The 72,089-nt window shown below is 36.3% G+C and overlaps 2 protein-coding genes across 10 annotated transcripts; both read left to right on the top strand.

Moving 5' to 3' along the window:
* Positions 1–20,405: 20,405 nt before the first annotated feature.
* PPK1 (putative protein kinase 1) lies at positions 20,406–27,865 on the top strand. Of its 6 annotated transcripts, none has more exons than XM_028207578.2 (6): positions 20,406–20,773; positions 21,646–22,068; positions 22,345–23,324; positions 25,867–26,067; positions 26,622–26,783; positions 27,032–27,865. In XM_028207578.2, the coding sequence occupies exons 1-6, from the start codon at positions 20,572–20,574 to the stop codon at positions 27,596–27,598; spliced, it is 2,535 nt and encodes an 844-aa protein (XP_028063379.2). In that variant the 5' UTR covers positions 20,406–20,571; the 3' UTR covers positions 27,599–27,865. The 6 variants fall into 6 exon arrangements, with proteins under 6 accessions (XP_028063379.2, XP_028063378.2, XP_082777118.1 ...); XM_028207577.2 differs by having other exon boundaries at positions 22,276–23,324; XM_082920992.1 differs by lacking the exon at positions 25,867–26,067.
* Positions 27,866–30,181: 2,316 nt separating this feature from the next.
* Positions 30,182–48,426, top strand: LOC114266663 (biotin--protein ligase 2). 4 transcript variants are annotated; one of them, XM_082920996.1, is made up of 12 exons: positions 30,335–30,676; positions 30,744–31,035; positions 31,110–31,171; positions 31,945–32,093; positions 33,506–33,626; positions 33,865–34,020; positions 35,320–35,365; positions 40,739–40,805; positions 41,404–41,480; positions 43,536–44,376; positions 44,495–44,584; positions 46,150–46,472. In XM_082920996.1, the coding sequence occupies exons 1-10, from the start codon at positions 30,535–30,537 to the stop codon at positions 43,576–43,578; spliced, it is 1,155 nt and encodes a 384-aa protein (XP_082777122.1). In that variant the 5' UTR covers positions 30,335–30,534; the 3' UTR covers positions 43,579–44,376; positions 44,495–44,584; positions 46,150–46,472. The 4 variants fall into 4 exon arrangements, with proteins under 4 accessions (XP_082777121.1, XP_082777122.1, XP_082777123.1 ...); XM_082920995.1 differs by lacking the exon at positions 44,495–44,584 and having other exon boundaries at positions 30,182–30,676; positions 43,536–43,649; XM_082920997.1 differs by lacking the exons at positions 44,495–44,584; positions 46,150–46,472 and adding an exon at positions 47,899–48,426 and having other exon boundaries at positions 43,536–43,649.
* Positions 48,427–72,089: the final 23,663 nt, after the last annotated feature.

Here is a 72,089-nt window from a genome sequence, read left to right as displayed (position 1 = left end):
AAATAGAGATATACATATATATATATGTGATTCGCTCGCGTCCCTTTTTTGTTCGTCGAAAATCGCATCGGACACGCGTCCTCGCTTTTGCGTCAGCTGACCGACAAAAGTGAGACAGGTCAATTAGTCAATCAACTGCCTTGGCTTTCTCTCCCTCTTGTCGTCTTCTCCTTCGTCTTCTTCTTAATCACTCTCTTCGCCTTCTTCTTCCTCATTCGCTTCGTGAGAGAGATAGAACAGAGAGATTGAATAGAGCAGAAAGGTTGCCAAAAACTGCTCTCCTTTCTATTACAATTTATATCTCTCTCTCCTACTACATGGCCTCGTTCCATCCCCTAACTCTGTTTCCAGACCTGAATGATCCCGTAAGCACTACTGGGTCGAGTGCCCCAGCTCCCACTCTTCCCAACCTTCCTATGATGTCGATTGAGCAAATAATTGCAACTCAATCAGACATTGAAGCCAATCATTTCACACTGACGTCCTATATAGAGACGGTGACTGCAGTCACAAAATTTTCTCACCGACTTCAGAACTGGGCGAGTGAGCTCCACCAAGTCAACGCCCAACTTGCTCTACTCCAGCGCATGTACAAGGATGCGCGAGTAGAGATAGGCGCACTAAAGGCTGAAAATAAAGAGCTTAAACGAAAGACTACCTCCATAGCCCGATTTGGAGCAATGTCGTTCTTGGCGTTTGATAGTCGGCAGGGAGTACTCGCTTTCAACGAAAGCACGGGGGCAGCGACGTCAAGCGTCGCCCAAGGTGATAAAAAGAAGAAGAAAGCGATAGAAGAGGCGAGTAAGTAAGATCGGCGTAGAGCCGGAAAAAAATGAAGGGTTTGTTTGTTTGTTTTTTTTTTTTTTTTTTTAATGTGTATTTTGATCAGCGTATGGCTGTAAAAAAAATGAAGGGTTTTTTTTATGTAAATATTTGTATTTTGATTTGTTTTTGTTTTTATGTTTAAGTACTGAAAAATGAAATTAAAAACCAAAAAAAAAATAAAAAAATAAAGCACAAACAAAAACTAATAATGAGAAAAAAAATAAAAATAAAAGAAATTAAGCCTAATAGCAAAATAAATAAAATAATACCAGCAGAAATTAAACTTAAGCCAAGTTTGGCAACCCAAAAATAATCCATCTTTTTATTTTTTTTATCACGTCATCTCTCTATTTTTCTGCACATCTTTTCGTAAAAAGACAAAAAGTGCACTTATTTAGGTCATACCAAACAACCCCTTAATGGGACGTTGGTGTTGCTGGAATGGTAATGTAAAAAAAATACTATGAGGGTTTAAAAAAAATCAATGTATGCAAAGTTAATTTTACCTCAAGATGCAGAACCCAAAAAAAAGTTTACACAGTTGAAAATAGCAATACACATATAACTGATATAACTGTTTCCATATCAATGTAGCAATACACATATATCATTTTAACAAAATTCAAGTTTCACAGTCATAACAAAACTTTTAAAGTAGAAATCGACATTCCAAACTCGCTACGAATAAAATTGAAGCGATTCTCGCTTAGGGGTTTTGTGAAAATATCCGTCAATTGCTTGTCGGTGTTTACAAATTCAAGTACAATATCCCATTTTTGAACATGATCTCTTAAAAAATGATGTTAAATTTCAATATGTTTTGTTCGTAAGTGTTGAACCGGATTTTTGCTTAAATTGATGGCACTGGTATTATCACATTTAATAGGGATATGATCATAATGCAAATCAAAGTCCTCCAATTGTTGTTTCATCCAAAGTATTTGAGCACAACAACTTCCAGAAACTATATATTCAGCTTTGACCGTTGATAAAGCAACAAAATTTTACTTTTTACTAAACCAAGATACTAATGAGTTACCAAGAAAGTGACAAGTGTCACTGGTGCTTTTTCTATCAAGTTTACAACCGGCAAAGTCGGCATTCGAGTAACTAATTAAATCAAATGCAACACCTCTAGGATAAAACAGTCCCAAATTTTGAGTGCCAACAAGATATCTAAAAATTCTTTTAACAACATTGAGATGTGATTCCTTAGGATTTGATTGATATCTAGCACACATACAAACACTAAACATGATATCGGGTCTACTTGCAGTTAAATAAAGAAGTGAGCCGATCATACCTCGACATTTTGTTTGATCAATGTACTTACCTTTTTCATCTTTGTCTAGCTTAATGGATGTGCTCATAGGTGTTCCAGCTATTTTTGAGTCATACATATCAAACTTTTTGAGTAGTTCTTTTGTGTACTTAGCTTGATTGATAAAAATTCCTTCCTTACATTGTTTGATTTAAAGCCCAAAGAAATAATTTAGCTCTCCCATCATGCTCATCTCAAACTCACCTTGCATACATATAGCAAATTCCTTACACAAGGTTTCATTAGTAGTACCAAATATAATGACATCCACATATATTTGCACAATAAGTAAATCATCGTTTTTAGTTTTAACAAAAAGTGTTGCGTTAATCGTTCATCTAGAGAAATTATTTTCAATCAAAAATTTACTTAATCGTTCATACCATGCACGAGGTGCTTGTTTCAAACCATATAAAGCTTTTGATAGTTTAAAAACATGATTTGGAAAAGTATGATCTTCAAAACCTGGGGGTTGTTTAACATAAACTTCATTATTCATAAAACCATTAAGAAATGCACTTTTTACATACATTTGATAAAGTTTGAAATCTTTAAGCCATGAAAATGCAAGTAGCATGCGAATAACTTCTAATCTAGCAACCGGAGCAAAGGTTTTATCGAAATCGATACCTTCTTCTTGATTGTATCCTTGTGCAACAAGTCTAGCCTTATTTCTTATAATTGTGCCAGATTCATCAAACTTGTTTCGAAAGATCCATTTGGTACCGATAATGGTATGATCTTTTGGTTTTGGCACAAGTTCCCACACTTTGTTTCTCTCAAATTGGTTAAGCTCTTCATGCATAGCTATCATCCAATGTTCGTCGAATTTGGCTTCTTGAAAGTTTTTAGGCTCAATCTGTGAGAGAAAACCCAAGTTACTACAAATATTTTTAAGTGAAGAGCAAGTTTTAATACCTTTTGTAGTGTCACCTAGGATTAAATCCTTAGGGTGATTATGAACAAACTTTCATTCTCTTGGCAAATCATCATTGTTTCCTTATTCTTCTTGAGGTGGGAGAATAGGTTGTTCAATCTCTTTGTTCAACTTACATGGTTGGTTTTCTTCTTTGTAGATACTTGAATCTTCCACATTTGGTACCAAATCTATATTATCACTAACAATTTGCTTTTGAGCAGATATGTTCGTTTCATCAAATGTCACATGTATAGATTCTTCCACAACAGGAGTTCTTTTATTAAAAACACGATAAGCTTTGCTAGTTAACGAATAGCCAAGAAAAATTATTTCATCAGATTTTGAATCAGATTTACCTAAATTATCGTTACCATTATTATGACAAAACATTTACAATAAAAAACATGCAAGTGACTAATGTTGGGCTTTCTATCATGCCAAAGTTCATAAGGAGTCTTTTTGAGAATAGGTCTAATTAATGCACGATTTAAAATATAGCATGCGGTGTGAACAGCTTCGGCCCAAAAATATTTAGGAAGATTATTTTCGCAAAGTATTGTTCTACTCATCTCTTCTAAAGTTCTATTCTTCCTTTCTACTACACCATTTTGTCGAGAGGTTCTAAGTGCTAAAAAATTATGTCCAATACCATGCTCATCACAAAACAATTCAAATTTCTCATTTTCAGGTTCTCTACCATGGTTGGTTTGAATATTAGTAATAAGAAAGCCTTTTTCATTTTGAATTCTACGATAGAGTTTTGTGAAAGAAGAAAATGTTTCATCTTTGTGTGCTAAAAACATAACCCATGTAAGTCTTGAATAATCATCAATAATAATAAGACAATAACGTTTACCACCTAGACTAGATGTCCTTGAGGGACCAAATAAATCCATATGCAATAGTTGTAAAGGTCTAATTGTGGAAATATGAGATTTTGATTTAAATGGTGTTTTGGTTTGTTTTCCTTGTTGACAAGCACTACAAAGATAACCTTTTTCAAATTTAATTTTTGAAAGTCCAATGACCAAATCCTTTCTCAAAAGTTTAGCAATTAAATTCATATGAGCATGACCAAGTCTTCTATGCCATAACCAACTATTTTCATTATTAACATATAAACATTTAACATCACTAGCATATAGATCATTAAGATGAAAAAATAAACATTATCATGGCGATTACCAACGAATAAAGCTTTATGATCATTTGTGCTTTCAATTGTGCAATGTGATTTTTCAAAAATAACTCGATTACCTTTATCACATAATTGACTAATACTAAGGGTTGTTTTGGGAAGTTGGTAAAAAGCTGACTTTTGACTTTTTACCAAGCTTTTTTGCTTCTTCGGATGTGATTTGGGAAGTTGGTAAAAAGCTCACTTTTTGGATTTTTGGTTTAATATTTATTAAAACTGCCAAATCAATGCAAAATGACGAAAATACCCTTACCTTTTACTGGAAATTACGATTCTGCCCTTTAGTACGTGAACAGTGAAAGGAACGTTTCTAGGGCCACACGTTTGCAACAAAGTTTTCTCCTTTTTGATATATTTCTACCATTTCCAAAATTTTACCTAATACTTTTAATTATAACAAATGTATTATTCTCTTTTTTATGATTTTTTTTTTTTATTATTACAAGTTTACTACTAAATGTATTATTTGTTATATATTCTATAATTTGCAAATTTTACCAAATACTTTTAATTATTACAAATTTATTATTCTCTTTTTTCAGAATTTTTTTTTATTATTTTTACAAGTTTATTACTAAATGTATTACTTTTTTATGTATTCTACAATTCCCAAATTTTACCAAATACTTTTACTTATCACAATTTTATTATTCTCTATTTTTCGAATTTTTTTATTATTATTATTACAAGTTTATTAATAAATGTAATTTTTTTTTATAACTTAATCTACAATTTCCAAATTTTACCAAATAATTTTAATTATTACAAATTTATTATTCTCTATTTTTCGAATTCTTTTTTATTATTATCACAAGTTTATTACTAATAAATGTATTATTTTTTATATATTCTACAATTTCCAAAATTGACCAAATACTTTTAATTATTACAAATTTATTATTCTTTGTTTTTTGATTTTTTTTAATTATTATTACAAGTTTATTACTAAATGTATTATTTTTTAAATACAAACAATTACCGAGTTATCTAAACAAATATTGCAAAAGACAAAGATACCAGTAGCAACTTTTTTAAAATTATTATGACAGTTTTGTTAATTATTTTTATTATTATTATTGCATGGCATATTTATTTTCTTAATTTTTCCCAACGAATTACGCTCTTACATTAATTAATTTTCACATTACAATTTGGTAAATGCCCTTCAAAACCTGCAACTTACCAACAGAATCGTACATTTTTCTTGACACTTTCAATAGTTTTACACATTCATTTCGTTTGCCATCACCTCGTAATGTGGGAACGGGATTTACAACCCAAGTTCACGCCGATGTCGCACTAATTCATTCCGTATTGATTTCCGCACTTCGTTCATATGTACGTCATCGTCGCCCTCTGGTTCACCATCATCATCGTCACCAAGACCGTCAACATTTGGCATGTCGTTGAACGTAAAAGTCTCTGCATTCGCAACCTTGGTGAATGCTTCATCGTCGCTCGAGTTACGGCGTATAAAACTATGTATCGCCATTGAAGCCCCAACCAATGGCACCTGCACTTTCCCGAAATCATATCGCGGCATGTTATGTATGAATCCCCATCGCACTTTCCATACGCCGAACGTACGTTCAATTGCACTCCGTAAGGAGGAGTGCACCGTGTTGAAAATTTCGTTTGCATTTTTTGGCCGTCCGGTTGCGCGAAACACTTCCTGGTGGTACCGGCATCCCTTATACGGCGCTAAAAATCCTTTTTGGTTCTTGTATCCCGCGTCAACAAGGTAATATTTCCCTGGTTGCATGTCAATAATTTTACATTAGTACGGTGGTCAATTAGAAATATCAAATGCACACAACTAATACAAACAAACAAAAAATGTGTCGTTCATCCTACCTTCCTCTGGCATGGGGAATTGTTTGGCTGGGTCATATGTTACTTCGTTAAAAACTCTACTGTCATGCATACTTCCCTCCCATCTGCAAGATATAAAAATAAAACACAAATCGAAATCACACGCTGCGATTATGTTTTGCGTGTGCCGTCCTTCATGGCCAAAATATAACGGTGCCTCCTGAGGAGGGAGATGTGCCTCCACATGTGTGCCGTCAAGCGCGCCAATACAGTCCTGAAATTTCACACATCATCATAAATATGGAAAAATGCTACTACCCAAAATAAGTTTGCCTTACTTCCCGAAAGCGGGTACTACTCATAATTAAATGTGTCAAAAATAAATACTCTCACTTTGAATGGGAAATATTTTCGTCAGGACTCCAAGTACGGATGTCTACTGTGTTGTGACCTTGTCAGTCGGCAGTGTACTCTCGTGAACAACTTCATCGCTTTAAGAACTCGCATTACATGACGCCAAACTGTTTTCCCTGAGTGTTGAAAACGGTCTTCTATGTCCCAACTCATGAAACCTCATAACACAAATATGAACATGCCGACACTCTCAACTACGTTTATACCATGAGGACGCTGTGGTACTGGAAGGCTGAAATCTTCAACTAATGTCTTGCACAACATCAAGAACACCTCTTGTGACATTCGAAAATCTCGCTGAAATGCTTCATTCTTTCCTCCAAGCATCTCCTGCATCCACATGCTACTAGTCAATGCGGATGTGTGAAACGGAGTCCTGTCAACATACGCGTACTCGTTGGCAACGCGAGCAATTTCCATCAAAATCATTGATGTCGTCGACTCCATTTCTCCAATCGTCTCTCATATCCAAGCATTTATTTGGCCATTGCGTACGACTCCCGAGCTAGTACCCTCTTGTGCATCCATAGACGTTGCAAATTATATGAAATAAGAACTACTAGTTGTAACTTTTAATTGGTGAAATGAGTTGCACAACTCCATGATATATAACACTCCTGCAGAAGCCACTTCAATGACCAAATCAACGTAGGCTACTGTGGGCATGTGAAATGTAAGGAAGCCTAGTGCACCAAACAAAACCATGTGAATGCTTTGCAGGTTTGTACAATTTGTATTTGCATGCTTGCATATAAGCATGACACTTTCATGTGCTTTTCAGAGACGTATGGCACATCCACTTTTTTCAATATGTGATGTGAAGTGTTTTGGACAAAAACTATGTACATAAAGAGAACTATAAATGAATAAGATAATGAAACTAGTTAAATGTTTTTGCATTAAATAAATAAATAGCACCAAATAAATAAATAATTTTTTTAATTAGTGAAATGTAAGTACTTTTCTGCCTATATTAAATAATTTGAATACATAAGTTTACACAACAAATAAAATTAATAAATACGTAATACGTTATGGAACTACTTTTCATCCTTTTTTTTTTTGCATTAATAGCCTGCAAAGAGTTACATGTACATTCCCTGGACACAAGTTGTGCATAACATAACAAGCATGTAACACCAAAATAATGCCACCTTGCGGCGTGTATACTCGCATATCGGTGGCAAAGTCCTGCAGAATCATACATACACGTCCACACCAAAATAAAAGCACAACAAACCAACATAACCCTGCAAAGTCCTGCAGAAGCATACATACACGTCTACACAAAAATAAAAGAAATGCAAACTGTCTCCAGTCTTCACCATCCAAAAGAAAAAAAAAAAAAAAAAGAGCACAATACAAACACACATAATATACTACAGTCTCATGATAATCAAATAGTAACATGACAATCCAACCACAACGGCCTAGTCCAAGTCAACAGCACCACCACTACCGAACAGCCGTGTCCCCCCGTCATGATCCTTGCCAACATTGGTCGGCGTGCAGGCATGCTTCTCTGTCAACCAGTTGACAATGTAATTCTGGGGGAGGGCCATGATGATGTCTCGATTATCGGGTGAATCCATTATGCCGCATGCGAATAAGAACAACTTACCGCCTGGCTCTAATCCAGGCGTGCTCATAAGCCGTGCAAGACAGTCTCCCACTGTGTTTTCACATTTACCCGTTACAACGTATTGCGTGATTTTCAGCTCCCTGCTTTGTTTGCTCACAACTTCCACCAGATTGTCTATGCTGCTAGCAACAGTACCAGGCGTTGCCCACTTGCGCCATTTTGGATTTGATGATCCGTCCACGGCTGACTGGGGAGGAGCATCCTCAAATAGGCTACTATCAACCACATTCTCCCAGACAGTGTCATGGCCCAGCTGTGGTGGTGTGTCTGCACTGAGAGGTCCCATCCCACTATCCACGTCCATGGCATTGGTCGCAGCAGCAGCATCATCTTGCACTTCTGTTGGAGTCCATGCATGTTTCCCAATCGCTGCTGCGCCAGAGTACACCCGCTCCATGAGATCCACGTGCTCTAGCGGCTTAGTCCTAAATTTAGCACATCGGTTGTTCATTTGTGAAGGAGAAAACACATATTTTTGCTACAGCTTGAAATGTAATTACAAAACAATAAATGTAACTCAACAAAATAAAAGTTTTGTGAAAACATACCGCTTGCATTTTCGCCCACCAATGGTTAGGTGCAGTGATCAAGCCTGTCTCATGGTCGTACCCAAACCCTATCAAGCCGTGGCTGGCATTCTCCAACTTCTTCCAGGCGACCCAATCTTTCTTCAAGTTATCAAACTTGTTTTTCATTTGTTTGGCTGAATGTAGTAGGCCGGTTTTCTCTAGACATTTGTTTGCTACGTTCTTATACCCTGCCATGAACAATCCGCACGGTTGTCGATTACCACATTCCATTTCCGCAATGATGAGTTGAAGAAATAGCTTCGTATTGTCGTTGTCGAATTGACATTTGTGGACTGGCTGGGGTTGGGTTGCTTTTGCAGCGTTACCTCGATACTTTGAAGGCGTACGGGGTGATGTTCGGTTTGTTACCATGAGTAGTCCTGTCCTGCTTGTAACATTTATAATTTAATTATCTGAAAGAAATAAAGTACAGTACATATAGTTTGCATGGCCAAAAGTGAAATAAAAGTGTAAACACGATTAAAACACATAAGTACAAAACAGTACAACACTTTTCAAAAGACAAAGTTCATTTATACTACACGTTGGGGAAATCTTATGTAACAGGACCAAAACATCTAACTGACAGCAACGTACATATGTGATACAGAAAGTAACTACGCAGTTCATATCCATGTCAATACATCACATGCGAAACAACAACACCAAAACAACGGCACACAAAAAATCGACGACAGTCCTAAGCATACGTAGGCTCTGATCTATGCGCGCAACGTCTACTCGTAACCTCTGATCGACATCATTATGTGGCTGGTCAGCACGCAAAACCGTGCTGGGAAACTCGTCACACCAACCAACCCACGACGCGCATCTCTGCTGGACAAAATTGCAGTAGATAATTAGCATGCATACTATACGACACAACCACAAATGAACGACGAGTTCTGTGACTAAATGCATAAGAGAGTGGCAACACAAACGCACCGTAGTTCTAGGGCAAACGTAGAATGCACGACCAGGGTTTTTGGCGGATCTTGATATCTTTACAGCGCAGTGTCCAAACCCACAATCACACATCCTTAGTGGCCAAGATGAAGTGGCACTTGATGTGGAGGACGCCATCTGTATACTCATTTGTTTTTTTTTGTTCATGTTATAAATTGAACTAATACAATCTACTGTGCGGAATGAAAGACAGTAACTGACACGAGTTCATTTTGAAACTTAAGGCATAAATACTTGAACATGAATGCACTTTGAATTTAGGTTAATACTTGAACATGAATCCATTGTGATAGATCATGGAATTGCTAATGGAACTTCAGGAGAAGAATAAAAGAACCTTTTCAGAGTTATTGAAGGAAAGTGAAAGGAACAGGAAGAAAAAGAATTACTATTTGAAACATTGTCCACAGTAATTTTAATAAAAGAACTTTGGAGTTGTTAAAGGAAAAAAATTGGGAGTGTTTCCTATCCACTTGCTAATGCTTCCCAAAAAAATTCAGCACCACGCTGTTTAGACTTGTTCTTGGGTTTGACAAATGTAACAGTCATTACATATTTTGCATTAATCTGTAGGTGTATAGAATTATTACAATTTGAAACCAAATTTTAAATTTTAAATATGTAATTGCCCAAACAGACTGAATAACTTTAATTTAAAATTTTGTTGGGACATTAGTTGATTTCAAGATTGGAATCATTATTTGATTACTACTTTATATTATTTTACACCATTGATTATTTAACAATTGTTACACAATGTAAATTGACAGTATGAAGCAACAGCAGTGGTGTCCAACATCATGAAAGAGTGCAACTGTCATATACCTAAGAACTTCAATATATGTCTGATGGCATTTATTGGGAAGGGAATTATGTAGGACTCTTAAAATCATATATGTATGCTTAGCTAGGCTTGGGGACTTTTTGTTTATTGTATTTTTTTTATTTTAAAAAGTTGGAAATGAGGCTCCAAAATGCATTGGATTTGGACCAAGTCACATGTTGTTGTGTCCAAATGTTTGATATTATTTTAACCATATCTTTGATTTGGGTTAAGCTGAAATATGAGAGGATTGTGTGTGCAAATGGATTCTTAAGGTTTGCTTTAACCTAAATAGGTTTCGTCCCACTGAAGTGCACATGTTTATGTACTTACATGTTGCTAAGTTTTACAATATTCTGGAAATTTTGAATTAAAAAGGAAAAAAACATAAAAAAATAAAAAAAGAATTAACAGAGTTAGCATGAAATTTTAGTACCTCAGTCGGAGATAGGATTTCAAATTTCTCCACTTCTCTGTATATTTATTTGTTAGTTCCTCAGTCAAATGGCCAACATAAATTTTCATTAAAGTACGATTTCAAAATTTGTCAAGTTTCTGTGATCAATTTGGCCAATTTTCCAGAAACAGATATCAGACTTCTAAGTAACACCAGTGGAGAAACCACAGAGCTTATATACAATACACAAAAAATGAGAGCCTATTCTTACATTTTCATTTTGTTCTTAATGTTAAAAAAGCATAAACTTCTAATAATGTATTATAATTTGCTGAGTACTTCATTGCCTAAACTTACCACCGAAATGAATCCATAATGTAATCCTTGCCAACAGAACCAATTAAAGAGGCTGATTGGAAACATAAAACAGTGATCGATTCTGAACCTAAACAACAAGAAATTGGGCCAAAATAGGCTTATTGAAATCATAACATGTGTATCTTTCCACTTGCATATCAAGTGTTTGATACAACGTCTGTAAAAGAACAACAACAACAACAGATTTTTCTATACACATGAGTCATAAACCACAGGAAAAAATTCACCGAGGAGTCACAAATCACAGAACGATGTGCTGAAAGAGTTATATATGAATTTCTGTAGATGATATCTGTCACTATATTACATATATATATATATATATGTATATACTACACTTCAGTTAATGGGAATTTTTTTTGTTAATTCTTAGTTTTTTTTTTTGTCAATGATCTAATCTACAGGTGTTCTAAGTCCAGAAGACCTTGGTGTTTCAGATCTAATCTGCAGGTCCTCGAGAAGATGCAGATGTCGTTCAGCCATGGTTTTGGGTCCGTCACAACTTGCGGGAAGATAGTAAATGGAAGATAGTTTTCGGCGTACCTGATGGTGCAGATCCGGCGAAGGCGAGGACGTGGACGACGAATCTGGCGGTAGCTTCGGCGGGGGATGGCGAGGTCGTCGGTTGTTCGACGAACTTACACAACGCCGCTTGAATGAGGAGTATGCAGAATCAAGCAACTGAATGAGGCAAATATGAATACGTTTTGCCCTAGCTACCAATTTATGAGATGAGGGTAGTTTCGTAAATGGAAGAGTTGCGTTTCCAGCTCTTCCCAAATGGTGGTTCAGCGTTTTTCAACACTCGGGCGTTTTTTTTTTGACCAAGAACGCAGCGTTTTCCCAATGTTCCCAAAACAGCACTAAGTAGGTTATTATTAGTCCATCAACAAGTAAAACATTTTTAATAGAAGGGTTAGGAGAAATAACAATGCTACCAATACCGATGATTTTTCCTTTCTTGTTGTCTCCAAAAGTAATAAATCCTCAATCTTTCGATGATAGTTTAGTAAAGAATGATTTATCTCCGGTCATGTGTTTGAACATCCACTATCAAGGTACTACTTCCCTTCTTTAGCTTTGGACTTAAAACAAACTTACAAGATGACAATCAAGTGTTGGTTTTGGTACCCATAGTTTCTTGGGTCCTTCTTGGTTAGTTTTGTTAGATTCCTTAACAATCCAAATCTTTTTAATTTCCATGTTTATATTATTTTTGAATAGACAAGAAGATATATAATGGTCTTTCTTTCTATAATAATGACAAGTAATATGAGGGTGAGTCATGAGAGGTGCCTTTTCAAAAATTGTATTGAGATTCTTTTATTTTTTAATAGGGTCATATCCAATGCCCGCCTTATCGAAAACACATCTTTGATTTCAAAGAAGCATGTTAAGATTATCTCTACCTTTTACAAAATTTTCAAGTGTTTTTGTTAAATCATCAGTATTGTTTTGTAAAGCAATTTTCTCATTAGAGATAGTGCCAAAATCATTTTTCAAAACAATTTTTTATTTCTTTAATTCTTCTACATTAATAGATAAAGATGCAACAGATTTCTTCAACACATTATTTTTGGTACAGACTTTTCTAAATTCATTTGATAGTTCATGGAATGCACTTTTAAGTTCTTCACAAAGAGTAGTTACCTCATCTTGAGTAGAGTCTTCATCTTCAATAGCCATGAGACGTAAGTTGGCTACTTCATTTTCAATTCCATCACTTCAGCTTTCATCTTCACTTTCTCTCCAAGCTGCTACCATGGCCTTTTTGTTTCTTTTGTAGTATTTTCCATGATTCTTCAATTTTGGGCAATCCATCTTCATATGTCCAGGATTTTTGCACTTGTAGCAAATAATAGACTCTTTCTTGTTATCTTTGTTGTACTTTTTCTTGAAAGATCTTCTTCCTCCATAATTGTTTTTCTTGAAGTATTTTTTGAGATTTCTACTAAACATGGCATAGCTTTCATCCTCACTGGAGTTTTCATGTTCTTCTTTATTTGATGAGACTTTGAATGCAATTTCACTTTTCTTTTTGTTTTTAACATCCTCATGTCCTTTCATGGTGAACTCATGAGTCATAAGGGAACCTATAAGCTCATCCAATCCAAGTGTGAAGAGATCTTTGGCTTCTATAATAGCGGTGACCTTTGATTCCTAATTTTTGGTAAACACCTAAGAATTTTTCTTACCAACTCACTATTAGTATAAGTTTTGCCAAGAGATTTCAAAAAGTTTATAATTTCAGTAAATCTAGTAAACATATTTGAAATAGATTTATCAGAGTTCATTTTAAACAATTCATAACTATGAACAAGCATATCAATACGAGATTTCTTTACTTGGTTTGTACTTTCATAAGTTACTTCAAGTTTGTCCTAAATTTCTTTTGCTGAAGCACAACTTGAAATTCTATTATACTCCTTAGAGTCTAATCCACAAGCAATGGTGAGTTTGGCTTTAGCATTGGCTTGTAATAATTTGTGATCCCTCTCATCACATTCATCTTCAGTTTTAGGTACACTAATATTGTCTACTAATTTGGTAGGAATTTTTGGACATTTGGTGACAATAATCCACATAGCATAATCAGTGGCTTGTAGGTATAAGATTATCTTATCTTTTCAATGACTATAGTTGTTTCCGTCAAATAATGGTAGTCTATTGGTGGCTTGTCCTTCAGCTAAGGTTGCCATGAATCGAAACTCCTAGATGGTTACATCTAAAACAAGAGTCTAGGCTCTGATTTAATTGTTATCCAAAAGACAATCTAAGAAGGGGATGAATTAGGTTTTTACAATTAAAATTAATAATACCCTAATAAAAATTATGACTAGCACAATAGATAAATATAATTAATGAAATAAAAATAATTAAAACAGGTGTCTTAACAACTATGTCAGTTAATGATTTTAGCACAGTAAAAATGTGAAATATAGCTATGACAATTTAAAATAAAATAAAGAGATAAGAGAGAGAGAGAGGCAAACAAATTTATAGGTACCGTTTGGTAACTTTTTAGTTTTCAGTTTATATTTGTAAAAATTAAAAAAACTCAAATAAAAACTTGTTTGGTAAATTTTTGATTTATAAATCAGTGGTCTCAGTTTATAAATTTGGCAAAAAAATGTAAACTCAAAAAATGTGTGTCCGTTTTGAGTTTTTTTTTTTTATCACCCAACACTAGCCACCACCCGCCACCATTTTCCACCACCGTCTTCCGCCACCACCACCACCCACCCCCCACCACCACCTGCCACCACCACTCACCACCCACCTATCACCACCACCCGCCACCCACCTGCCATCCATTCGCTACCACCGTCCACCCCCCGCCGCCACCACCACCACCACCACCACTACCACCCATCATCCACTCATCCACCTGCAACCCACCCACCCGCCGCCACCACCCACTACCACCACCACACCACCACCCACCCGCCACTACCGCCACCGCCCACTTGCCACCCGTCACTTGCCACTACCATCCATCCGCCCGCTACCACCCACCACTACCACCACCCACCACCTACACGCCACCACCCACCCGTCACCACCATCCACCACCAGCAGCCACTAGCCATCACCACCCACCACCCACCTGCCATCCACCCGCCACCACTACCACCATCATCCACTACCCACTCGCCACCACCACCCACCACCCACCTGTCACCACCACCTACCACCTGCCACCACCACCACCACCACCCGCCACCGTCACCTACCCACTCACCACCCACCTGTCACCACCACCCACCACCCGCCGCCACCACCACCACCACCCGCCACCGTCACCCACCCACTCACCACCACCACCACCATCACCACCCACCCACCATCCACCACCCACCTACCACCACCATCTACCCACCCGTCACCACTTTCCACCACCGTCTTCCGCCGCCACCACCTGCTACTTGCCACCACTTTCTCACTATTTTTTATATTTTTAAATTTTTTTAAACATTTTGTCTAAACCAAACGCGTTTGTAGTTTATGTTTTTCTAAAAATAAATAAAAACCAGTTTATAAAATTTTTGTAAATATAAACTGAAAACGTAAACGTTACCAAACAGGCCCATAGTGGTTCGGCTTCAACTCGGCCTATGTTTACTCCTCAAGCTTCATTTGAGATTTTTCACTATCTTTTAGCTTTACAGGGGTGCTAGCAACCTCTTTACAAATGGAGCAATTCTCCACGGATTTTACACAGACTTCACAAGCCCAAACCCTTGCAAATCTTAGGTGATTCACAATCATTCTCAAGATTTCAAGAACACAGCGTTTGCAATACTTTTACAAGATGAAATGGTATTTTTGCTTTCAAAGAAAGCTTACAATAAATATCTTTCAAAGATAGATATATAAAATGAAGTTATGATTTTTCTGTAAATCTCACACAGGAAAGATGGACTTAAAGCTATAAGGCTCGGTGTATAATTTCTGAGAATAGATGTGAGTGATTATAGATCAAAGAATATTTTCAGATTTTTTTTTGTAACTTGTTTACATTAGAGGCTTTGGTATGTATAATGAAAATTATAGTTGTTTATAGCCGTTGTAGTCATTTGAATTTATATCCGTTTATAGCCGTTGTACTTCTATCATTACCAATTTGAATATCTTCCACTCCATCATTACAAATTTGAATATCTTCCACTTGAACCTTTTGGCCTTTTGAACCTTTATAGCCGTTATACTTCCATCATTATTAATTTGAATATCTCCCACTTGAACCTTTTGGCCTGCTGTTTTGCTAGGCTGTTTGAACCTTTGTTTTGGGCTGTTTGAACTCCTGATTTAATCAAATATTAAATACATTCTAACAACATTTAGGATAAAGGTTTATGTGAGAAATAATGGGACAAAATAAATTTTGATTTTATTTTTCTTTTTCAAATAAATAATCAAAATAAATTTTGATTAAAATATAATTAAATAAATCATCAAAATAAATTTTGGATTCTATTTTTCTCTTTCAAATAAATTAAAACATAATTAAATAAATCATCAAAATAAATAAGTCTAACACGAGCTAGAGCTCGAATATTAGGCTCGTTTAGTAAATGAGTCGAGTTTGAGCTCGTATAAGCTCAACTCAGCTCAGCTTAAGGGTGGGCGCGGGTCGGTTGCGGCCACGAAACCTCCAATCTGCCATCCGTCCGCCAGATTGGCGGATTGAAGAAAATCAATCCGCATCCGTCCGCCAATCCGGCGGATGTGGATTTAGCGGATTGGCGGTTTGGCGGATGGATGCGAATCGGTTTGGCGGTTTAAAATTTTATAAATTTTCAACATAATTCAACTTGTGCACTTCCTTAAAAAAAAAAAGAAAAAAAAAGAATTACAGTCAATGACTTAAAAAAGTATTACAATCACTGTATGCCTTATCCAAAGAAAGAAAGTTTGAAACTTTAGAATATCACGATCACTGTATGCTTCTTCCACATATTACAATTACAGCATGATTCATCCCTATAAAGTATTACAATCTGTGATTCTTAAAATATAATAACAATTCAAACCACCAAAATCATAAACAGAGCAGTAGTAGAGATTGGATGTCTCTATATTGTTACATTTACATATGTTTTTGAAAACAAAAACCAACCAACATATATCATATATCATATTTTTTATTTATTATTTTTAGAGTTAGATTTAAAAACTAAAAAATATAGATGAATAATATGTTTATTTTTTTCAATTCAAAAATATATTCAAGTTGAAAACTTTTTTTCAACAGAATATTTAAACTCTTTTTCAATTGAAAACACAAACATAATATTTAAACAAATTGAAAATACAAAGTCTTATAAATTACTACAGGTGCTCGCGATTTGGCGGTTTGGCGGTTTGGTTGCGGCCAAAAAATCTCAAATCCGCCATCCGTCCGCCAAATTGGCGGATTGGAGAAAATCAATCCGCAACCATCCGCTCATCATCACGCATCCGTCCAAAATGCGGCGGATCAGTTCGGTTCGGTCGGTTTTGGCGGATCGGTATATCCGCTGCTTACCCCTAGCTCAGCTCATTTATCTTTATTAATATATAAATAATATTTAAAAAAAAATTATCGAACTGAGCCGAGTCAAGCTGAAGTTTCATTAATATTAACAAACTAAGCCGGACTCGAACCTAGTTCTTTATTGAGCCGAGCTTGAGTTTAGCAAAACTCCGCTCAACTTAGTTCGTTTGTAGCCCTAGTTGGTGTACTTGTTATTTTATTTTATATACATTTTTATTAGAGTTGGAAATTCTAATATACACTTTTTTTTTATTATAAATAAAAAGAGTATATAATATGCATTCTTAATTATGTTATTTTCTTATTTAATTATGACTAATTTTCTTCTTTAATTATAATAATATTTTAATTATAACTCATTAATTTTTTAATTATGTCACATATTATATTCAGTATTTAAAAAAAAAGGGTAAATTACACTAACACCCCCTGAGGTTTAGGTTTATTACAGTTCTCCCCTCACTTTTTGAAAATTACATCTCCCCCTAAGGTTTAAAGTTTCATTATAGATTCCCCCTCAACAATTTAATTTTTTTAAATACCAATTTTGCCCTCATTGGGTAAATTACATTGACACCCCTCACATTTTAGAAATTACAATCCCCTCCCTAAGATTTAAAGTAACATTACCAATTGCCCCATCGATTAGTATTAGTTGGAAAAAAATTTCATTGAAAAAAAAATTGATTGGAAAAAAAATTAATTGAAAAAAAAATTTATTAGTAAATTTTTTAAATTTCTGTTTAAAAACCAACGTAAACTCATTTTTTGAATTTACGTTTTTTTCCTCAAATTTACAAACTGAGACAACCATTTATAAACTAAAAAAAATTATCAAACAAGTTTTTATGATACTTTTTAAAATTTTTGTAAATATAAATTGAAAACTGAAAACAAAATGGTTACCAAACAAGTTTTAGATGGTAAAAATATCATAAAATTAACAGATAATTAAATAAGTTACCAACGTAAGAAATGACTTATCAAAAGATTTTTAGGTTATGTATGGTTTGATTTTTAGAATTTTTTTTAAAAAATTAAAAATTAATTTGGTTAAGAAATAAAAAATAAAAAATAATTATCATTTTTATATAATTTTTATCTTTCAAGTGGTTAGAAATAATTTTTTACAAATTAAATTGAAACAACCATATGTATGTATATAACTTGCCCAAAAGTTAAAATGATAATTATTTTTTACCCTTAAATGATAATTATTTTTTATTTTTTATTTCTTAACCAAATTAATTTTTAATTTTTTTAAAAAATTTATAAAAATCAAACTATACATAGCCTAAGAATCTTTTGATAATTCATTTCTTACGTTGGTAACTTATTTAATTATTTGATAATTTTACGATATTTTTACCATTTGAGACATGTTTGGTAACCATTTCGTTTTCAGTATTCAATTTATATTCACAAAAATTTTAAAAACTGTTATAAAAACTTGTTTGATAATTTTTTTAGTTTATAAATAGTTGTCTTAGTTTGTAAATTTGAAAAAAAAAGTAAATTCAAAAAATGAGTTTACGTTGGTTTTTAAACAAAAAATTTAAAAATTTGACTAACAAATTTTTTTTTCAAATAATTTTTTTTCCAATTAATTTTTTTTTTCAATGAATATTTTTTTCAACTAATATTAACCGAGGGGGCAATTTGTAATGTTATTTTAAACCTTAGGGAGGGAATTGCAATTTCTAAAATGTGAGGGGTGTCAATGTAATTTACCCAATGAGGGCAAAATTGGTATTTAAAAAAATTAAATTGCTAAGGGAGAATCTGTAATGAAATTTTAAACTTCAGGAAAAGATGTAATTTTTAAAAAGTGAGGGAAAAACTGTAATAAATATAAACCTCAGGAGGTGTCAATATAATTTACCCTAAAAAAAAATTATGATTCCAAAAAATTAAAATTATGCATTTTTTTTTTTAATTTTTTAATTTTTTAATTTTAAGTTTTGAAGTAGGAATGGCAACGGGCCGGGCCGGGGCCGGGGATCGCACTCCCCGTCCCCGATCCCCGAAGGTGAAAAACTCCCCGTCCCCGCCCCCGATCCCCGACGGGGAACCCATCATTCCCCCCGCTCCCGCCCCCTAACGGGGATCGGGTTTCCCCGACCCCGAAATATCCCCGGCCAATTTTTTTTTTTTTTTTTGTTCAACACACAACACAAGAACAAGAAAAATAAAAAATAATCTGTTTTCAACAACAATCATCATATGTAAAAAAAATCAGAAATTGAAGAGGAGAGGGCTGAAACGCAGATCTGAAGAAAAAAAAAAAAAAAAAAGTCGAAACACAAGAACAGAAAAATAAAATTACTATGTGGCAATCCGTTTCATCATCAACAACAACAACAACAATAACAGATCTAAATTTACATAATAAAAAAATTAAAAAAATACGATTCGAGAGAGAAAGTGATAGGATTTGCACCAACAATAACAGATCTGTTCAATGGTGGATGTAAATCTAGAGAACAAAGAGTCAAATCTGAATATGATAGGATCTGAATAGAGAGAGAGAGGTCTTCACGATCTTTCCATTGATCAAGACATCGATCGAACGGACCACGAATGGCTTCACGGACGGACCACGGTTCACGATCTGTTTAGATCAGTGGTGGTGGTCGATGTGGATAATATTGCTGATGATGATAAGAAGTGAGAAAAATCTGAGTGAGATCTCAATGAGGGATACAGAGATGAGAAACGCAGTGAGAAGAGAGAGATGAGTCAGTGAGTGAGAGACGAGAGAGAGACTGTGATGAGTTAGTGAGAATAAGAGAGAGAGAGAGAAAAGTAAAGTTATATTATATTATATTATATAAAGCATACTATATTATATATATATATAGCACGTCGGGGACAGCCGAGTCGGGGCCGGGCCGGGGTCGGGGATTTGGCACTTATCACCGTCCCCGGCCCGAAATTAATCGGGGAATAATTTTTGAACACCGTCCCCGTCCCGTCGAGGGAATTTTTCAAGAAAAAATCGTATAAATCGGGGTCGGAGAATCGAGTCTCCGTCGGGCCGGTTTCAAATTGCCATCCCTATTTTGAAGTACATGTGATGCATAATATTTCTCCCATAGAAGTTCGAGCGCCAAAAGGAATCGTTCAAACAAAGTCACTCACTCTCTCTCTTCAGTTTCTCAAGGCCATGGAACATCATGAAGGTCTAACCTTACAAGTGTGAAGGTGTTTTTTTTCCACTCTCTCTCTCTACAATTCTTTCTGAATCAGAGATGCCTCTGAGATCTGTCGATGGACAGGGAGGCTAACCTGCCCGGCTCGCTATCTCCATCACCATCCACGAAGAGCAATCTCGTCCGTCCGGTCAACCCCGACTCCAATCTCTCCCGTTCCTTCACCTCAACATCGTCGTCTTCTTCGTCCCTTTCTTCATCTTCTACCTCAGGCTTCGTCCGGAATGTTCAAGCTGCCTTCAAGCGCCACCGTCCTCTCTGTAAAACTCTCTCTCTCTCTCTCTAGATTTGATTGTTCATTGCTGAATTGAGAAATGAATGACTTGTTTGGTGTGGATTTTAATTGAATTAATGTATCATATACATGGTTTTGCTTAAAATTTATACTTCCTATTAAGATTTCACTGTGGAAATAGAATTACCCTGTGTGTGGTTGAGGAATTTTAGTAGAGATTTGGCGTGTGAAATTATTTGAAATGTAATATAGATATATTTAAATTACTTTTTTCTTTTCATTTTTTAAATTCCTTCTCAAATCTCTAAACCAAATCATGGATTTTTTTATGGTTCTTTGTTGCACAAAGAATTTGAATGGGTTTGTTTTAAATTTGGCATTTTTGATTCTACACCTCTTGATGTAGGTTTTAATTTCTTTAATGAAGTAAAACTAGCACTCCGTTTGGATTGAGCAGTTTGGTGAGAGAAGAAAAAAATGGAGAGAATGAAATTCTCATTAACGAGGTGAGTAATGGCGAGAAATGGTGAGAAAGCCAAATCACATCAAACTTAAGTGTCATTCTCACTTGAAGTGGTGAGTGAGAAACCAAAATTACTCTTTTAATCAAAGTCCATCATCCAAACAGGAAGGTGGAAATCATAATTATTTCTTTTCGTTTCTCATCTTTCAATCCAAACGGAGTGTAGGGCTTCTGACACCTGAAATTACTATCAAAATTTGCTACCTTCGCTTCTAGGTCTCTAATTGCTTTTTTTTTTTTTCTTTCAACAACTGGAAAGTAGGTGTTTTGGATCTTGCTATTACTCTCTTCACTGCGGGAGGTTTCTCAAATTGGTTGACTATGTGCTTCTTTATTTATTTATTTATTTTAAATGTTCTATTGGGATTTTGCAGACACGATGCAGTCGAATAACCTTAGGCCAAGGCGTTTATTGGTTCCTCAAAGAGAAACATCAAAAATCACAACATCAAATCCGGGTCCTGCACTTGACCTCATGAAGACCCAAGATGAGCTTTTTGGGAGTCAATGTCTCAGAGATGGGGATTACAATTCACAGGCAGTGAATACAGTTCCTGTTGTAAACGAAAATCAAGTAGACTCGTCAATCACACCACCTTTGATGACTGGCACTGTTACAAATACACATGAAGAAAGTATTAAACCTTTTGATGTTCAGAGAGATCAACCCAGATCATTTGTTGATTACAAAAGCAATGATATAGATGCTTCATCGCTTGTGGAACCTCAACACGTTCCTTTGGTTGATAGTCAGAAGAAGATCCAGTTTTCATTGGGAAATAATGGCAGACCTTGTGGTAATAAATTGCTCACTTCTTGTTGTTAGTATAGGAATTTGGTTGCTAGACTGTATAAATCTTTAAAGGCCTTTAATGTGACCTTATAACAAAAAAATGAAACCTTGAAATTTAATACTTTTGCGCACATCTTTACAATGGGAAAATCAGCACACAAACTGCTCTGCTATGTTTTTGCCTTCTCTTTCGATGGTTTTGTATTTGCAGGGGCTGACGATCAAATGGCCACTGAAACAGACAACTTATTATCTTATATGGGTTCACTTGCATTGACAGAAATGGAATGTAATGTGAGCAATCAACTAGAGGCTGTAACTAATATCAGTAATGGCTTGAAGCATCAGAATTTTCACAACGTAGAAGTGGATAATAGTTTGAGGTCAGGTGGAGCAAATTCTTCTTTGTTTGCGAAGAAAACAATGGAACTTCAGGATCGGTTGCATCAATTCAGAAACTTTTTACATGGTGACTTGTGCCACCACATGACTCAATCTTCAGTTGTTGGGTCATCTTGCGCTACAACAACATTAGTCAATTCAGCTTCTGCTCCCATGCCTAATTCAATGACCCACTGTTCCCATCCTCACCAAAATAGCAGTTCTAATATGGCCGTAGAATCTTTGGGAGAATGCAATGTGAATTTTCAACCCATGACAGGAGGAAATATGGTGCAACCTTCTTGTCCTTCATCTAAGTGCACCAGCAGAATGTCACCTGACCAGACAGCCATTGAAACCCAAGCTCCTTGCTATACTGTTGACACCAGGGTGGGAGTTAAGGATGACTTGGTCAAGGAGCTTCAAGGCAATGGACCGAAGGAAGGTGACTTCAGAAAAGATCCTTCCCCCCTAGATGACAACTTGAACAAAGGGAAAGGACTTGCAAGTGATGTTCCTGTCTTAAAATCTCAGTCTCCCTTGTCCAAAAACCTATCTTCAGAAGTGAAGGTGGAACCTTCTAAATTAGAAAAACAAGAAAAAGCTGCAAGTGGTAAAGCAGCATCTCGTAAAAAAAATTACGATCCTGACTTGTTTTTCAAAGTTAACGGGAAGCTCTATCAAAGGCTTGGGAAGATAGGTAGTGGGGGAAGTAGTGAGGTCCACAAAGTCATTTCATCAGATTGCACTATCTATGCCTTGAAGAAAATCAAGCTTAAAGGCCGCGATTATGCCACTGCATTTGGGTTTTGTCAGGAGATTGAGTACCTAAACAAGTTGAAGGGAAAGAACAACATTATACAACTTATTGACTATGAGGTACACTTACACACTTTCGACCTCTAATTGAATAATGTAGTAAATTTATGGATTTATCCATGAGTTGTAGTTATGTTATTGGAAAGCTATCACCGTTTTCCATCGCACTTTTGAAGTTACTTTGAGAAGAATGATTTTTTATAAATGAGAGAATAAAAATAAATAAATATGTTTACAATATGAAGTTCTTCAATTCTGATTCTCTTGTTAATATGTTTCCTACCCTTGTTATGCCAAACAGGCCTTATATGTTGGTCTTTAGCAAATTTTTGAAGCATAAATACGAGAGGTGCAAATGGAATTGCCATGCCAGCATATGGTGTGGTTTTACCGGCTTTATTGGGGTAGAAAACAACTAACTCAGATATTCATGCCCAAGATAAATCAAACCTAGCTTGATTTGTTAGGTCCGCATCTAATGTAGATTGAAAGCCATAAAATGAACATGGAACCATGATTCATGAATTTGTTGGTAATGTATTATATGGAAACTGTTATTTCATTTTTATATTTTCAATATTTTTTTACAGTGATGGTTTACTTAAGAATGTCGAACTCTACTTTTTTTTAACCGTCCACACATTAACTTTTTGTCAATTCAAACTATTTGTCAGAATAACTCCTAAAAACATTCAAACCAACTTATTGACCAAGGACAATGGAAATAAATGCAAACAAACACCTAAACTAGTAAAACTACTTATTTCCCGTTATCCCCTCTTACTAATTTTGTTGACCCCTGTTGATGCTAGGGATGGGGTAAATCAAGGAGGTGGTGGGGGTGGGGATGGATTAGTTTCACAACTTTAGAAATGACAGTACCGGTGTTTTAAAAAGCTCTAGGTGCATTGAGGCGCTAAGGTCTCTTGCAACTCAAGCGTGAGGCGCAAGTTGTTGATGATAACCAAAATGTTAATATAGGCAAAGTTGTTAACATAAAACAAATATTCTTAGAATTTCAAAAAAATTAAAATAAATAGAACATTCATTATTCCAAAAATCATGAAAAATAACATTCAACGTTTCAAAAATTTCTCAAAAATAACATTCAATCTTACATTGCCCTATACTATTTATCTTTCTTTATCAATTTATTAACGTCATTCATTTCTTTTTTTAGATAAGGAACTCACACCATATAATACCTCAGTGGTTTCAATTTTAAATCGGGACCAAATTGCCTAATAGTTTCAATCATTGGCTCGAAATTGTTGTAATTTACTACATTGAAAGGAATCTCAAAGCCATATATCCATCTTGCAATTCCAAAGCTTTTGCTTAATGCCTAGAGCTTTTTTTGATATGAAAATTGGGGCTCAAAGCATGTGTTTACATTTTATAGTAAAGGGATTGTAATTTCATATGGTTACACACACAAAGAATAAGGATGGAGCAAAAATTTAAATGAAGCTCATGAGGCGTGCGCCTCGTGCCTAAACCTATGGCGCACACCTCAAATGCTCCTTTCCTATTGTGCCTCACCTCGCCTCAAGCTGTCTGAGGCGCCTCAGGTGCACTTCACGCCTAAGTGCGCGCCTTTTAAAACATTGGACAGTACTAATAAAAGTGAGAGATTATATGATATATTAAGGATTATGATTGATAAGTGACCTGAGTTAAAAAATATAAGATAAAAGATAAAAAAGTTTATGGGTTTAAAAGAGAGAAGTTAAAAGATTTGTATTGACAGTTGCATAAGGGTAATATAGGGATGAAAAAAGTTGTGACAAAAAACGTTAATACCAAACAACTTGTGCACTTTATATAATAGTAAGTATGGATAGGACATATATTATACATACAAAAAAATTTAGTAAATTTAATTGAAACGGGACGGGGCTAGATAGAATGAGTTATGAGATGGGGGAAGGAAAACATGTCCTCATCCCGCTCTTTATTGGGTTGGGGCGGGAGACGCAGGGGCGGGGAGAAATTGCCATCCCTACTTGATGCCTAATTTTGGTCATGGATCTAGCCCATCCATAAATGCCCAATATCAACACAAATTGAAGTGAAGCTTAAGAAGCCCAAGTCGTAGGTGTTTTGGCATGTCAGCAAACATGACCAAAAGTGGCCCATTTCAACATTTTGATCCTGTTTGAGTTTCAATAACAGCAACTCAAGGCCTAAGGAAGCCCAGCCAGCAACCCAAACTTCCACCGAAGTGAAGAAAAGGCCAATTTGGCCCAAAAACAAGGGTGCACAAGAGACCCAAGAAACTGAAGAACCACCGGTTTGGTTTGTTTTGTTAATACATTGGTCTGATTCTAAGTCTAAAGATAACAAACCTGATCAAATCAGTTCAGTCCAAACCTACCCAAATTGATCCGTTTGATCAAATCGGTTTGGTTTGGTTGTAGTGGAGGATTGGTTTAGTCCTGGGTCCAAAAACCTGAAACTGATCATGATCCGTTTTGTTATGAGATTAGTGCTAACCTAAACCAAACCGATTCATGCACACCCTCATCAGGGATAATATTTTGGTTTCATCTTTATTTAAATTAATATTTTACAAACACCCTTACATTCATTTCCCTCTTAGGTGACAGATAAGGCTTTGCTCCAAGAGGTGATGAATGGTTCTATAATTAACAAAGATGCCAAAGTCAAGGAAGATGGATATATATACATGGTGCTTGAATATGGAGAAATTGATTTGGCTCACATGTTGTCCCAGAAATGGAAGGAAATGGATAGCACTAATTTGACTATAGATGAGAATTGGCTTCGGTTTTACTGGCAGGTATTCTAGAAAATCCTTATTTTATAATTGTCTAAGTAAATCCGATCAACAGTAACTTCATGATAATGATGGCATATTATTGTTGCCATGAACATTTCAGTTGTTGATTGGCATTGGTCTCATCCTTGTTTTTTTGTTTGGTCTTGTCTAATTGCCTTAAACCTTTGTGTCTACAACATGAAGAGTGGCAAGAATCAAACTTCTTTTTTAAATCAGCAAGAATCAAACTGTTTTGACAGCATAGATAATTAGGGATCAGTCAACCAGCTACTGTCTAAATGCCCTTTTCGTTTTGCTTTTCCCTTCTCTGTGTTTTTTGATGTCATTTTGTGAAATTTTTATGGTAAGCTTTTGTATTGATTTGCCCAATCTAGAAATTTGTATCATGCCTTCTCTGGATCTACTCGGTTTCTTTGTGTTTGTATTGATTGAGGTTTGGCAAGATGAAGAAAGATGCAGATACGGGAACTTGTTAGTGTGGTCAAAATAGGTTAATCCTGTTGATTATTCTGTAGAAGAGAATCTAATGTTTACCTCGCTTAAACACTTGGCAGCAAATACTTCTTGCTGTCAAAATCATACATGAGGAACGTATTGTGCACTCAGACTTAAAGCCGGCTAATTTTCTTCTTGTCAGAGGCTCACTGAAGCTAATAGATTTTGGTATTGCCAAAGCTATATTGAATGACACAACTAACATTCAAAGAGATTCACAGGTTACTCCATGTCCATTATTCCTTTCTTTTTTCAGGCAACCAATCACATGGTGCTACATCAAGATGCTGGGGGTGTTTCTGGTCATTACATTAAAATGAACAGAAATTCTAGTTGAGAGAAAGCAAACCATCTCTTGGGAAAGTTAATGTGGCATGTAGTGATTGGTCAACTGATAAAGGGGCTTAGTTTATTACATGAATTTTTCGGTATAGCTTTGTGCTTATTTATTGAAAATGAATTAGTGCAGGTGGGTACATTGAGCTACATGTCTCCTGAAGCATTCATGTGCAATGAAACAGATGCAGATGGAAACACCATAAAATGTGGTCGTCCATCAGATATCTGGTCACTTGGTTGCATCCTTTACCAAATGGTATATGGAAGAACGCCCTTTTCAGAATTCAAGACTTTCTGGGCCAAGTTCAAAGTCATCACCGACCCAAACCGCAAAATTACATACGAACCAGTTTCAAATCCATGGCTTCTTGATCTTATGAGGAAGTGTCTTGCGTGGGAACGGAATGAACGGTGGAGGATTCCTCAGTTACTTCAACACCCTTTTCTGGTTCCCCCGATCCCATCCCAATTATCTTCTTCCCATCAAGACCAAAGCTGTAAATTGCTTCAGTTGATTGCTGAATCTTGTGAGAACAACCAGAAAGGTTTGATGCTATGTAGTGAGCTCCAGGAGTTATTGAGGGATCCCAGACCAGCAATGGTATCTCAGGTATCAATATCACGAGAAGAACAACGTAACTTGCTCAGTAAAATGTCAAATATTTGCTTTCAACTCCAAGAACAGTTAGCAGGCTAAGCAACAGATTTGATCAAAATAAGATAGATCAGTTAATCAGTTTCTTCCATGCCATTTGTAGTGTTTCCTGTAATTTCTTGGATTAACATTCATTGTGTGTAAGTTTTATTTGAAAGGAATTTTCTTTTATTTAGTGAGACTGTAAACTGACAGTTTTTAATCTTTTTACAGCTTAACCATGTAAAATAAGGAACAAATGTAAGTAGTTATGAACAAATGTGATTTCGGGAAAAATAAGTTCATTGTGTGCATTTGGTTTTGCCAAAACCATATGGAGCTAATGTGGATCAGTTTTGCATTGCAAATTCAGTTTGAAATATGTGTAATTTTTAGAGTTTCCAAGAAAGTAATTATGTTTGTGCATTTCTGTTAATCACTACATGTGTTCTGCTTAGCATTTCAAACGAGTTTGTTTTGGTGATTATGGGATTTCAGGAAGTTAATGTGCTTCTTGATCCATTTGTGACGACTTGATAAGCTGGGGATCCTCTTGTCTCATTATCTGTTGTCCTACCACGTTAGAGTTTGTCACAATTTAAATTCAATATTAATCATATTATTATTAAAACTTAAAATTATCTTAAATTGTGTTTGATTTATAGATTTGAGCAAGAATTCAAAAAGAAAAATGAAAAAAAGTACGTAAAATGTAGTTTTACTTATCTTTTCATTTTCTCTTTTCAATTATCTATCTAAATTTATGAACTAAATACAACATTAATGATTTAGAAAATAAAGAGTATTGAATTTAAATTGTAATAATGTCACGAAACTAGAATGGTGGGGCATAAAATTGGAATAGAGGATAAGATAAGAAGCTAACTGTGATGACAATAGAAGTGGAGCATGATACGATATTTATGCAAAAAAGTGCACCCAAAAAAAAAAAGAGTAGCTCTTCGCTGTTGTTTTTTTGTTTTTTGTTTTTGAACAAAAGCATGTAAAAAAGTAAAAAGAAATAATTTAATTTGTAATAACTTTTTGACTTAAAAATTGAAGTTCTTAAATGTAACCTAAGTGTATTTAAAAAGCTCCAACACCTAAAGTGTATACACATAATAATTGAAGCGCGAATTACACTTACAATTCCTATAGTCCTTATAGTTTGAGATTCGTGTCACTTTGGTGATCGACTTTTTAATTGTGACACATTTGATCATGAATTTTGAATCTTGTTCCAAATAAGGATAATTGGAGATACCATTACTTAATTACAAGGGAAAAATTGTCAATTTGATAAAATATACACTAACTTGACAAAATAAATGTTAAAAAAATATTTTAAAATTTTTAAAAATTATTTCTACCCACCAAAGATAAAAATTATGTAAAATTAATAAATATTTTAGACATTTATTTATTTATTTTTTACCAAATTAATTTTTATTATGTGTTTGGATGATAATCATATAATGAGTGGTTGTTAGGATTTTAATGTGTAATTGATATATTTAATATATGAAATATTTTTAGTTTTTGATTTTTTGACTTAATGGATTGGTTTAATAATGATATCAAAGTTGTCGCTATATTTGATTTTTGAAAAAATAGAAACTAATTTAATAAAAATAAAAACAACCACCTATTACATGATCATCATCCAAAAATATAATAAAAATTAATTTGGTAAATAAAAAAATCTCTAAAAGATTTATCAATTATACAAAATTTTACATTTAATGGGTAGAAATAATTTTTTAAAATTCAAAAAAAAAAAAATTGACATTTATTTTTTGTCAAATTAGTTTATATTTTATCAAATTGACAATTTTACCCTTAAAATTAAGATCTTCAAATGTCCTTATTTGGAACAAGATTCAAAATTTAGCGTCAAATATGTCATAATTAAAAAATTAAGAATTAAAATGACACAAGTCCCAAATTATAAGGACTATTAATATAATCCACTCATAATTAGATGAGAGAAAATTTGTTCATTATAGTACACGCTATCTCGTTGGTTGAGGCAATGAACTAGTGCCACCAAAAATATAAAATGGACCAATAAAGTGGTATATATTGTTCACATATGTATAAACAAATTTAGATTCCAACTAAAGTAGCTTAGTGACAAATTATGAATTGCTATTGTCAGTAAAATGTGCTAGAGGTATATACAAATTGAATTAATTGGGTTTTAGAATGAATCAGAAATCAAACTATTTCTTACTGTCTCAAAAAAATTAGAACCATAACTGAACCGTTAAATCTATGAAATCGGATTAAAATCGAACCATAGAAACCGTGTAGTTCAGTTACGTAAATTTTATATAACGCTAAACATGATATATATTTTATTTTAGTAAATAACTTAACAATAATTAATAATTTGATTAGAATTTATTAATTTTACAATAAAAACTAATGTTCAAAGCTTATAAGAAAGATATGTCAGAATCATAATCAAAATCTTAACTATATTCAAATCTTATAAAAAACTTTTTATATTTTAATGTATGTATATAAAAAACTACTAAACAATTATATCATTATTAAATTTAAAATCATATAAAAAACTACTAAACAATTATATCATTATTCGATTCAAAATCATTACCAAAGCCTTCTGAATTAAATCAATTTATCGGTTCACCGATTTTTTTCAACAACTTAAAATGTGCAACTGTTATGAGAAGAAAAGGGCCACACTTCCTTTGAGAGCAATCGTAATTTCCCAGGGGTAAAGTGTAATTTGCCTTAAATACAAAACATACGCTTGATACATAATTTTTACAGGTAACAGACTCCCTTACCACCGTTAGATTTCAGTATAACAAACATAGTCCTACAAACTGGCGTGTTTTTTTGGCAAAACATGCGGTTCAGATCACGTCTGTGACAAAAAGTAATCATGAAATGCTGTGACAATAAATCGTTCGAATCGTTTTCTCCGTCTCATACCCTCCATTGTCTTCCGAGCTCAAAACGGCAACGGCATGCCCTTGACGAGGAGCTTCCCCCGCTTTCTCTCTCTACAAACTTCGCTCTACTCTCTCTCTGTCAAACGATCTCTTCCCTATCTCTCTCCACTTACCAACGAGAAGCCTCTCACTCTCTCACTATCAGTTGCTGCCTCTGGTATGCTCTCTCTCTCTCTCTCTATATATATATATATGTGGAAACTGATTTATGATGTTCTGTTCAGCTATGGATTCCCAATCGCCTTGTGTTCTGGTGCTATGTGGAAAATCATCTACCGATAATGAATTGGCGAAATCTTTGAAGAACAATAACACTTTGAAACTCCCTGACATTGCCGATGTTTCGATTCTATTGCATTCGGAGAGTGGAATGACTTCCGAAGGAGAAGGAGAAGGAGAAGGAGAAGGAGAGAGTTTTCGGATCAATTTGTTCTTGAATTCTCTTTCAACTACTCGCTTTGGAAGGTTCCTGATTTGGTCCCCTCGGTTGTCATCGACACATGACGTAGTTTCTCAGTGAGTAACACCAATTTTGAATTGTAATTTTTTTGAGATTTAGTTTGATATTGAATTTTTAAGTTTTTGGGCAGCAATTTCTGCGAAATTCCAATTGGCGCTGTTTGTGTTGCTGATGCTCAGTTCAAAGGGCGAGGTTCGGAATGCTATGCAATTGTTGATTTTGATTGTTGTGTTGTTAGAAATTTGGAGTTTAATGTTGTATAATGTCTTATAATATCTGATTGACAAATGCCAGTCAACAAAATTGAAAGAAAGATTTTATAGAACAACTATGAGGCCCACAATGCTTTACGGCCCCGTTTAGGATAAATAGGATTGTTAGTGAGGAGATTAAGTAAAATTGTATTCGTTTTGATGATAGTTGTTAGTACGGGGATTGTTAAATTATTTTATATAAAATAATAGGAACCAATAGAAACTATGGTTTTTACTTATCAAAAGAAAAAATGTTCAAAATGTGTAGCCGTACACACATGTAAAAATAAAAAAAATGCGCTTGGCCAGTCAACCGGTCGGACGTCTGCCCGGACGACCGGTTATACTATAATCCGAATGGACTATTTCTGAATACCATCTCCTCACCTAGACTGCTAATCAGCTCACCCAAGGCCTTTTGTTGGCCAAACGGACTCTGAATTTAGAGCTACCTTTTGCTAACAAACATGATATTCATAAAATAATGAGTATAGCTAAGATAAGAATAATTAGATGGATCTATAGTAAGATTAGGAAAAATAGAATTAGAAATGAATATATTTGTGAAATGGTATTAAAAATAAGTTGAGAGAGAACAGGTTAACAGATGTGAATTTATATAATTTAGCTGAGCATATTACCTGAATGGTGAAAAAAAATTCATGTAGCTGACCTAACTGGATAGTTATTTTTTTTCATTTGATTTTGCAGGTCGGTCAAAGAATGCGTGGGAATCTCCAAAAGGTTGCCTTCTATTTTCATTTACAATACAGATGGAAGATGGGCGAGTGGTGCCTCTTGTGCAGTATGTAGTGTCTCTTGCCATGACAGAGGCAATAAAAGATGTCTGTGTGACAAATGTAAGTGTTTCTCAGTTCACTGCATATATCCAATAATTGAAATTAAATAAGGGCCTCTGCCATTGAGGCTCGACTAAGCCAAGTATCTTAGGTGGAGAACATACAGTTATGTTGATGGCATACTCTGTTTGTAATCATATATTACAAATATGGATGTTAAGTAGCACAAAATTGAATCTTTAAATTGTATGTGAAATATCGTAAAATAGGGGAAGCTGACCAACTAAACAAGAACAAATTGAGCTTGTAATAAAGAAATTTCACAGCTTCTTTGGAGCCATGGAATGAAATGTCCACAACAAAATATATGTTGCTACTACTACAAATATAGGATATATTGCAAGATACCAATATCATTTTGAAAAATTATAGATATTAGCCAAAAGTCAACAAACATTTTTTGTAATATATATAGTTTTATAAGTAAATAATATATAAATATATATATATATATATCAAGGTCTTGATAATACAAATACAGATTGATATATTGCAAATATCATCAATACATTATTTGGTGCTTCTAATGATGGCACTTAGATAAAAAGCTTGTGCATTCTCCAAGTTCGCTGAATATTTGTATCAGTTAAATCTCATCTATGGACAATAATAATCAGAAATGCATCTCATTACAGGCTATTAAGGGTCTGTTTGGTATCATTTTCATTTTCAACGCTTTTGTATTTAGTGTTTTTCATAAATGAAAACATTGAAAAGTTCAAAACAATGATTGTTTTCATATCATTTCATTTTGTATGAAAACAGTTTCCAAAAATTCAGAAAACAACTTAAAAGTATTTCCTAAAAATATGGAGTGTTTTAAAAACAAATTTGGAAAACAATTTTTTGAAATAGTTTGGCAAACAAGTTTTTCGTGTCATTTTTTGTTTATTTTGTTTTTTCCTTTTATTTTCGAGATAGACAGTAGAAAACGAAAATGATATCAAACGCACACAATCATGAAGACAAAGTTATCTTACATTGAAGCCTCGTTTGGAAACAAGTTATTTTAGTAACTTTTTGGCTTTTTATAAAAAGATGTGCAGAAAAGTAGAGAGAGTAATGTAATAACTTATAGTGACTTTTTGGCTTTTTGGCTAAAATACTTAGTTCCCAAATGAGGCCCGAGTAGTAAAGTGAAAGAAGCCCCTGATACCCTCTTGAGTAAAAAAAATGTAATGCGGACAACATAATCTTACAGCTAACCTCTCTAGAAAGTGAAAAGGTTGTTTCAATCATTGATTGTCGGAGAGCATTCAATATTTTGACATTAATCATATACTAGGCCTTTTGTTTCTCATTATTTTAGATGTCAAGAGAACACAATAAAAGGTCTCATCCCTTTGATTGTATTTTTTTGGGTAACAAATTTTGTTGGTGATTTTTTTTTGGGGTAACATAATCTATTTCAGGGTATACCACCTCTTGAAGTTAGAATAAAGTGGCCAAATGACCTGTACTTAAATGGCCTTAAAGTGGGAGGCATTTTGTGCACTTCAGTCTATAAATCAAAGAAGTTTAATGTCAGTGCTGGTAAATGGTCTCTTCCCTTTGAATGTGAATACAAATCTTACACAATGGTGATTCTGCATATTAAGTTGAAAGTGTATTACTAGTGATATTCTTTTCTCTTTCATCATGCAATGTAATTTTTTCTCTTGCTTTCTAATTTCAGTAAATTGGTTTTTAGTTATTCATGTCTTATATCATCATTGAGGGCTGCATGCTCAAATATATCACTAAATGTTTTAGAATTTTCATGTCTTTGCAGGAATAGGCTTGAATATTGATAATGAGAAACCTACAACTTGCTTGAATGCAGTGCTGAAAAAATTGACTTCTGTTGCTTATCAACTACAGAGAGAAGATATTCTTGCAGCCTTTTTTAATAAATTTGAGAATCTTTTTGATATTCTTATTAACAAAGGTGAACCACTGTCCTATAATTATTTCATGATCTTTTCAATCTTCAAATATGCCCAATTCCTGCCAGATTATTTATTTATTTATTTTCCCTCTTTGAATTGTCAATTTAAATAAGCAGTTCAGTGTTTTCTTTATCTTTGACATTCTTCGTAGTTTAATTGATTTTAACATGTATAATTGCTGTAAATTACAGGGAAATCAAATGGATTTGAAACTACTTTAACACTAGGAGGCTTAAGTATTTAAATGATGGGCAGTATCAGAATAAAAACAATAATTAAAAACCGCTCCACTTTTAATACAATCTTATTCAATCCTGGTAGTATATAAGCTATGGTGTATTGCACTGCACACTGTCATTTGTATTATTAGCATGATGTGAAATGTTGTGTGTTCAGGGAGGGCGTGGGAACTGATGGATGTGATAAAAGACCAGATAGGAAAGATGATATAAAATTATTGTTATTTTCCCATCTCTTTAAATTTCTGAGTTTTTGTGATCACTATGCTATGCAGCCATGTGTGCTCACAGTTAATAAATAGGGTGTTAATTTCTGGTCTTGCAACTATTTTCTCATTTTAGGAAAACCAAATGTGGTCAACCTTGTTACTTCAGGTTTGCGTCATCTTGGTCCCAAATTGCCTGTTTATTTGTTTCTTATGGAGCGTTTGACCAATTAAAATCATATAATGCTGATAGTTCTTAACAACCAGTTATGCAGTTACTCTAATAGCTTGAGTTATTGGAGAACAGTATAGTATTTTTATTTCAACTTCTCGACTCATCTGTGGCGCTTTATGAATGGATCTACACGTGAATGCATAATGTACTAATAGGAAGGTGCCTGGATTCGAACAATGGGTGTCAATTACAACCTCAATGACTCTTAACTGCTTAAGATGGTTGAAAACTTCTTATTTTGTCTATTCTGTATTTTCAACGGTAAGTTTTGTAAGGCCCTATGGTTCATATAAATAATTCAGGCCATTAATTGCCCCTGCCATTTAGGTCTAAAAAAATATCTACTAGAAGACGTTTTAGGTTTGTTTTCTTTTCTTCTGCTGATTTTTGCTTCATTAGACTTATTTTGGACAGTCTTGGTTTTGGCATTTTTTTATTCTGTAAAGCCCCAATGATATTTATTGATCAGATTTTACTGCAAACTAGTTTTGGCATTGTGTTCCTCTTGGAGCAAATGTACACAATGTCTATCATAGGGCACCACAGCAAATTTTGTAATTAATGTTAGTTACTACCTCAGAAGGAATACTTCAAAGCTCTTTGTTGTTTATCATGCAGGGTTTCAACCTCTTGAGGAGCTGTACTATGAGACATGGCTGCATAGGTAAGCAATGACTAAAAAGTGTTTCCTGGTTATCCACACCTACATAGTATGCATCCATCCTTTTATTCCATACCATAGGTGTATGTTTGCATGTTGGGTTCTTCCTTTAATACAATTCTACTTTCATTAAAGGACATTTTTTTTTTCTTGGTAAGAAACTAATTTCTTAAAATCCAAAGTACAGTTTAATATTCATAGTAATGATTCCAAATGCTTCTAAGGGTGACTTATTTATTTTCTCAAAGTATATGCAATGGTGGCTAGCAAAGAAGAACGAACGCTTCTAAGAAGGTATCGTGTCTGCTTGATACGTGTTGGAGAAACATCCAAACATGTTATATTATTTTTTTAATTTTTTTAGGCTTAGACACACTTCTGACACCTGCAGGGCACATGCATGTATTCATCACTTAGACACACTAACACATTGTAAGTTTGAACTAAACAATTTATAATATAATGAAGAGAAAAAAAACGTAAATTTATTTCTTTAAACTTTAGAAATTTGTGTTATGTTGCATATTTTTAGTAATTTTGAATGAAATATTTATATATATGACAAATTAAAAATATATAAAACCATATATTTTGCGAGTGTTCCCCCATGTATTGTCTTGATTTTCTGAAAATTGTTGTGTCGGCGTGTTCATATTGAGTTTGTTTCGTGTCACGTGTTAAAATACAATGTATAAAGAGAAATAGAGGATTGTATATATATGGATTGTATTATTGATTGATTATTGATATTTTGTTATATTACAATGATTCCTATATATAGAAGAGAGGATGTGGGAAGAGAATAGGTGAGTGTGTAGTAGGTATGGAGTAGGTGAGGAGTAGGTGAGGAGTAGGTGGAGAGTAGGTGAAGTAGGTGAGTGTGTAGTAGGTGGTAGTGGTAGGTGTGTAGTAGGTGAATTTTAATAGGCCCCCGCAAACTCAAGGGGGATAGGAACTAACCAACTTGAGTTTGGAGAGAGTAACAAAACAAGAAAATACATAAAAATAAAAGAGGATAGGAGACACTGTATGGTCGTGTCAGACCATTGGTGAAGACACTGGATGGTGGTGTCATAACGTTGTAGAGGACACTGTATGGGGGTGTCATAACGTTGTAGAGGACACTGTATGGTGGTGTCATAACGGTGTAGAGGACACTGGATGGCGGTGTCAGACCGATGTAGAAGACAGTTTATGGGGTCATGTCGGACCGTTGTAGCAGACAATGTTGTGACAGTTGTTGTGACAGTTTACAGAGTCTTGCTGGACCCTTGTAGAAACTAACCGGAATCAATGTCGGGACAGTTTACAGAGTCTTGTCGGACCCATGAAGGAGCTAACCGGAATCAATGTCGGGATAGTTTACAGAGTCTTGTCGGACCCTTAAAAAGTCGCACCCTCAAAAGGTGTGCCTAATCGGTCAAAAAAGGCGTGCCATCAAAAGGCGTGCCCAATCCATAAAAAGGCGTGCCATCAAAAGGCGTGCCATCAAAAGGCGCGCCCATGTTGTCGTCGAGCGCCGAGCGGCGCATGATGCGCGTGTCTGCCTCTTCGTCAGGGTCTTTATAAACTGAGGCGGAGGCTGTGCTTGAGACAGAAGCGAAGACAAAAAAACTTTGTGAAAAAAGTTCTGAAAAAACTCTTCATTTTCTGAGAGAGATATTCGTTTTCTGAGAAATTGTCTCTAAGAGCTGCAAATCTTGAAACACTCTGTAATACTCGGTTGCCCAGAAAATGGCCTCTTCTTCCCGTTCAGCTACCCAGAATATGGCCTCTTCGTCCCGTGGTTTGCTCACTCTCTTTCCCAACCTCAACGAGTCAACAAGAGAGATAACTGGTGCGGTGGCCAGTGAACCTCAACCAAGCGCCTCTGGTTTTGCTCCGTTGAACTTTCCGTTGCGGTCGGTGGAGCAAAAAATGGCAGTGCAAACTGATATTGAGGCCAATCAATATACTTTGAAGTCATGTGTGGAGACCATGACGGCGGTCACAAACCTGTCGCACCGGCTGCAGAGTAGGACAAATGAGGTGCAGCAGTTAAACGCTCAACTGGCTCTGCTCCGACGCATGTATAAGGATGCGCGAGCAGAGATAAGTGTGCTAAAGGTGGAAAATAAGGAGCTGAAGCGGAAGGCCACCGTGATGTTCCGATTTGGAGGGCCACCATATGCTGCAGTGGAGGAGCAGGGAGTAGTGATCGTGCCCAGTGGAGTGGGAAACACGGAGGCAACACCGTCAAGGACCGCCCAAGACGGAGGCAAGAAGAAAAGACCGGCGGAATAGGCGAAGAAGTGAGGTCGGTGTGTGGCCGTCTGCAGAAAAGAAAACAAATCGGTTGTTGGTTTTTTTTTTGGTGTGTTGTTGTAGAAATGTGATCGCGGTGGATTCCCTGAGATGAATAAAATATAATTTGTTGTGCAAATTTGTAAATTGTGTTGGGTTTTTTTTTTATAATGAAAAAAGAAAGATAAAAGAAAATAAAAAAAGCGAAAAATGTGAGGGAGTCGGTGAGTGGGATGCAAAAGAAAAGATGGGTTTTAACATGTGGCCCCCTATCCAAGGCAGGGACAGCATCATTATCTCACACTCCCCACTTCTCCATTACCAATTTAAAAAATCCTCCAATTCGCCACTTGATGGCCAAAGAAAAACACATCTGTAAGCAACATTAACGGCATGGGGTATAGAGAAAGCTGTTTTCTCTTTTGTCTGTTTCTGTCCCCATCATCATCATAAAAGAAACAGAGAATAGGGCAGGCCTAAACCAAAGCGATCCGTGGCTAGAAGCAGCGGCAAGGCCGCAAGTGGGAGAGGCAACAATTTCTGAGCTTGCTCTTCAATGGCTGAAGCTTACTGGTTTTAACTGTAGAAGTAATTTCTCAGATTTTGATCGTTCTTCTTTGATGGGTTTTATATATATATATATATATACTGAGAGAGTGGGGAACAAGGGGAATAATGAGTAAAGAGAAAGGGACCAGAGAGAGGAGGAGTGGGTTGATTAAAAAAAAATATTTCATCATAAAGTGCATGTGGGAGAGGAAATAATGTGACAGGAGGGTTGGGAGCAAAAAAGGAAATAATGTGGGGACGAAGGCAGTGGGTTTCTGGGGATGGTTGGAAATCTGGCTCAGGAGTTCCTGAAGCAAAAGCTTGATGAAAATGATGAAAGCTATGCAAAACCTGTGTTTGAAACAGAAGTGGCCAGCAAGCAAGAGGTTTATGCAGGAGCAAGCAAGCGGGCACTTCCTGAAAATGGCATTTTGATTAGTGGCTGCCAAACCGATCAAACTTCTGCTGATGCTAGCCCATCTGGCAATGCTGATGAAGCTTACGGAGCTCTCAGCAATGCAATTCAGATGATAATTGCTGAAACAGATGGTACTGTTAACAATCAGGAGCTTGTATTGAGGGCCCGGGAGTTGCTGAAAAGTCAGACATTTCTGCTGCTGCTGCTGGAGCACAAGTGGATGAGAAAGAGAAAGAGATTGACGAGACTGGGGTGGAGCCACGTGACATTGATTTGGTGATGACACAGGTAGGTGTATCAAGGGGTAAAGCTGTCAAGGCTCTCAAGACTCACAATGGAGACATAGTCTGAAAGTATTTGGGCAATGATGGGAAGGTATGTGTAGAAAATAAACGGAATAGGTTGAGGTCCGGCGGGCGGCTAAGGTGAGGTTGCCGCCCGCCGGGAAAGCGAAAATATTAGGCTCTAAACCTGCTCTGATACCATGTTAAAATACAATGTATAAAGATAAATAGAGGATTGTATATATATGGATTGTATTATTGATTGATTATTGATATTTTGTTATATTACAATGATTCCTATATATAGAAGAGAGGATGTGGGAAGAGAATAGGTGAGTGTGTAGTAGGTATGGAGTAGGTGAGGAGTAGGTGGAGAGTAGGTGAAGTAGGTGAGTGTGTAGTAGGTGGTAGTGGTAAGTGTGTAGTAGGTGAATTTTAACATCACGTATCCGTGCTTAACAAAGGAAGGTAAAAAATTGATATCAGTAAAACCTCGCACAAAGCATTAGGAGAGTTACCTATCCTAGCTAATTACTCTCGGTTTCGACTGATGACATCTGCTTACGTCAAGACCACTAATTTTCTGTCAGTGTTCGAGAGAGAATATCTGGAAGTTCTATTTCCATGTTTTCAATGCAATGAACTTTTTCTTTTGTCTTCTTATATAAAAAAAAATAAAACAAAAAATCAGAGCCTAAAGAAGAAGGCATGCTAAAATAAAATGATGAAAATCAAAGTGTTATATATTAGTTGAACTCCAGTTTTAATGTTGGTTCTCCACGCCATTCTATTCTTAGGATTAGGAGTCATGCTAAAAACACCTGTTCATGGGGATGGTAAGCATGCATGTCCATCATGCTTACAAAAATGCAACGAGTTTTTATAATGTTGTGCTCGTAATTGAAAAGCCCAACCCATACTTCTCCTTAAAACCCAGGTATCAAGGAGATAGAAACTGAAACCTTATAACTAGAACAGATGGAGCAACTCCAAGCGATGTTTCCAACACACCCTCTTGGACCACAACATACACTAGCTGGACAAACGGCACACCAGTCATAGGCCAAACCAAGCTCTGATATCAAATTGAAAAGCCCAACTCACACTTCTCCTTAAAATCCAGGTATTAAGGTGAGAGAAACTGCAACTTCAGGCGATATGGGACAAATTCCAACACTCGCCTTATGTGCGTACATCATATGAAATGGCTTGTGTTCTACTGCATGTATCTACAAATCAATTTAAAGAAATCCATGTTATCTACTTTAAAAGGCCATCAAACATAAAAAGGCCTGGAATTTTTCACAATGTGAACTAGGAGCATAATTGCACTGCCCAACTGGAATAGTTATAAGCTTCTAATGTTGCAAAGAAGCATCTTGTATCTTTGTGTTCCTATAAAGATGTATATGGAGAGAGAGAGAGAGTAGCTATCCATTGCTTTCTATAAGCTGACGTCATATTATTCAAAATCTGTAAATACTTCTTAGGGGTCTTTTGGAAAGTTGCCAAAAAGTCAGTTTTTTGGCTTTTCAGCTTTTTTAGTCAAAAAAATCAGCTTTTTTACCCAAAACAACCCAAAAAAGCTGATAAAAGCTAAAAAATCAGCTTTTTACCAACTTCCCCAATCACCATATTCATAATTAGTTCTTTGTTCTGCCACCATTGCTGTCTATAAGCTGACGTCATTTTATTCAAAATCTGTAAATACTTGTTATCCATAATTACATTTTTTTTATTCATCTTTTCCGTACTTTTTTGATAACATTTATTGTCTTTTCCATTTCAACATATTAGATAATGAATTATTGAAGGTTCATGATTGTGTTCCCTTGCATGCAGTGGGCAGAGAGTTATTGTGCAGGAAAATAATGCTGATCAAATTGTAGAAAAAGTGGTTACCATTCAGGTGAGATAGATTTGCTGAACTATTTGATGACTCACAAATATAAATGCAGATAAAATAGCAACAGAATGTACTATATGCCCTGCAATTTTCTGAAATATTGCAAAGGAAAACCATGATATCTAGAAACTATTTATTTCCTATTTGAGCCAGTGTGTTGAATTAAAGTTGAATAACAAAATAAGTAATATGAACGGGGAAAAGAGCTTTTTATTTATAAAAATAAAAAAATAAAAAAATAAAAAAAAGAAAGAAGAGGAAGGAAATACAAGCTAATGAGAATTTGTTTCTTTGCTTTTTGTGGCATGCCTTTTTGGAAAGTCTTTCCATATCAATATCTCATTGTTACATCAGGGTCCCAACCCCATGGGAGTCAAGGCTACACACACAGTTACCACGAGCTACCTACATTGGGTGAGTCTGGGAGAGGGAAACCTGATCCAGCTCACCTGCCTGCCTATATATGTTATTTTACCAACAATTCAAAAATAAATATTTAGGAGTCTCATGTGATTGAGCATCCATACTATTCCTTTTATATTTGTGGATGCTGGAAAGTTACACTGAAATATTCTATTTTTATTTTTCTTGTAAATTACAGGGTTTAACATCCTCGGGATATTTATTAGCTCTTGGTGAAGACAATCAAATGTGCGAGCTTCATCCAGACGGCAATAGGTATTATATTTTATGGTATTTTCTCATTTAATATTTGAGTATTGTGTAGATACTGATATCTCTGTGATCTTAATTTAATGAGCACGCCTCATTCTATTAGCATTAACCAAAACTAATTATTATATATCCATTTACTGGACAAATAGACAAATGGAAGCACCCTTTGTGTTCTTGCATATATATGAATTATGACATGATGACTATGATGCTAACATGAAGTCAACATGTTTGAGAAAGTGATGGAGCAACATATTTTTTATATATATATATTTAAAGAAACTTCATCTAACATTATTTACTTTGAAGGGGCAACTGGGAGTCAAACTGCTGACCTGCCATGGGGTCAGCTTTTAAAGTGCGCTTAGGTACTGTTTGCACTCAAGGCTTGGTGGTTAATATGTAGTAATATATTGATAAAAAAGAATATCATCCGACAGTTTAATATGTCACGCACCAACAGAAAAAAATTTAAAAAAAAAGGAAGAAAAATTACTGCACTAACTATACAATGTAACTAACACCAAGGAAATGGCATGCAAATTTTTCCTGTTGTTCAAACTCGAAGGAATCCTTGGTTTCTGCATATGGATTAGAAATTAGTGTCCGATTGACCATTGTTAAGTTCTTTGCATCTATGCCTTACAAAATTTGATAGGATAGAATATCATCTGGTGGTTAATATGTCTTTTAGGTTCTTATATGGTGTGATCCAGAGCTCTCGCTTATAAAAAAAGTAATATATATATATATATATAAAGACATTCTCCAGACTCCTTGTGGTGCAAAACTGATGGTATTTACATCTGCCATATTGTTCCATAAGGTGGAAGTCCTGAAAGGTTGACAAGAAGGCAATATATATATATATATATAGAAAGAGAACTAAAAGCTAAAAAGCATGGTCACTTTTAAGAAGGTATGTGTTGTGTCCAACACCCGTCAAACACTTCCCAATACTTGGACAAAAAAAAAAAAAAAAAAAAGAGAGAAAAACACACACTACAATTTTGAATAAATTACTTGGAATCTAATGACAAAAGAAAATTAATGTGATATTGTACCTTTTCTCCTCCATTAGACTTAAAAAAATTATTATAGTTAAATATTCATATAAATGACATATAATAATTATTTATCTTTATATATAACATATAACAACTATATAAAATGATATGTTTTGCACATGTCAACATATTAGTGTCGTGTCCTACATTTCTTGAAAATTTCCATGTTGGCGTATTGGTGTTGTGTTCATGTCGTATCATGTGCCTATGTCCGTGTCCGTGCTTTGTAGACTAAAAGGTAGCAAGATAAATGTTATGTTAAGATATATTGTGGAATATATACATGTGAGTACAGCATACATGTTTGTTAAGTGCAAATTCTTGACCATGGGTATTATCAATACAATATCCGATGCATCATGATATTAGTGACATAATTTGATATTTCGGAATCATATTTAAATAGTGTTGCGTAATACATAGATATCGGGATATATTGATGGATACATCACCAATGCCAAGGATATTTGACTATACGATTGAAATTGAGAGAAGAGTTCTAACAAAATTGCAATCCTATCAACAAAATACTTTCTCTAGTCTGGGGAATGGAAATTTCCAAAATATCCTTATTCTAGAATAGCTCAACTAACCCTAAACAAAAATAAGAACAAATTTTGTAGCAAGATAGATGCTAGTAAATGTCAATGGCAGCAGATACCTACTTGCTACATTTCTCTCTCCAAACTCTGTATATATGTATTTGTAAATGTGTGTATGTAAATCTGTCTCTCCCATTGTCTTGTGAAAATCTTTTCCCATCAATTTTATTTACATAGAAAAACTAAACAATATTGGGAGACAACCTCTTGCAATTTGAACAAAGACTACTTGTGATGACATATTGAAAGCACACTTGGTTTTGACGTCTGTATTTTAATTTTTTTTTTTCACACATGGTTTTTATATTTAAAGTAGAGTGTCTTTGTGAGTTTATTTTTCTGATTATGGTCTTGATAAGTAAATGATGTTGTTTTTCATGTGGCTACAGTTTTGACTTCTTCAAAGGACTAGTGAGGAGAAAATTGACCTAAAAAAGATTCCGGAGCACAACCTTTTGTTGGAGGCAACAATCATGCATCACCATGTGCATAACTAAGGATACGTAGTTTTCTTTCCCTTTTTTTTTTTCTTTTAATTTCTTTTTATAACATTTTTGCTCAGATACATGGTAAATTTTCTCGGTCAATTAAATAATGTTCCGTCTTCTGTGTAGACAGGTTAATTTTTTTTTTAAGTTATCACTGTTATACAATAGTTGGCACAATTGCCAATCAAAGGTGGAATATTAGGTCATATATCTTCTTCACCTAGAGAGGTTGGACCATGATCCCCTCTAAGCAATTTAGTCAATTTGCAAGATTTTGTCCCTTGCTTGCCAACTATGAGATATTGCTTTTTTATCTTGTCTAGAGCAAACAAAGAGCTCTAATCATTTGAATCACGAGATCAATAATTGATTTGGTATCATCCTTAGTTTGGAGTGTATCTGAAATAGCTTGCTTGATTTGGTTGAAATAGCTGTGATTGATCAACCCCATTATCAGACAGGTGTCCTAATATCTAATTTATAGAAAGGAAAATTTATTAAGTTGGGTCGACCTATACGGCATGAATTGTAAGAGCATACATGAATTCTTTGTTATTATTATTAATTGTTATGTTTTTATTTTTGTAATATTAGGCAGGGACACAATTATTTGATAGGAAGAACCCTACCAAATAACTTCTCATACACAGACTTCTGTTGCCTTTGTGCTTGTTGATTTGGTTGAAACATGCAGGTCTGAACTGACTATCATTTTGAGTGCAGTCCAACAATCTAAATACCGGTATGTGTCCCTATAATTGTGGGGGTAGTTCAAGAAAAAGATAAAGAACGAAGCTCCTCCCACATGAACAAGCTTTCTCTACTCAACACAAGATTCAATTGATGTATCATTGGTGTAGGGACATACCCATGTTAAGGATCCATGAATTTAGCATAGTCCCTGTTGTAATGCGGAGTTTTATTAAGTTGTCATCAGAAGGCTGCAAAAGGTAAGTGACAAAAGTGGCTTTGAAGGTCATGTTGTGTCATCTATACAAACCCTACATTCACATTCTCTTAACCACTAAGGAATGCTCAAGTGGTAAGGAAGCTTGCCGCGGGAGAGGGGGGGGGGGGTGGGGAGGTGAGAATATATTTGTCAATTTGGAATAATGTAAATTGTATTTCCTTTTTAGGCTTAGGGTTTAGAGTTCTATATAAGTGATGTACTTGTTGTATCTATTACTCAGTTGAATATATAGAAATATTCAGAAACTAACATGGGATCAGAGCTAGGGTTTCATTCGAACTCATTGGTCGAAGCCCTCCCTGTGTCGCGAAGGTCTTCTTTGTGGTTCTTCAAAGTTGTGACATACTTCTGATCAATGGTCTGAAGTCGTGACATCTCTGGTCCGTAGTCGCGACCCTCTGCTCTAGTTCGTCTTCATCTTTCTACCTTGCGCAAGCCTATTCTCTCTCTGGTTCGCACTTGGTTCGCGATCTCCCTCTCTTGTCTCTGCTTCATGATCTCTCTCTATCATCTCGGCTTCACGTTCTCTTTGGTTCTCAACCTGGTTCGTGATCTCCCTCTCTCGTCTCGGCTTCAGGATCTTTCTGGATCCCTCTGATTGATAGTTGTGATTGGGTCAAACCGCTGCTTCTGGAAACTCTGCTTATTAGTATTTGGACCTAACTAGGTTCTGGATATTATAAGTTTGACGTAATTGGTTTTAATATACTTCATTTAGGCCCTTTATAATTTATCATAATATTGTCACCATGTCAGACGACAAAATTCAATCTATAACTTGCAAACTTACTGGAGCCAATTACGCTTATTGGTCCACTGTTATGAAATTTTTTTTCTTGGTCGAAAAAAAATAAGAATATGTTTCTGGTTCTGTTTCTTGTCCATCAGATCCCAAAAAGAATGGATATCAGGTTGCCTGTGACACTTGGGATTGTGATAATGCCCAAGTTTTGACTTGGTTTCATAATGCTGTGGATGATCGCATTGAGATGATGTTCTCTAAATATACTACTGCCAAAGAGGTTTGGGACTATTTACATGGGGTGTGATCTTTCAGCAGTCTCAGTCCTAGTTTCGAGCTCCTACTCAGAATCCTTTTAGCCCTCTAACCGCTTATACTGCATCTGCTTCGGCTCCAGATCCTAATTTGGCGTCCTTGTGTGCCCAAATTGCTCAGCTTTAACACATCTTGTCTACCTCTCAGCCATCCTCATCTGCCTCCTCTCATACCTTTCTTCATTTAGGTTTGCTTGGGTTCTCGTCATTTATATCTTCTTCTGTTTGGCTATTGGACTCTGATGCTTCTCATCATATGACTCCTCACCTTTCCTTACTTTAAAACTGTACCTTCTTTCATCTCTTATTACTATTAATACTGCTAATGGGTCTGGTGTGTCTGTTCTGTCTATTGGGTTTGTCTTATTTTCTGCTATGTCTGTAGTTACTATTCCCTCTATTCTTTATGTTTCTCAGCTATCTGTTAGTTTATTATCTATTAGTCAACTTGATGCTTTTGGTTTTGACGTTATTTTTTTTTTCTTCTAGTTGTTGTGTGCAGGATCAGGTATCCGAGAAGAAGATTGGGACCGACCGTAGAGTTGGAGACCTCTATGTAGTAGAAAGCTTGCATCTCCCTGCATCCACCTCTCCAGCTGCACTTTCCTCGTTTCAGTTAGATTCTCAGTTGAGTCTATTTTATTTATAGCATTCTTGCATAGGTCATTTGTCTGTTGACCGTTTACGGTCTTTAGCTCAGTCAGGAGTATTGTGTAAAGTTTTTCTTAGTCAAATTGATGAATGTCGGGGGTGTAAATTTGTTAAAATGTTAGCTTTACCTTTTAATAAAATTACTTTTATTTTTGTTTCTCCTTTCTCTTGTACATACTGATGTCTGGAGACCCTCTCTTGTTCTCACTAAAGGGGGTTCAACATATTACGTGTCTTTTGTTGATGATTGCACCCGTTATACTTGGATTTATCTTATGACTCACAAATTTGACTTCTACCAAATATACCGTACCTTTCAGTCTATGATCACTACACAGTTTGGGGTTACCATTGAATTGTTATGGTCTGACTTGGGTGGGAAATATTTTAAAACTGAGTTATGTGAATATCTGGCCAATTTAGGTACCATTCACCGAACTTCCTATACTGATACACCTGCCCAAAACGGTTGTGCTGAACGTAAACACCGTCATCTTCTTAAGACAGTTAGATCTCTCATTCTTTTTGCCTCTGTCCCGACTTCCTTTTGGGAGGGAAGTCATTCTTACTGCTACTTTTCTTCTCAACCGTATGCCTTATCCCCTACTGTCTGGTTGTTCTCCTTATGAGGCTCTATTTTTTCAACTTTCCTATTACTCTCTCCTTCGTGTTTTTTGGTTTGCGTGTTTTGTCCTTCTTTTCCGGGAAGATAGGACAAAACTTAGTGTGCGGTCTGTCATGTGTCTTTTTGGGTCACAGTCTTACTCAGAAAGGCTATCGCTGTTACGATACTGTTTCTCGTCGCCTTTGTCTCTTGCCATGTTTTTTTTGGAACGTCTAGCTTACTTTCAGCTTCCGTCTCTCACTACTCCAGTTTCTAAAGAGGATTTGGTTCACATTGATCCATTTCCTTCTGCTGTTCCTTTTGATGAATACATCTCCGTTGTACCCCATGAGTCTGCTACATCCTCTCCACCTTCTCCCCTGCTGGCTCCTTCTTCCCCTCCATTGTTAGTCTATTGTTGTCGCAAGGCTATCCCTCCACCCATTGTCTCTGCCTCTGCTGCTAATCCTCCTGCTTTTGACGCCTCTAATCTTGCTCACCACAAGTATCTCCTTCACATCCGTAAATAGGTAGTCAAATTTGGTTTTGTTAAAACATAATTTTCTCCTTCATACTATACATTTTTGTTTGCTATTCACTATTTTTTCAGAATCTCAGTATTACAAGGAGTATTACAAGGAGACCTGTCAGGATCTTAGTAGCAGGAATCGTTACAGTAGGTGACAATTTTGTGGGAGAAATGCGATTTTGCGTTCCCGAATCAAAATCGTGTAAGAAACGTGATTCTTAAGAGAGAAAATTGCGTTTCGGTATGAGATGAAACCGTTTATGAAAATCAAACAACTCCAGATGCAAAATAAATAAAAACAAAGATTTGAACAAGATTTTGGGTAAAAATATGAAGCATATATACAAAAAAAAAAAAAAAAAAAAAAAATAGCACATACGAGATAACCATTAAATTCAAATATTACTTACAGAATTTGGGTATATCTAAATTTGATTGGCAATTTCATGAACAGGTTCACATCTATTCATACATCCATTACTCCATAATCAATAAGGATGGCTTTGGGTCTGTCGTCGGTAATGCAATTGCTTGGCCTGAGGTTGGAAAATGTTTGGTGTGGAGAGAGGAGATAAATACTAAGCTGCTTGGATGAAGAGGAACTGTGTTGTGGAGTTGAGAAGACTTAGCACCTGTCAAAGAATGAAGGAAGAAGAACTGTAGTGGAGTTGGTCGGCAAGAAGAAGCTGGAACGTTGGTCATCGAAGGTATAAAGGGGAGAGACAGAGAGGGGGGTATATGTAGAGTTTTTTTTAGATGGGTGTATATGCAGAGTTTGGGTGAGAGAGTAAACCGTGTTTCAATTTCACCTTTTAGATCTCCAATGCCCTCTACAATTAGGTGTAGGCTGTAATTATTTTCTTTGGAATAATACAATAAACAGTGGTGTAGATCAACAAATATTATAAGGAAAATCACTTGTTAATATTGGAAATGTGAGAAAAAAATATACTCACTTCGTTCAAAAATAATAGTTTTGTTTTGGGAAATTTAATTTTTTTATAGTATAATTATTTTACTTTAAAAAAAATTAATTTTCTAAAATTATTCTTTGAGAGTATATTTTTTTAGAGAATATTAATTGTCATAATTATATTTTTTGTGATATTAATTAATTTAAGGATAAATTACAAATACATCTCTTGAGATTTGCTTAAAGTACAGATTGTCACCTATGATTTAAAAAATTACAAATGCTTCATTGTTAGAATTTTTTATTTAACAGAATTAATTAAAAAAATAAAATTCATATTTGCTCTCCTATACATGAATAAAATTACCTAAATTATTGATTGAAACATATTTCTAATATCATTAAAAATTGTTAATTGACTTGATGGTTTATTAATAAAATGGGCGATTTGTTATAAAATTAGAAACCTTAGAGGATGGGATGTAATTTTCAGAACTACAGGGGGCGATTTGTATTTTAATCAAAATCTCAAGGGTGTTTGTAACTTACCCTTAATTTAAAAGAATGGCAAAATAAAAAATAAATATTATTTTAGTCATTGATTTTTGAAAAGGGACTAATATTTTAGAACAATGAAAAATGGAGTAAGGGACTAATATTTTGGGACAGAGGAAGTATTAAAAAAGTGTACAGATTTTATAAAAAAATATATATTGAAACACGATAATAAATGCCTCAAAATTGATATATTTTTTTGTTTTTATTAAAAAATATATTGTCTTTATCAGTGAAAAAAATTATATAAAAGTTATATTTTTTCATAATTTAATAATTTATTTTACTGTTATCATCACTATAATGTTATTTTCTCATGATAATATTATGACATAGAAAATAACAAAAAACAATTTACTAGAACAATTTTAAATACGAATTTTTAAATAATTTATATAATATTCATGTGAGTTTAAATACACTCCCAATATTTAATAAATATTTGACAATTCATTTATGGTGTCTAATTATTTAAAAAGAAATATTTTATTTATACAAAAAATTTGCAATAATGATGTGACAATGTGATTATTATAAATAAATATATCTTCAATAATATTTTGTTATAAAGTGAATGAATTATGAGACACATCATTTTGTGTAAAAATTATATAGTAATTGTTTGTTCATATAGTATTACTGTTTTGAAAAAATTATTCATAATAATATGTTTCAACAAACACATTTCTCTAAAACACAATCATAATTGTATTGTAATTGTGTCATATTAGATGTTATTTAAAATAATATATATATATATATATATATATGAATTAAATATTATTAAAAAATTTAATTCAATAGTAATATCATGCCATTACCAATCTATTGTATTATTAACTATGTGAACTAATTTAAGAAGAAATATAAAATTATATCAGAATAAATAGTTACAATTTGAATAATAAATATCAAAATTATGTAATTTTTTTCTTTTTCTAGTTCCTCTTGTGTAAACTAATTTAAAAAATAAATATTTCAAAAAAGTTTAAAAATTCAAAATAAGTCAAATAAATCACTATTTTTTGTTTAATTTTATTTCTCTTGGACATTTTAAAATTTTTTAATTTTATGATTCTCGTGTAGAATCTATAAACCTAAAACTTTTTTAAAAAATTAAACAAATTGTTAACTAAAAAAAAAAAAAGATTAAAAAAGCAAACCCCAAATGCACTCATATTACTTTCATAATTGGTTAGGATTAAAACTTTTTAAATTTTGTTTTCTGTCTTTAACTAAACAAAGGGGGTGTTTGGGAAGAAAAAAAATAGTCTAGTTTAGGCTAAAAATCACAAAAAGACAAAATAGGCTAAAATAGCTAATAAGACAAAATATCACATCAAACCCATAATCATTTCACTTTTTCTCTCACAAACATCACATCCAACTATAAAAAAATCCAATCATCTTTCTAAACACAAAAATTTTAGCCTACTAAAATAGCCTACTAAAATAGCCACTTCCCAAACGAGGCCAAATTGTTAACTAAAAAAAAAAAAAAGATTAAAAAAGCAAACCCCAAATGCACACTCATATTACTTTCCTAATTGGTTAGGATTAAAACTTTTTAAGTTTTTGTTTTCTGCCTTTAACTAAACAAATTGTTAACTAAAAAAAAAATTAAAAAAGTGAACCCCAAATGCACACTCATTACTTTCATAATTGGTTAGGATTAAAAGTTCTTTTTGTAGTGATTCCAGTTTTGCCACTTCGCTAAGTATGTTGGGGATCGAGCTGCCCGGTCAGCTCGAGGGGGTCTAGGGCAGCGCCCCTTGGCGAGTCCTAGGGCAGCGCCTTGGTAGGGTTGAGGGGCAGTGCCCCCGAAGCAAAAATGTAAAATGCATTAGAAGTTGCTTGTCCACTCGAGCAGCCATTTATGCGCTCGAGCGGAGAATATTTGGTTTCAGAAGTTTGACATGTCTGTAAAAGTACTAGGAAAGTGTATTTGACGCTCGAGCGAGGCTTTCCACGCTCGAGCGGACCATGTTATATCAGTTCGTGAATCTGATATTTCAGATCACTTTTGTGTATCTCTCAATCTCTCTAAAAACCCTTTCCTCTCCCTTCTCTCTACTTTTCCCTACACCAAATTGGATCAAAACCTTGATTTCTCAAGATCCATTAGAGTTCTGCCATAAGTTCTTCATCAAAGTTGGTTAACTTCTTGAGGGCTTCGTTGTATGCGGTGAAGATCGAGTTTTGACACCGTTGATTTTGGGGGTTTCATCTAATTTCTTTTTCAAAACTTGAGGTAGGGATTTTCTTATAGTTATATATATATATTTTTGCAAGATCTATATGATTTTTGAAGTCATCTTTCGATAGCTTTGAAAATTGATTGTTGATTCGAGAAGTTGAGCGATTTTGAAAGTGGGTTTTTCTTTTGTTCTTTTAAAATGATCTTATCAGTTTTGATCTTCATTGATTGAAGAAAAGATGATTTTGAAAAGTTTTTTTTTCCAAAAGATTTGAGTTGTATAGTTTTGGTGAGAAAACCTAGAATTTGGGGATTTTTTTTAAAGGAGACTGAAAATCCGTAAATGATATTGTTATATTTATTGTGTGTCAAAATAAATGGATGTTTAGAAAATTTCTTATTTATATTTATACAAATAATGAATTTCAGGGAATATGAGAATTGTTGTTCATTTTGAAAATTATTGTTCAAAACGTTGAAATAGTCTTGAAATAACTAATTGTCGAGGATAATTGAGAAGAGGGAATTGTGTTATTCCTTTGATGATGAATTGGAATAAAAGTATTTATACTCATTTTGTGAAATTGGCATATCAATTCATTTGATTACATTAAACTTTGAAAGTTGATTTTAAAGCTTACATTGAGAAAAGAATGTTGAGAAACAAGTTTTCATGGAATGGTTTTGGAGTACATACGTTGGTAAGTCTTGATAAGTAGTGTAGATGATATTGAATAAGTTGGCCTGAGAGTCCGGGGTGAAAGACCGACAACCCGCGCAAATAGGTGTCGAGCCTTTCGGTTAATATCAGTAAAAATGATAATTTGGTAATACTTGTATAGTCTACTTGCAGACACCGACCTAGGGATTACCAGAGTCGTATTTACCTCCCTTGAAATAAATTGTTAAGTTTTGAACAATTGAGATTGCATGACATCATTGAGCATGATGGTTTTCAAAAGATGAAATGTGATTTATCTTCAAAAAGGGGCATAGCATGGCATGTGCATTTGATCTCTTGAGACTTGTATAAAATATATATACTTTTGTTAAGGATTTCCGACTGGGTTTTATGCTCACCCTACGGGATTTTTGTACAAGAAAAGATGTGGTGATATCGCCTAACTAAAGGCGAGGAAATGTGTGTTGAGAGTACGAGACTCTCATTTTGCTCTGACTCTGTGTGTAAGCTAAGGGCTGTATGTGTGTGGGTTTGAATAACCGTTTTGTGTAACCAAACTCAAGCCTTGGAAACTTGTAAACTCTTGGGGGTATTTATTTGTTTATTTACTTGTTATTGGATTAATGTATTGTTGCATGAAGAACTATTGTATCATGTAATGTAAGTTTGGAGATTTATATTCGATTTTTCTTGAAAGAGTCATGATTGTTGTATTATCATTTGGACTAGAAATTTGGGACGTTACAACTTGGTATCAGAGCTACCAGGTTTGAATACTTGGAGCTCGTGGGAAGTGGTTGTTTAACCACAATAGGTTCATTTAGCATGTTTAGGAAGTGTTATGCATTTTGTGGCTATGTGATAACATACTGATGTGACTAAATGGGTATGGGATTGGACTTTTTGGATGTTGTTTGTGCCTGTTAAATTCCTTGAGGTCTCATTAGAAGGGTAGTTGATCAATACTCGTTCTACTAAGAATTCTTGGTTTTTCGTGGGATGAATTTCATCGTAAAAGAATAGTCCGTATGTGTTTACATGACTAAGTGCTTATGTGGAGTGAAATTGAATTGTGTATATGGTAGAGAAATCTATAGAATTGTTGTAGCCAAATGTGTGAGTCAAGTTACGAGCACATATGAGTTAATGTACTAAATTATTTCTCTTGTGTCCTTTATTAGGATGTCAGGAAGGGGTCAAGTCATTAGTGGTAGAGGTGGGAGGCGTGGTAGGGCTTGCCGAGGTGTGCATGAGGTACCGGTCCATAGGGTTCCATTGCAAGAAGAAGGGTTCGGCCAAGCTAATATGGCTGAGCAAGCAGGCCAAGCTAATGTGGCCGAGCAGGTGGGACAAGCGGGTCAAACTGCAATAGGGGCCCTAGCTCGAGAAATGGTAGGGGCTTTAAGAGAGTCCATGAACTTGTTGAGGGTGGAGAATTAAGCTCGAGAGAACACCGTGGAGTCAAGGGCGAGTTTCCTTACTAGAGAGTTCTTGCGGGCCAAACTGGATGAGTTCCATGGTGGCCCCGAGCCCAAGAAAGCGGATGAGTGGCTCGAACAAACTGTGAAGACACTTGAGATGCTTCACATCGAAGATAGTGAACTAAGAGTGACTCTAGCGAGTTAGTACCTTAAGGGAGACGCAGGTCAATGGTGGAAATATGACAAGGGTAGAGTGAAGTCGACATGTGAAGCCTTTGCGGTTGCTTTCCAAGATAAGTACATACCTTCCACTGCTAGGGAGAGATTGAGGCAAGAGTTTAAAGACCTCAAACAACTCGACATGCCCGTGGCCGAGTTTGGGGCGGTCTTCTCTAGTTTGTCCAGATTTGCACCAGAGTTGTTGGCAACGGAAAGGCGCCGTTGCATTGAATTTGAAAAGAAATTGAAAACAAAAATTATATTCAAGCTTATCGGAAATATGATTCGGGAATATGACCGTCTTGTGGAGACGGCGACACATGTAGAAATTTCCATACAAGCCGAGGAGGAGAGGCTTCGGAGTTTTCTAGGTCTAGGGGCCAAGAGTCTCAAGGAGACTATAGACAGAACAAGAAGAGCAGGAACACCTATCCATTCCAGTTCCAACCACAGCAGTCTAGATCCACTTTTCCTTTGCCTAGTGCAGGTCCGGGAAAAAGTGCATTGATTAGCTCCTCGTGTTTCAAGTGTGGCCAACTGGGTCACAAAGCCTTCTTATGCACATAGAAGGGAGAAGGGCAGTTAATGTTGCCACTACCTAACCGATCTTAAAGTCAGTCTCAGTCTCAGAATAAAGGTCAAGGGTTTAATTGTTATTAGTGTGGTCAGCCGGGGCATATGAAGAGAACTTGCCCACAGTTGGGAGGCGCATCTGGCACATCAGGGTCGAGGCAGACTCAGAGTCACCAGCAGGCTCAATCAGCCCAAGCTTCGCGAGTTAATTAGGGAGCCGCTTCGGTTCAGTTAGTACAACAGGCCTATGCTCCGAGAGGGGAGCAAGTCAATCAGGGGCCACAGGGGCATATGTATGCTGTTATCGTGCCAGAGCAGTTGCCTCAGTGGTGAGAGGTATTTTTATTGTGTGTAATTCTTTGGCTAATGTATTGATAGACACGGGTGCGTCTCATTCATTTCTATCTACTGCGTTTGCTTCTGCATTGGGGTTATAAGTAGCACGGTTAGTGCCTCCACTCAAAGTAGAGTCACCTGTTGGGGGTACAGTTGATTTAGACTGGGGTTGTCGTGATTGTGAAATAGAAGTTGTCGGGCGTCAACTTCCGTTTGCTTTGGTGTTGCTAGATATGTCGAGTTTTGATGTCATTTTAGGCATGGACTGGTTGTGTTCTTATCAAGCTGTGATTGATTGTTACCGTCAGAGAGTTACGGTGTGCACTTCGAGTGGTGATCGTTTCTATTTTCTGGGAAACCGAGTTGATAGAGCCTTGTCGCCAGTTGTTGACCCTCGTAGTAGGAGCAAGCTTAGTGGCCTTCTTACAACTCTCTTGGATAGTGAGAGTGACGGGACTCGTGTTGAGTTACCAAGAGTAGTTTGTGAATACCCGGATGTCTTTCCAGAAGATCTTACTAGTTTACCACCTCACCAGGAGATCGAGTTCTCCATTGAATTAGTGCCTGGCATGACATCGATTTCCATGTCACCGTATAGATTTGCACCCGCCGAATTGCATGAGTTGAAGATTCAACTCCAAGAACTTTTAGACAAGGGCTTCATTCGCCCTAGTACATCACTTTGGGGAGTGCCGACTCTATTTGTGAAGAAGAATGATGGGTCATTGCGGTTGTGTGTTGATTACCGCAAGTTGAATAGAGTTACAGTTAAGAACAAGTATCCTCTACCCATAATAGATGATTTGTTTGACCAACTTAGAAGGTCTCGTTGCTTCTCAAAAATAGATTTGAGGTCAGGGTACCATCAGTTGAGAGTCCGGGAGGAGGACATTTAGAAGACGGCCTTTCGTACTCGTTATGGCTACTATGAATTCCTTGTAATGCCTTTTGGGTTGACCAATGCACCGGCTTCCTTTATGGATTTGATGAACATAATTTTTCGGGAATACTTGGACCGTTTTGTGGTCGTCTTTGAGGACGACATCTTGATTTATTTAACTTCTGAAGAGGAACACGAGACTCACTTGCGGGTAGTGCTAGATTTACTTAGTGAGCACCAATTGTATGCCAAATTTGAAAAATGCGAGTTTTGGTTAACCGAGGTGAAGTTTTTAGGACATGTAGTGTCTAGAGAGGGAGTGACTGTGGACTCCTCAAAGATAGATGTCGTACAGGATTGGGAACAACACAGGAATGTTTTTGAAATTTGGAGTTTCTTGGGATTAGTGGGGTATTATCGACGTTTTGTAAGGGACTTCTCTAGACTAGCTGCACCTTTGACTAGGTTGACTAGAAAGGGTATCAAATTTGTGTGGAGTGAGGCTTATGAAAAGTCATTCCAAGAGCTTAAGACTAGATTGATTACCGCACCGGTTTTGATAATTCTGGAAAGAGGTTTGAATTACATTGTCTATTGTGATGCGTCCGAGGATAGACTTGGTTGTGTCTTGATGCAAGAGGGAAAAGTTATGGCCTACGGTTTACGACAATTGAAAACTCATGAGAAAAATTAGCTCACCCATGATCTAGAATTAACAGCGGTGATTTTTGCTTTGAAAATTTGGAGGCATTACTTGTACGGTGAGAAGTTTGAAGTCTTCTCCGATCATAAGAGTCTAAAGTATTTGTTTTCTCAAAAAGACTTGAATTTACGGCAACGGAGGTGGATGAAATTTTTGGAGAATTATGACTTTGAGTTACACTATCATCCAGGGAAGGCCAATGTGGTAGCCGATGCTTTGAGTCGAAAATCTGTGAGTAGTTTGGCAAGTGTGGCCATTCGGGAATAGGATATGCTAGATGTTATTGGCAAGTTTGATTTGCAGTTGGATGAGTCCGGAGAGAGTGCTACGCTGTTTACTTTAAATGCTCAACCTACTTTGGTTAGTAAGGTCATAGAGGCACAACGAGGAGACCGTGATGTGGAATCAATCAGTGTTAAGATTTCCAATGGAAAGGAAGAGAAAGGTTTGAACGTTCACTCGGATCTGAGTGTATGTTACCGAGATCGTTTGTTTGTACCAGAATCTTGTAGAGAGGAAGTACTTTGGGAGTTCCATCACTCACGCCTTGCGGTACACCTAGGAGGCACTAAAATGTATCATGATCTTAGTTGTCAGTTTTGGTGGAGGGGTCTGAAATGGGATGTCGATTTATTTGTACCGAAGTGCCTTACTTGTCAACAAGTGAAGGCCGAACACCAAAGACCAGCGGGTTTGTTACAACCCTTACCGATAGCCGAGTGGAAATGGGAGCATGTTACCATGGATTTTGCAATTGGGCTTCCTAGAACACAGTGAGGCAATGACGCCGTTTGGGTGATTGTTGATAGGTTGACTAAGTCTACCCATTTCATTCCGATGTGCACCAACGACTCAGTTGAACACTTGGCAGAGTTGTACATTAGAGAGATAGTTCGACTTCATGGAGTCCCTATGACTATTGTGTCGGATAGGTATCCTCGTTTTACTACCCGGTTATGGCAAAGCCTTCAAGAGGCACTGGGAACTAAGTTGACTCTTAGCACCACTTATCATCCTCTAACCGATGGATAGTCAGAACGTACGATTCAGATTTTGGAGGACATGCTTAGAGCTTGTGTCCTTGATTTTAAGGGGCCTTGGGAAAGACACTTACCATTGATTGAGTTTGCTTACAATAATAGTTACCAAGCTAGTATTGGGATGGCACCATTTGAGGCCTTGTATGGCCGACCTTGTAGATCACCGATTTGTTGGGCTGAAGTGGGTGATGCACCGTCACTGGGTCTGGAAATTGTTAGAGAGACAATCGAGAAAGTTGTTCTCATTCGGAAGAGGTTAGCTACGGCCTAAAGCCGACAAAAGAGTTATGCCGATAAGAGGAGACGACCTTTATCATTTGAAGTTGGTGACCATGTGTTTCTAAAAATCTCACTAAGGCGGGTTTGATGAGATTTGGTAAGAGTGGTAAATTATCTCCAAGGTTTATTAGGCCTTTTGAGATCTTAGAGTGAATTGGGGAAGTGGCATACCAGTTGGCTTTACCGCTACAACTTTCAGGAGTTCACAATGTATTTCATGTAGCTATGCTTAGGAAGTATGAACTCGACCCTTCTCAGGTGCTTGATTGGGCTGACTTGGAGGTAGATGAGGATGCCTCTTACGAAGAACGATTGGTTCAAATATTAGATATCCGGGAGCAAGTGCTACGGGGCAAAGCTATACCGTTGGTAAAGGTGTTGCGGAGACACCATGGGGTTGAAGAAGCGATGTGGGAACAGGAGGCGGAAGTCCGCTCCAAATATCCAGATTTGTTTGAAAATGCTTAAGTTGCTTTTTTTTGTAATATTCCCTAGTGTTGAGGGAAACATATTTAAAGTTGTTAACCACATGTTGATATGTGCGTTGTTGTTTTAAGCATAAGGTTGTTGAGAGTTTCCATTACTTTTTGGAAAATTTCATGTTTATGCATATTTGAGAGGTTGTTGTTAATGAGATAACCATGGTGGAAATGGTGGAATTTGGTTGAGAGTTAGTATTGTGATTTGAAAATGAAATAGCGTGGTTTTCATCGCTAGAAACCCTTTGGTTAGGTAGTTTGATTTGAAATTTTGAGGGCGAAATTCTTTAAGGAGGGAAGGTTGTAGCGATCCCAGTTTTGCCACTTCGCTGAGTATGTCGAGGATCGAGCTGCTCGGTCAGCTCGAGGGGGTCCAGAGGGCAGCGCCCCTTGGCGGGTCCTAGGGCAGTGCCCTGGCGGGGTTGAGGGGCAACACCCCCGAAGCAAAAATGCAAAATGCATTAGAAGTTGCTTGTCCGCGCGAGCGGCCGTTTATGCGCTCGAGCGGAGAATGCTTGGTTTCAGAAGTTTGACATGTCTGCAAAAGTACTGGGAAAGTGTATTTGACGCTCGAGTGGGGCTTTCCACGCTTGAGCGGACCATGTTATATCAGTTCGTGAATCTGATATTTCAGATCACTTTTGTATATCTGTAGACACCCCATTTTTGACCGACCTTAAGACTCAGACGTCACTAATTGAGCGCTTGGTGATATTGTATATTGTGCTCGTTCAGAGGTCTCAGAGTCTCGGCTGCGAGCCTTGCCTTCGGACTTTCGGACTCTTTCATGCTTTGCCTCGGTTTGCGAACCAGGCTCGGTTTTCTCTATTTCTCTCCCCAAAGGGAGGGAGAGGTCTCGTAGACCATCTCTTAGTGGCCGTAGGCTACATTTTGTGGTCGTAGGCCATTTTTGCCCGTTTGGAGTCCGGTTTCCGGTTTTTCGGCATCGTTGGCCGTGTGCTTTGGTTCGGGACCGCTTAACCATCTCCGTTTGCTCCGATTTTTGGCATACTTCTTATTTTCTCCCTCTTGAGGGACACTGTGGCCCGAGAGACCGACTTCGTGGTCGAACACCACTCCCGGTGCCTAACAGTCAGTTTTCGGGGCCTCGGGCTGCGCGTTTCGGCCCCCGAACCTTCGTTTTGCATTGGTTTTGGTTCATTTTTGGCAAGGACCTCTGTTTCATTGGTAAGAAGGCCGTAGAAGGGTGGGAGGCCAGTAATTGTTCTGTCAGCCAACTTTATCTCTTCATCGCCCTCCGTCGCCCGATTTTCTTCACTTCAAAGCCAATGTTGAACACCCTTGGACCATTTTCTTGCACCCCAAACCCCATATTTGTGATGTACACATCTGGGAGGCCACCAATATTTGGTGGCCGGCCAGTAATTGTTGTTGACCCTTTTGAACCCCTTTGAAAAATGGGTTGTTCTCTCTCCTGGTTCACTTTTTCCAGTGTTTAACCACAGGGTTGTGTTGTGCACACATCAGAGGCCCTCTTTCTGTGGTGGCCGGCCACTAATCACACTTGAACCTTTTGACCCTTAGCCGGCCGGCCATGTGAAGTAGCCGGTCGGCCACCTGCAACCTAGATAACTGGCCGGCCAGAATCCTTACATCAGCTACAGTGCAAATATGCATCTGTTTTCCCCCCAGATTCTGTATCCGGGGGGCTGCTTTTTGGAGGGAAACTTGGTTGGTTTTCCCTCCATTTCCCCCCCTTTTGGCCTATATAACAGGGGCTCCAGCTCTGTTATTAGGGTTACAAAACTTCTACCCTAAGCCCTTGCCTTGTATCTCTCTTTCTCTATACTCCCAAGCTCAAAACCTCTCAAGTCCAACACCCTTCTCTACACCACCACCTAGCACCATACCTCCAACCTCCATTGCAGCCATTTGAAGTTGTTTTCCAGAGCCTAGGAGTGCTGCAACTCAAGCCAAGGAGCTGCCAAAGACAAGTCTTCAAGGGTGAGCTTCTATTTTCCCTTTTCTACCCTTTTCTTGATCCATTTATAAGTCATTCTTGCTTGCTGTTTTGGGCTCCGACCCTAACTGGAACTAGGCTTATTTTGAGCCATTTTTCATGTTTTATTAAGGGCCTCTCACTGTTTGAGGCCTCCTTGTTGCACTTGCTTCATTACCCCTCTTGTATGCCTATTCCTTGTGTGGTATTTTTGGCTTATGTATAAACTGTTTTGAGGCATGTCATAAACTGTAAAGTTTCTTATTTTGAGCCTTTCTTCAACATTGTTGAAGGGCTCATCAGTGTTTGTGGCTTCCATTTGCTACTTGCCTTTATAGCTCTCTTTTGGCTCCATTTTTGCATGGTTTGTTAGCCTCTTATGCTTCTGTTTTTGGACCCTGGTCCGAACTACAAATGGCCTTATTTTGACCCCATATTCATGTTTCATTAAGGGTCTTTCACTGTTTAAGGCACCCCTTATACACTTTGTGTTATATCTCTCTTTTTGGCCCTATCTTGCATAGCATTTTGAGAATTCTTGCATACTGTTTTGGGTCCGGCCATCAACTGTAAAGTGCATTATTTTTGGCCCCTCTTCAACATTGTTGAAGGGCCCCTTTGTGTTTGAGGCCAGAAACCACTACTTGCTTCTTTGTCCATCTTTTGGCCCTTTTCTTGCATGAGATCTTAGCCATACCTGTGCTGGGTTTTGGGGTTTATTGTAAACTGTAAAACATCATATTTTGGGTCCCTCTTCAACATTGTTGAAGGACCCTCATCCGTTTGAGGTCTGAAACTGTGACTCACTTCTTTATCCCACATTTAGGGCCATTTTTGCATGCTAGTTTTGCCCTATTTGTGTTTGCTTTTTGGCCTTGCTTAGAACGGTAAACATGCTTATTTTGGGGCTTCCTTGAATCTTTCTTCACATGTCATAAGCAAATAATGCATGCTTGATGTAGCTACAAGTCATTTCATGTGCTTAATCTTGCATTTCGGGACCATTTCATGCATCGGGTGCTATATTGTCATGATTCGGGGCTGTTTCGGGTCATATTTTAGCGCTGAAATTTGCATGCTTGTATTCCATATTCCATGCCTTGCCATGTCTTGTTAGAGTGGCATTTTGTGCCTTAGGATCGGTCCTCGGTTTGCGTGCATGTGTACACGCATTTCGAGTGTCTCATTTTCATCTGATGGCCTCTTATGCGAGTGTGACTGAGATCCACTTGTGTTGGTGTAAGTCCATTGTGCATTGTGTATGTCATTTCATTTCATAGCATTGTGTATGCTAGGCTGTATGTTAGCGCATTGTGTATGCCATGTTACCTCGTGCATCGTGTATGCCATTTCATAGCATCGAGCATGCTAGGTTGTATATTAGTTGCATTCATGCATGTCATGCATACTGCATTATGCTTGGGATAGGAGTTAGCCCGAGCATGGGAAACGAGGTACGTTTCGTACTCCGAGTGACGGAACGTGTCTCAATTCCCCAGTCACCGACACTCCGGATTATCCATGACGGAGTTAGGTCTTGTTGTGTTTATATGTGCATTCATTCTATATTGAGTTGCACAATTCGACTCCTCGGCCATCATGCATCGATATGCGTGATTGGTGGCACGAGGATCGAGGCATGCATACATTTGTGAAAATACATTGCTATGCCCCTTTCCTACTCTCTGTTACAGCAAATCAAGAACTAGCAACCTTCCGAAGCTTGGCGCGCTTTCCAAGAATAATTGTAAAACAGAGGCTAATCGGGGCATCCTAGTGGATTTCCGCGCAAGGCAGCCCAGACATGCATCATCCGTCATCTGAAGAAGAGTCAAGGCAGTCCCTGGCTTGCATGCCAGTTTATTATTTTTCTTAGTTAATTGTAAATTAATTAGGAATTTGAATATATTTGGACTGTATTATTTGGACTGTAATTATTTGGGACTGTACTTATTCATTCGGACCCTCCGTGCGAGGGCATAATTGTAATAAGTGTGGGTGAGTGTGATGTATGTCTTCCAACCCCACGTCTTTCTTCCCTTTTATTTACCTGCTTATGATGGTTAGATTAGGGCATGTTTAAATTAGCATACAGTATGACAGCATGTTTGCATCATTCATCTGTTTTGCATGCACCGGGCTCGGCGCATCATACTAACTGCATTGTATTTTCAATTCCAAGTTGAGTACTTGTTAGCTGTTGCATCTCAGATGCCATGTTTAGAATAGCCGAGCCTGCTATAGTTGCATTTTGCATGTGTTGCATTAGGCATTTCTGTATATTTAGGATCATGCATGATTTCTAACCTAGCTTCTGTTTTGGTTTGGAGTACTCGGTGAGTTTTATGCTTTAGCATCCTTGCATGCGTGTGAGTGACTGCCATGAATAGCATGCTTACCATGAGGCTATGTGCTTATGTGATATAAACTGCCTGAATGCCTGTGGGTGAAGGTTGGGTTATTTGGATTGGAACAATTCATCAAATGTGTGTTTTAAGCCCACAAGATAGTGGCAAAATCATGTTTTCTAAGCCCACCCGAGGGTGGCAAATCCACGTCTTAGCCTACTTGCGAGTAGCACCATCAAACCATTTTCAAATAAACAAACATGAAATGTTTTGTTCCAATTCAGGCGATCCAGTTTATACTTGTATGCTGTGCGCATCACATAGTAAATCTAGGCTAATAACCGGAATAAGAACACATAATGTTTTCAAAACTTGATATCATGGTTAGTAGAGGCCGATCTTTGATCGGGCGAGCGGGGGTGCTCACGAAGTGACCTTCCCCAATCGTACCCAAGTTCCTGAGCCGAGGCAACTTTGGTGATGACGGACACGTGGCCTTAGGCAACGAGTCAGGGTTTCCTAAATTTCCCAAAAATAAAATATTTAGGTGACGACTCTGTATCTGGCAAAGCAGTCCATGTTTGACACTTCTTTTCTAAAAATCTGTTTTTCTCAAAACGATTTGCCAGATTTGGACTCTTTGGTTCAGACTTAGAACCGTGACAATTTGAGAGTCCTGAGCTGTAGTGACCCCAAATGAACAGAACGGGAGCTCTTATTTTAAAATTTGCATTGAGAAAAGAATGTTGAGAAACAAGTTTTCGTGGAATGGTTTTGGAGTAAATACATTGGTAAATCTTGATAGGTGGTGTAGATGATATTGAATAAGTTGGCCTGAGAGTCCGGGGTGAAAGACTGAAAACCTGCGTGGATAGGTGTCGAGGCTTTCGGTTAATACCGGTAAAAATGACAATTTGGTAGTACTTATATAGTCTACTTGCAGACACCGACCTAGGGATTACTAGAGTCGTATTTACCGCCCTTGAAATAAATTGTTAAGTTTTGAACAATTGAAATTGCATGACATCATTGAGCATGATGGTTTTCAAAAGATGAAAATGAGATTTATCTTCAAAAAGGGGCATAGCATGGCATGTGTATTTTATCTCTTGAGACTTGTATAAAATGTATATACTTTGTTAAGGATTTCTTACTAGGCTTTATGCTCACTCTACGAGATTTTTGTGCAGGAAAAGATATGGTGATACCGCCTAACTAAAGGTGAGAAAATGTGTGTTGCGAGTACGAGACTCTCATTTTGTTATGACTTTGTGTGTAAGCTAAAGGCTGTATGTGTGTGGATTTGAATAACCGTTTTGTGTAACCAAGCTCAAGCCTTGGAAACTTGTAAATCCTTGGGGGTATTTATTTGTTTATTTACTTGTTGTTGGATTAATGTATTATTGCATGAAGCACTATTGTATGATGTAATGTAAGTTTGGAGATTTATATTTGGTTTTCCTTGAAAAAGTCATGATTGTTGTATTATCATTTGGGCTAGAAATTTGGGGCGTTACACTTTTTGCCAAATATGTTGGGTTGGCTTTAAATAAACGGTGCAAATAAAATAGCAAAAATTTTATTCATCTCATAATTTGTCAAATAGTAATTTGATGAGTGATATATGACAGACTGATTATCAATCACAAACTCAAACAATTGATCAGAAAGTCTATTATGCCAATTTAGATCTCAAGAGATTAGATCATTTGTCAAATAGTAAGTTGGTGAGGGACATATAACAAAGTCTCAGAAATTGATTATCAATCACAGACTCAAACAATTGATTAGAAAGTCTACTATGCCAATTCAGATCTCAAGAGATTAGATCATTTGTCAATTGGTAAGTTGGTGAGTGACATATGACAATGTCTCAGAGGCTGATTATCAATCACAAACTCAAACAATTGATCAGAAAGTCTACTATGCCAATTCAGATTTCAAGAGATTAGATCATTTGTCAAATAGTAAGTTGGTGAGTGACATATGATAAAGTCTCAGAGACTGATTATCAATCACAAACTCAAACAATTGATCAGAAAGTCTACTATGCCAATTCAAATCTCAAGAGATTAGATCATTAGTCAAATAGTAAGTTGGTCAGTGACGTATGAAAAAGTCTCAGAGATTGATTATCAATCACATACTCAAAAAATTTATCAAAAAGTCTATCATATCAATTAAGCTCTTAAGAGAATAGATTATTAGTCAAATAGTAAGTTTTTCAATGGCGTATGAGAAAGTCTTAAAGATTGATTATCAATTCAGAACACAAACAATTTGTGGGCTCGCCTTTTTCCGCGCCCCCGCCTTTCGGAAAGGGTTTGAAAAGAAGGCCTCATAATTCAGACTCTACCTGTGGCTCTGAATCTAGTCTCACAAGTGCAATGTGAAGCTGACAAACACCAAAGAGTCCAATCTGGCAAATCTTTTTGAAAAATCGATTTTAAATCAAATAATGCCAAAATTGGACATTACAAAGTCGCCACCTAAATATTTTATTTTGAAAAAATTTAGGAAACCTTGACTCGTGCCGAAGGCCACGTGTCCGTCATCACCAAAGTTGTCTCGGCTCGGGAACTTGGGCACGAGAGGGGAAGGTTCTGAAATGAGCACCCTCGCTCGCCCGATCAAAGATCGACCTCTACTAATTATGATATGTTCTTTTACAAACATTATGCGTTCTTATTCCAGTTATTAGCTAACATTACTATGTGGCGCACACAAGCAAGTATAGACTAGTTGCAAGACTTAGAACAATTTAACTCATGTTTGTTTTTCGAAAATAGTTTGAATTTGCCACCCTCAAGTGGGCTTAAAAGATGTGGATTTGCCACCTCAAGTGGGCTTAAAACACGATTTGCCACAACAAAGTGGGCTTAAAACACACATTTGTTGAATTGTTCCAATCCAAACAACAAAGCCTCCATCCACAGGCATTCATACATTTTAGCAAGTAAGCACATAGCCTCATGGCAAGAATGCTAATCATGGCAGCATGGCAATCACACTCATGCAAGTAAGCTAAAGCATAAAACTCACCGAGTACTCCAAGCCAAAACAAAAACTAGTTAGAAAGATGCATGATCCTAACTATACAAGATGTCTAATGCAACACATGTAATGATGCAATTAATAGCCTCGGCTACTAATATGACATATGAATTGATTCAATTTAATAACATGCTTTAAAACACGTATTCAAAGAAGTATTGAAATTGCTATGCAGTTTGAATGATGCGCCGAGCCTAGGTACATGCAAGACAAATGAATGGATGAAAACATGCGAGCATAAGGTATGCTAATCGAAAATTTCCCTCATCTAACCATAAACAATGATTAAATAAAAGGGAGAAAAACGCGGGGTTGGAAGACATGCACACACATACGCACACTTATTACAACATTACGCCATTGCGAAGGAGGATCCGAATGAATAAGCTAACTAGCTACGCTAATTAAGCTAACTATCACAAACCAAAACTAATTAACTATTCTAAGCTAATTATTACAACAATTGAAATAAATTAACTAACTATTCTAAGCTAGCTAAATATTACAAATCGAAATTGAGGAATTAGTTACACTAACTAATTACGTACAACATTCGAGTTAAATAGCTATACTAAGCTAACTAAAGCAATTAAATGGCCTCGAGGGCGAGGGACGCATGCATGCTCGATTACTCCTCCCGAAAATACCACCGCCTTGCCATCGGATGCCTCTATTTGCACTCGTTTGATCATTGAAAATTGTGCCAACTCTCAGAACACCTCTGCTCCAACTCAGGAGCACACTTGTGCAATTTTTCATTGGTGGCTGGTCGGCTACCAAAGGTGGCGGTTGGCTACTATAACTGGCCGGCCGGCTACTGCTAGTGGCTGTCGGCCACTACTTCTGGCTGGTTGGCCACCCCTGCCCCGAACTTCCTTTTTTGCTGCAACAGAGAGCAAACTGAGGCAAAATAGTGTATTCTCAAGGTATGTGTGCATTGTTACTCTCCTTATCATTACACAAGTTCAAAGGAGTGTAATTCTCGGCCCTCAAACCATCAACCAAGCATTTCAATGCATGATGGCTAAGGAGCCAAGCTTGCACAAGTTAATACGTACAAAAGAAGACTCGACAAAACCACGACCTTATCATGCATGATCAAGGGTGATGGTGAACAAGAAAAGTGGCACGTTTCATCATTTTTAGTATGAAATGTCCCATTTTTCTTGTGTTTGAATTAACGTCCGATCCGAACACATACGATGCAACACGAAAGATGCTTATCTTGCCACTTTTACTCGTTCATTTTTGTTTACTCATTTTACATTACCGATTAATTCTTTAATCGATTAAGTCCAAGGTGAGTGTCTTCTAAAGCGAAAGAAGTGTTAACCAAGGGATGACGTAAGGCAAGAGAGAGTTCATGTTGTTGATAATGAACCCTCAAAGAGGATTAAACCATTAAGCAATGAACTCAAGCTCAAGCTTAAAGGATCCCAAACTTGAAACCACTCTCAAAAGAAAATAAAAGAGTGAAACAAAAGAGCATGTGACAGAGCTTATGATGCTGAAATTACATGTAAAAAGACACTACAACATGCAACCAACTCTAGCAAATCATGTTTAAAGGCCTAAAACACCAAACTAGTGAAGCCATTTGCACTACAACTATGCAAAACAAGACTTATATGACCAAAGCAGCCCAAAACAGAGCTAAAACAGTTCAAATTAGAGGCAAACATATGCTGGAAATAAGCTAAGTTAAGCTACAAAAACATGCTATCATGTGAAGCTAACTAGGCATGCAAGTAAGACACAAGGAGGAAAGGCTAACCTCTCCAATTCTGGACTTCAAAACATGCTTTCCACCATTGAAATAACTCTGAATTTCAGCGGTTTAAAGGCCCAAAAAGTTTGATTTGAGTATGCTAAAAGATGACACAAAAGGCTTCACAATTAATCAACAAGAAGGGTGGACTATCCCTTAACACAAAATGACCTCAAACCACCATGTTAAGCCTAAAAAAATAGAGTTTTTTGTAGTTGAAAACTAGGCCAAAAACAATACAAAAAGATGGTAAAACAAGTAGTCAAAACAAAGCTTACAAGGTGAGTCTTATACCTCTTGAAGCACAGCACAAAACAACCACAATTTCAGGTTCAAACCTCCTTCCGAAGCTCAAACTAGACCCAAAAGAACCTCAGCTCAAAGGTGAGAGTGTTTGGTTAAGGCTTGATGTACAAAGGAGTAGAGAAACAAGGCTCTAAGGCACAAAATAAGAAGAGAGAGAGAGAGAAATTTGATCCAAAATTTCTAACCCCTCCAAATTGGGGAGAGCACCCCCTATATATAGAAAATTAAGATTAAGGCTTGTATTCATCCCTCCATACACGTGTATAGAGATGCACTTCAGTGAACAACAGCTGGCACAGTTGGCAAACAAATATTTAAAAAAGGAGACAAATGGCCGTTGGCCACTCTTAGTAGCCGACCGGCCACCTAAAGTAGCCGTTGGCCATCACAAGTGGCCGACAAGAACAACAAGTGGCCGACAAGGCTAAAAACTGGCCGACAAGGTCCCTCCCTCTTCCAAGCAAGAGGCAACAAGGTTTGACCCAAAAACAAGCACAAAACAAATAGGTTTAGAGGCTCAAAGACAAGGCGTTCCGCCAAGGACTTCGGGTGCTCAAAACGAGGACAAACAAGCATAATCATCGAGCGCACAAACGATGATGTCCAAGTCTTGAGGTCGGTCAAAAATGGGGTGTCTACACAATTGATTAGAAAATCTATATTCTTATCAATTCAATTTTCAAAAGATTAGATAAGTAGTCAAATAATAAGGTATACCATGTCAATTTAGATATGAACGATGAGATTCGATTTTCAAAATTAATCAAACTGTGCACAAACTTAGCCCGAAGGAACACCCAATTACAAATATAGACCACAACATATAGTTGGGTTATTAAAATAGTTTACTACTTATTAGTAATTTATTTTTTAAATGTACTCTGATTAACTGAAACCCAATTTCATGTTGGATTTATTACACTTTCTACCCTTAAACTATCATCAAATTATCTATTTAGCCCCTGAACTATCAATTGAATCTATTTAGTCCTTAAAATATATAATTTCCGTTATCTTTATAAAGGCAGAATAAAAAATTAAGAGTTTTTCGAAATAAAATTTTAAGTAAATAGGGTGTTTTACTAATTTATAATATTTATGGAATTTTATTTTATTTTTATAATCATTTTAGGGACTAAATAAATTTTAATTAAATACTTTAATAACTTAATAAATTCAATCAATAGTTTAGGGACTAAATAAATTATTCAAGAACTAAATAAATAATTTGATGATAGTTAAAAGATAAAAAGTGTAATAAACCCTTTCATATTTGTTGAGCCAAACGGTCATACTACCTATCAACCTGCCATACACTTTATTTCTTGAAAGTTGTTCTACTACCTATCAACCTGCCATACACATGCATCTCATTTAATGTTTAAGATTAACAATTCAATTTTTTATTATTTATTTGCTTCACTTGCTTCTCTCAGTGGACAAAAATTCAAAGAATACGTATAAATTTATTTTTTTTATTAATGGTCATTGCAGATAAAAAAAAAAACTTTTGAGTTTCTATATTTTTTTCTTTATAATTGTCTAGGGCATTGATGCAATCATTCCATCTAGGAACTTGGTCATTTTTCTCTCCCATCAACACCAAACCAACTCTATATGATGGGGCAAAGCAAAGCAAAACAAACAAACGAACGCAGAAGAAGAGCACCAAAAAAAACTCGAGAGTTTGCAAACGAATAGCACCAAAAAAAACTCAAGAGTTTGCATACTCATATATTCCTATCAGCCGAGCATATATTCATCTGTGACAAAGGTATGATATACTTCCAAACACTTTTAGATTTTCCATTTCTTTTACAGAAATATTTTTTTTTGTAATAATGTGTTGTATGTTAACAGATTTTTCATGGATCCCCATAGTTAAAACATGGACTCTGAAGATGAAGTTGAAGAACCAAGTGCAACTCCACTTTGGAAATATGTTACAAAAGTTCCTGGTGAAGGATCTAGTGCCAAACCTGGAGGTGGTGGATCAATGAAATTCATTTGCAATTTTGGTTGCAAACTGAGGCATATACTGGTTCTTATTCATGAGTTTGACAACACTTAATTGGAAAATTACCAGGCCAATGATATCAAGGGATAGGAGTATGTCCAAAGCTGAGCCAAGCTGAGAAGAAATTATTAAAGGAAGAGGAGTTGGCTGCACAAAGAATTTTTGGTGGAAATTGTAAGTCTAGAAAAATTCCCATGCCTTCAAAGACACAACAACCATCTCATACCACTAGAAAATCTCCAGTCAAGGATTCAGTTGACAAAATGTTTCAAACAGCTAGTAGAGAAGAAGTTGATCAAAAGATTGCAAGATGCATTTATGGCAATGGCATTGCTTTCAATGTTGTGAGGTTACCATTGTGGGCAGATATGGTCTTTTCTATTCTCAATGCACCAAAAGGGTACAAATTCCCTAACTATGAGAAAGTTTGGACTGCACTTTTGGACAAAGAACATAAGAAGGTGCAATAATCTCTCACTCCCTAGATGCAGGATTGGAGCACTCATGGGGTCTCTATTATTTCTTATGGTTGGTCTAATTTAAAAAACCAACCTCTTATTAACATCATGGCTATCTCTGGAGGTAAAGCCATTTTTATAAATGGGCATGATGTTTCTTCTATAGAGAAGAATGGGGCTAATATTGCTGAGTTGCTCTTGAAGGCCATTGATTATGTTGGCCCTTCTAGTGTGGTCCAAGTTGTGACAGATAATGTTTCCAATTATAAGGCTGTAGCTGCGATAATTCAGCGGAAGCATGCCCATATTTTTTGGTCTGGTTGTATGGCTCATACCTTAAATTTGTTGATGAAGGATATAGCTAAAAGTGATGATTCATTGCTCTCCTTTGTTGATGAGTCTTATAAAAAAGGCAAGGTAATTGTTAAATACATCAAAAATCACTCCTCTTGTCAGTACTTGTTCAAGACCTTTTCAGCATTGGAGCTTCTCAAAGCAAAAAAAACCAGGTTTGGCCATAATTTTATTGTATTGCAATGACTTGTTAAAGTGAGACCATTATTAATGTTTATGGCTCTAAGCAAGCAATGGGATAACTTGAGGAGGAGTTCATCCTTACCAGAGCAACATGACAGTGTCCAACAAACAATTATGGACGATGACTTTTGGAAAAAATCAAAAAAAGTCCTGAAGTTTACAAAGTATATATATATAAGATGCTTCGTTTTTCTGATTCTAATAAAGCAGTAATTGGGGAGGTTTATGAGCAAATGGATACAATGTTAGGAAATATCAAAGACTCTCTTTCTGATGATCTTACAATCTATGATTTGGTTCAACAATTTATTGTGGCAAGATGGGATAAAATGAATATTCCTCTACATTGCCTTGTATGTGTTCTTGTTCCTAAGTACTACACAAATTCTTGGCTTTCACAGCCAGCTCCTGGTGGTGTGAGTAGGAAGAAGCCTCATTTTGATAAAGAGGTGCAAACAGGATATCTTCAAGCAATTGAAAAAATTGTTGTTGACCAAAATGAAGCTTCTTTGATACGCCATCAAATTAGCGATTTTGTGAGTAACAAAGGTGTTTTTGCACAACCCCAAGTTATGAAAGATAAAGCAACCATGACTGCATTATCATGGTAGCATATGTATGGTGGGGCTACTCCTGAATTGTTCTCATTGGCAGTGAAAGCTTTGTCTTAAAGTATAAACACTTGTGCTGAGAGATGTTGAGTACCTATTCCTACATTCACAATGTGAAAAGGAACAAATTGAATGTTGATCGTGCTGAAAAATTAGTTTTTGTGCACTACAATCATAGGTTGTTCTTTTCTTCTTTGTTTTATTTGTATTATCTATTATGTTCTAGTTTTTGTATTTTTTTCTTCTTATTATAGGATAATATTTGTTCTTCTTTTGTTAACAAATTATAAGTTGTTGACAAGATATAGGGATGATTATGAGGACTTCAACAATTTGGATGCCTATCCAGAAGATGCCAACATAGAGGAGGTTTTCACTACAATAGAACAACGGATAATGTGTCTCTCTCATATAGTGAAGAGGATGGTGAAAACAATTTTGATGATGTTGGTGTTCCAAGCCTAGCTTTAACTGTTACTGCGTCTCCATCTTGCCCACCTCCAAGTATTCAAGAGTCTTTTTCAATGGAGAAAATAGGGAGAGCACAAAGGAGGCTTGGAAAGTCAAGGGGTAAAAAGCAAAAGAAATGAAGAATTTGGTGCACTTTGGAGAAAGAATGAATAAAAAACTGTCTTGTTTGTTTTTTTCTTCTTCTTTTTTTTTTAATCTTTGTTTTTGGTAGCAACTCTACTTTTGTGGATTGGTGAACTTTTGTTGTTTTGTTGGATTTTTGTTTTTTTGTGGTGATGCTTAATTTTTTTTCCCAGCCTTAGTGATATATTTTGTCTATCTAATGGGAATTTATAAAATATTTGTCAATTTATTTATTAAAAAATATATATACATGTATGTCAATTAAAAAAATACATATAGATGAATTAAAAATGTAATTAATAAAAATAATATATATGCGCTCCTAATCTACGACTCCTCTAAGTGGTTACGTTCCCCTGCTCCCGCTCCCGCTCCGTGCAACTAGGGTCAGGATCCTCACTGCTTTACAGACAATTGGTACTTGGGAGTTGTTTCTTTTGCCTGCTGGTAAGAATCTGGTTGGTTGCAAATGGGTTTACAAAGTCAAGACTCATTCTGATGGTTCTCTTGAGCGCTACAAGGCTCGCTTGGTTGCTAAGGGTTTTCACAGAAGTATGGTATTGATTATGATGAGACCTTTGCTCTTGTTGCCAAAATGAATAATGTCTGTTCTTTGATATATGTTGCTGTTGTTCGTTGTTGGCCTCTTTATCAGATGGATGTTAAGAATGCTTTTTCTTAATGGTTATCTTGCTAAGGAGGTTTACATGCATCC

Source organism: Camellia sinensis, chromosome 3, assembly GCF_055761805.1.
Source record: "Camellia sinensis isolate YWXY chromosome 3, ASM5576180v1, whole genome shotgun sequence".
Lineage (NCBI taxonomy): Eukaryota > Viridiplantae > Streptophyta > Magnoliopsida > Ericales > Theaceae > Camellia > Camellia sinensis.
Note: the sequence above shows the minus strand (reverse complement) of the source record. Positions and strands in the feature narration are given on the sequence as shown.

Excerpts from the sequence above, each read along its gene's own strand:
- PPK1 (XM_028207577.2), top strand. The coding sequence starts at position 20,572 with ATGGACAGGGAGGCTAACCTGCCCGGCTCGCTATCTCCATCACCATCC. Across the intron at positions 22,069-22,275 it reads AAATAATGGCAGACCTTGTG|GGGCTGACGATCAAATGGCC; the intron begins GTAATAAATTGC and ends TTGTATTTGCAG. Across the intron at positions 23,325-25,866 it reads TACAACTTATTGACTATGAG|GTGACAGATAAGGCTTTGCT; the intron begins GTACACTTACAC and ends TTTCCCTCTTAG.
- LOC114266663 (XM_082920997.1), top strand. The coding sequence starts at position 30,535 with ATGCCCTTGACGAGGAGCTTCCCCCGCTTTCTCTCTCTACAAACTTCG. Across the intron at positions 31,172-31,944 it reads TGCTCAGTTCAAAGGGCGAG|GTCGGTCAAAGAATGCGTGG; the intron begins GTTCGGAATGCT and ends TTGATTTTGCAG. Across the intron at positions 40,806-41,403 it reads AAAAAGTGGTTACCATTCAG|GGTTTAACATCCTCGGGATA; the intron begins GTGAGATAGATT and ends TGTAAATTACAG.